The sequence below is a fragment of the Sturnus vulgaris genome, chromosome 3, assembly GCF_052056855.1.
Source record: "Sturnus vulgaris isolate bStuVul1 chromosome 3, bStuVul1.hap1, whole genome shotgun sequence".
NCBI lineage: Eukaryota > Metazoa > Chordata > Aves > Passeriformes > Sturnidae > Sturnus > Sturnus vulgaris.
Genome location: NC_142245.1, coordinates 52,397,065 through 52,464,434, shown reverse-complemented (window position 1 = coordinate 52,464,434; position 67,370 = coordinate 52,397,065). Strand labels below are relative to the sequence as shown.

Below are 67,370 nucleotides of genomic sequence, written 5' to 3'. Positions count from 1 at the left end.
TTCAGGATTTGGCTTCACTTATTTACAAGAGATGAGAATGGTAGGGGAAATTCTGGCTGAACCCAGGCTGCATAGAGGATTTAGATTCAAGCTATGCAGATGGTTTGTGTGTAATCTCATGGCCTGTAGAGCCGTGGAAAGTTGGAGTACCCTCAGTAGAAGTGGAAAATGTGCAAAATTTAACCAAGAAGTTCATCATCCACAGCATCAGACTGGAAGATTAAATCATCATCACCATCACAGATTTCTGTGAGCTAACCTACATTCTCTCATTCTTCTTCAACATTAATTCCTGGCCTCTCTTGCTTTTTTCTTCCATTGGTACCCAATATAAAACTGACTATGCATAGTGTCCTTGTGAAAGGCCTTTGGGATGGCAGTCTGCACAACAGCTCAGGTGCCTCTGCACTCAAGGCACAGAAACTCATATTTCTGTGGGTTTCAACACTCATTTGGAGGCAATAAGTGGCAGTGAGACCTGCCTCCCCAATGCTCATTATTCTACTAATCTGGCAGTCTCATCAGTCCTGGTGTGTTCTGTGGTTGTTTCCTTTAGTCTTGCTTTTATTTCACACAGTTATTCCCTTACCATCAGGCACAGGTTTGGGGGTGAGGAGAGGTGGTGATAGTACCTATTTCTTCCTTACTAAGAAGAAATATCTTTTCAAAATCATCATCTGCTGAGATTCGTTTGGTTTCTGGAATTTTTGTTTTCTCAGTTTAGGTGGTCCAGACGCCCTATAGCTGAGACCAGAAAGCTTCAGCCTGCACACTGCCAGCTAATTCAGGTTCTGAAAAACAAAGTTGAAAGCTGAACACGCCTCTAGTGTCACTGCCAATCCTGCACAGAAAAGAACCTTAAGTCCCAAGGGTCGAGTGCTGCTAGTCATCATGCTATCTCTTCCCATGTGTTTCCCACCAGTTTCCAAAGAAATTAAAATAAAATGCCATCTCTGGCAGAAACACGAGTTACAGCTTGTCCCCCTGTGCCCCCATTCAAGGCATCACTCCCACTCAGATGCTGCACCCACTGCCTTCACCAGTGTGCTGCTGCATGGCTGCATTTGAATTGGGTCACTCAACCAATTCAGGTTAAAAATACACTACCACAATCACCACGAAGAGCTAATTTTAACTCAGATCATTGCAGCGATCCCGTTGGGTTTTTGTTCTGACTGTATCTAGGGAAACATGACCTCAATTCTGGTCACCATAAATGCTAATTGAACTCCACCCATCCTTTGCTCATAAAGGAATCCACATATTTGGATGTTAACTCTGGAGTACAATGCTGTTCTCAAGAGTTAATGGTAGCCTTTCCATTGACTATTTTAACTGACATGTCCTGGACTGAACACAGAATTTGGAATATTCCATTTTAAATCTCAGTCTGACCCCCAACACAAAAGACAGGGAAGACACAATATCCAATACACATCAGTAATGACCAGCTGCAGCCTTTGGAACTGTGTGTTTCATCTTCTGCACACTAGGAAAGCTCTCACACTTCCATACAGACACCCTGGGATGTCATACAGGAGAACAGGTCAAGTGTCAGCAGCAGGGCAACCACTCAAAATTCAAGGATCACCTCTCTGGTCCCAGTCACTGTGGTAGAGGCTAATTGGCAAAATTACTCAGTAATATGCATGTACAATGTTTTCTTTTCTTTTATCTTTTTCTTTTCTTTTCTTTTCTTTTCTTTTCTTTTCTTTTCTTTTCTTTTCTTTTCTTTTCTTTTCTTTTCTTTTCTTTTCTTTTCTTTTTTCTTTTCTTTTCATTTCTTTTTTCTTTTCTTTTCTTATTAAAAGATGTTATTAAATCAATGTTTATAGACCACAGTATCCCAGAACACAAGACTGTGCTTCTGTTACACTGGAGACTGAATGTAATGTCAAAAAAATGAGGCATTTTTTTAACAGAAGGAAGAAAACCAGTGAAGTCCGTGTCATTTTTACTAGAAGCAGCCTCTCTTTGTGGGTTGGTAATGCAGTGTTAACTCCTGAAATCCAGGGTCCCATTTGAACTACATCAACTGGAAACTGGCTTCTAGACCATTGCTAGACTGGCAGACCATTGCACGAACCCACACCTTTAGCTGGTGCTATTCTGCACAGCTAGAGAGTCTGTTCAGAAAAGTCTTGGTGACAGAAATAGAGGCTTGACACAGGGTGGGAAAGAGATGGACCTGTCACCATGAGAGATGGCTTAGCAGCAGATCTCTGCACCTGCCTTGGTCAATCCATTTATCTCACCTGCCATTTTCTGCATCATTAAATGCACCCATAACACTTTAGATGAAAATACCTGCAGTTTACAAGCATGGTTCACAACAGCTTGGTATGTTCAGCTGTCTCCTCAGAAAGGTGTCATGGTTCAGCCCCAGCTGGCAATTAAATACCACGTAACCACCCCTTCATTACCCTCATCCCCACTGTAGGATGGAGAGGAAAATTAAAAGGTAGAACAGTTTAACAACTGAAATATATTAAAATACCATAATAACAACAACAACAATAATAGTAATAATAGTAGTAGTAGTAGTGAAGAAACAGGAGATAACAAAGGGCGAGAGAGGAATAAAACTGAAGAAAGATGAGTGATGCACAATTCAGTTGCTCACCATCTACTGACTGATGCCCAACCTGTCCCTGAGCAGCAATCAGCAGCTTCTGGCCAACTCCCCACAGTTCATGTATTGCACATTTCACTCTGTGGTGTGAACTAACCCTTGGGACAGTTTGTGTCAGCCATCCTGGCTATGTTCCCTCCAGGCTTCTTGTGCACCTGCTCGCTGACAGAGCATGGAAAACTGAGAATTCCTTGACTTAGAACAAGAGATACAGAGCAAAAACTAAAGCATCAATGTATTATCAACATTATTTTCATACTGAATCCAAAACACAGCACTTTACCAGCTACTAGGAAGAAAATTAACCCTATTCCAGACAAAGCTAGGACAAAAGTAGATTGAACTTCTCCTTCTGTTAAAGATTACAGTGACCTTGTGCATGCAGAACTGCAGCTGACAACCCACCCAGGACTTCCACATCTTTAGTTCATGATGTTTGCTGTTATCCATTTCTATGTCTCTGTTATACACATAACAATAAAGATTCTGAATGAAACACAGCTTAGGCCATAGTTACTGGTGAATTGACATATACCATCCTAATCATGTATTAATGTGACAGATTGAATGATGCAGGTGTTTTGTTACAGATATGCAGAGCTGTAGTAAGACATTTTAGTAGTGTAAACTTTGCAACACCACAGCTGGAGGGACACTGCTGCTCTGCTTCATGCCCTTCTACTCCAGAGAGGACCTGAGTTTTTTGCTGCACCCTGGAGAATCCCACAAGTACCAGCGGATAGCAGGGGGAGACAAAGAATGCAGATACCAGGTGGTGGTGCACCTGGAACTCCTGGAAATCTTGCATTATGGTCTCTGCTGTTGGGACCCTGTGTCGCACACAAATGAATTATCTTTGTGCTTCATACTGCTGCTTGTAAAATGTAGGTAGTGAATGTGTTTGTGTATTATTTTGAGTGCAAGTAACATTTATTGCTCAGTAAGACTAATTGCTTTCATCTAATTTAAGAAGCCATTAAAAATTATAATCACATAATATCTTTTATTGGAAGGGAACTTCAGAGATCACCTCCCTCTCCTAAGGGAAGCAGGACTGATTTCGAAGCTACATCAGGTTGCTCAAGTCCTGCCAGTTTTGAGTATTTCCAAGGACAGAGACTGCAGGTCTCTGGATACTTGTTCCCATATTTGATATTTCTTCACAGTGAATTTCTTTCCTTCTATCTAATCACCCTTGGTGCAGCCCATGTCCTTGGCCTCTCTCCTTGGCATTATGCATCACTGTCTTCTCTATAGCCTCCCATCATTAGTTTAAGGCTCCCTCCGAGCCTTTTCCAGGCTGGAAAAAAACAGCCCTTGAGATGACATGGGACATTCTCATTTTATAACAAGAGAATCTACGTACATGTTTAACTGCAGCAGTGCATTCCCTAACTGTTCACAATGCTGCTCTCCTAGCAAAGCAGCCACCACTCCCCATTCATCCACCAGTCCTTCCAGTACCTCACCATTAACTCCATCACACTGGAAACCCTCACCTATTTTTCCAGCACAGCAGCTCACGTGATCATTTTCTAACCCTACCTGGTGAAAATGCCTCAGGCAGCTTTAGATTGTAATGAAAATTCTCAAGCAAACCAAATAATTTTGAATTGGCTTTGCTCAGGGCATGACTTTGTAGGCAGCTGTGCCAGATGAGAAGATAAAAAACTGTTGGCCAACAGGTGGGTTCATCCAGGTCCAATGGGAATGAAAAATCCTCATCCCTCTGCTGCTGCAGCTCCCAAAGGATGTGTGGCACAGCAACAGCTACTTGAGCACTAACTCCCATAGGCTCAGGTTCCTGTGCTTGATAGCGTTTTTCTCCTGAGGTTTTGCCAAACTTTCTGAGTCCTCAGCAGAGCAGTAATTATTAACAATAACATTTACACAGGTGTATGAACTTTCCACACGTACTGTTCCTGCTTGCCAAACAAAATGTTACAAGGATTAAGAAGAAAAATGCAGCAGCACAAGAACTTGGTTAAAGCACACCCATGCATGCTATGTTCAAACAGAGAAAGCAAAACAAGCAAAAGTCTTTTCTAATCCTTAAAGGTTAAGAAGCTTAAGTCAGTCTTGTAAAGACATTTTGTCTTGTTGTACCAGCCTGTTACTGGGAAGCCAGACTAGAGTAGACTAGCATAGAACAGAACTGTTCAGTTGGAAGGGACCTACAATAACCATCTAGTCTGTTTGACTGCCTCAGGGATGACCAAAAATTGAAACTTTGTTAATGGCACTCTCCAAATGCCTCTTAGACACTGACAGTCTTGTGCCATCAAGCACCCCTCTAGGAAGCCTGTTCCAGTGTTTGACCACCCTCTTGCTAAAAAACAAAGCTTTCTAATGTTCAGCCTGAACCTCCTCTGTTGCATCTTTGAACCATTCTCATGCATCCTATCACTGGATTCCAGTGAGATCAGCACCTCCCTCTCTATGTCTCCTCCTCAGGCAGCTACAGAGAGCAACAAAGTGAAAATTCAGCCTCTTTTTCTCCAAACTAGACAAGCCCAAAGCCCTCAGGCTCTCCTCACAAGACATACCTTCCAGCTCTTCCACCAGCTTTGTTGCCCTCTTCTGGATGCACTCAAGGACCTTCACATCCTCCTTAAACTGTGGGCCCCAGAACTGCTCACAGTGCTCAAGATGAGGCTGGTGCTGCCGTGTCTGATGCACCCCAGGATACAGTTTTCCCTCCTGGCTGTCTGGGCACACACTGCTGACCCACACTGAGCTGCTGCCCACCAACAGCCCCAGGTCCCTCTCGGCACAGCTGTTCTGCAGACTCTCCTCTCCCAGTTCATACTTGTACCTGATGTTACTCTGTCCCAGGTGCAGAATCTGGCATTTGGACTTGTTGAATTTCATCTTATGAATCATTGCTCAGTACTCCAATCTATCTAGATCCCTCTGCAAGGCCTCTCCTCCCTCCAGAGTCATCAGCACCTACCAGTTGAGTACTTTCAGCAAACCTGCCAATGGGGCATTCAACTTCTGCATGCAGATAATTTTAGGCACATTAAACAGAAACACACTCTACAGAGCATCTCCCAGAGGTTCTCCAACCACTGAAGTCTGAACAATATATGCGTGATAACCCTTTTCAAGTCTGTTGGATGTGTATTTTTATTTTGAAAACTGCTGAAACAACCTAGCTAACAGTCATGGCTGATGAACTACATAACTGCGAGGACTTGTGAGACATCAGCTTGCTCCCAAAAGACAGGGGCAAGGTTAAGTCAGTATGATGAAGCTCTCAGATGGTCTGGGCCCTAGCACTGCTGACTCCAGGACTCAAAAAAGCCTGTCTGAAATATCTTCCCCTGTGCCACTGCAGTGTGCATCTGCAGCAGTCAGAGGGAGCAACAGTACTGCAGAGGAAAGTCAGACTTATTTTGGGGTGGTCACTGCCACACGATAGGTTTCCAAAAGTGCAATACTGACATTTCTGAGTCCTGTACATTTTCAAATTGACAGGGTCAAACCAGTGTAAGTTCCCACATGCACGTTTACCGTGTCTTGGCATCCATCAAAATAATCAGAAGAAAATGAGAGTTAACAGTTACACAGTACTTTTTCTGAAGATTATACACACCTAGTTTAAAACTTGGCTTACTCTCTCTGGCTTACGTCACAAAACTACATTTCCACGACTCAGCAGCTGAGCACAGAGGGAAGAGAGGACTCAGCAGCAATCTGAACTGGAAAGTCCAGCTGCTTTTATGTGTAGGTGTGTTTGTGCAGAGGTGGCATTTGAGTGGTCATGGTACAACAGGGCAGCCTTGCTCTCAACCCAGGAGCAGAGCAGGGCTGGGCCCTCCAGCACTCCTCTCCTGCCAGCACATTTTCATCAGAGGCCAGACATGAAGCACATCAAAATCTACACAAATAGCAGAACTCCAGTAAGGCCACTACAACACTGCAGAGGAGAATGCCAGCGTGCAGACACCATCCTCAGCAAAACCTGACTGCAACTCACAAACTCAGCAACCACGGTGCCCTTGCACTGGGCTATGACCAATGGGTGGTAACTCCCACCAGCTCTAGTGACCTTAATAACAAGACAGAGACCAGAGGAAGCCCTTTGTATTTGACAATGGTTTCTGACCAGCTAAATTTCATATTGCAAATAAAAGAAATGAGTCATCAAACAGCTTGAGTGAAGCTCTCTTAGACTTCACCAAAGTGGTAATTCCCCCTCTCCCCCAGTGTGTTGAGTCAGAACCGTTTCTCCCTCCAGCCCTGCTCTGCTGTACACAATCCAGAGAGGAACTGCAGTGTTAATTCTCCCATACCCTCTTTCATGCCTTCGGCCAAATGTCCTCACCTTGCCGTTTGAGTCGGATTTTTGATTCTTTCCTTCCTGTGAAAGGGATTTAGAGGATAAACCCTCATTAATATTATAATTCTTATTAAGAATTCCTTGCTAATGAGAGATCTGCCAAACACATGACTAGACTAATTTGTACAGAGCTTGTTCTCAGCAATACCTGTACTCTGAAGTTCTGATGTCCATCAATTATTCAAAGCACTAGTACAAATCTTCTGGCATAAACAGGCACAACCTCATTTCCAGACTTCAGGAGATAGAGGACAACTACACTGCCAAAATCCTATCTTGGCTTCCTAGATCTGCTGCAAACTCCTAATTTCTCACTTTTTCCAGCCACAAACAGGCAGCTGCTTAAACCTACTTCTATTAGGATCTTCCCACAGAGCAGAAGGATGGGTGGGCAATCCAGCTCCACCTGCTGCAGAGCTGGGCTGCTCCCTCTCCATGAGCACTAAGCAATCACACACACCATGGCAGTGACAGTGTTCTCCCACCAATGTTCTAGTGCATGACTAACAAAGCAAGGACCCTCTCCAGATGTCCCTGCATGGTGCAGGGAACTTGAGCAGGCTCACAATACTTTACGTGAAAGGTCTCACATCATTGACACACAGCAACAGGGGCAGCTAAGTGCTGCTGGTTTTTGCCTTGCTTTTCCATGACAGCCTTTTGATAAATAGTTCTCAGAAGAAGGTCACAAGCATCAGAGATGATGGAGGCAGGATGCAGAAGCAAAACAATTGAGCTCAGTCATATCCATGCTGGCCCTCTACAAGACTTCCAACCCTCCACACTGCATCTTGTACCTGCAAGCACTAAGGTGCACAGAGCCACCAGGTCAGTGGGTCTGCAAGGAGCCAGGTCCATGATCCCCCCCAGCTGTGAGCATCCCTTCAACTCCAGCAGGGGTGGGACAGCAGACGTAAAAAGTGGAACGGGGACTCTTTCAGCCAGAGGCAGAGGAAGTTAAATTCGAGAAGGCACAAAGCATTGCCAATTTTTAAGTGAAGAACTGCTTACAAAATCAACAGGAAGAATTGCTGTAAAACTTCTGACTGGAAATGGCCCTTACTCTGCACTTTTGACTCTAACCAACCTGGCTGCTGCACTGCCTGAAGCAGTGGATTACCCTTTGTGTGTTATTGTGCTCCCAACCAGTCGGTTTCCATGCTCCACCTGGCTGTATGCTGAGGTCTGCAGCCTGATCCCCTTTTGCCATCAACCTGGCAGCCCATCTAGCCATGACTGCACCAAATGGAGAGGCTGTTCAACAGCAAGGAAAGATTTCCACATAGTTCAATATATTCTTTGGCAGAAAACAGATTTAAAAGCAGGCTAAATTCAATTATTTGTATAACTGGAATATCCTTGTTACAGGACTTGTAACCATAGCAAACACTTAAACAAAGCTTTGAAGAAAATATTCCCTTGTTATTAAAATATTGATTCTAGATTCTGATTCAGTTTCTCAATCTTCCTCATTTCTGATCTCAAGAGGTGCTGTCTGCCTCCAGGTCTTATAAAATACATGGAAAAGGAAGAGCTCAGCTCACTAACAACAAGTGTCCTCTGCTAGTACTTGTGTCTTTTGCCAATAGAATGTTGCTTTTGTTGCATACAAAAGGATCAGGTTGTCATGTGGGAATTGGGAGGTTTGCAAACATTATACAAGTAATCAGCTAACAGGGATGTTCCTCAGAACAAGTCCCAGGCAATTAAACTGAGCCTACATTAATCACATTGCAAACACAAAGCATTACTTCAGTTGGAGCCAGACTCATTTAAAAGCTCAGGCATTGAAAAAAAAAAAAAAAGAAAATCAGGGGAAAAAGGCTGAAGTATTTGGCAATTGGCAAATATATATTAAGTTCCCTTGATATTATGGCTGGATTATCTTCTATCTCTACAGACTCCATTCCACAGTTATGACTCTTTTATTAGTAAGAGTCATGCAGGCATCACACAAAGGCAGCGTTGATTTGTTATTCTGTAGCTCTATCTGGATAACCAAAGAGAATTTATTTTAAAAAGATTCAGCTGGAGCCTTTTACTTTTTTCAGCTGCCTATTAAATGAGTATGTAGCCAGGAAAATGGGACACAGAAACCATAAGATGGATGTGATCTGCACACATGTTTTTCTCACAAGAAAACTAGTACAGTGCATGTTTTACAAAAGGGAGTAGCTTCAGGGTCACATTATATAATGAAGATGAATGCAAACTCTTGAATATAGAGCACCTCAGGGAGGTACATTAGGAAAGGTACAAAAAGGAAAGTATTTTCTTCATGCGAGGAAGGAGGAAATTTCTTCTTGAAGCATGGCTTGAGAGTCCCTCCTGGATGCCACTACAGTTGCTTTGGCTCTGCAAACTAGCCCATGTGAGTTTCGGATCAGATGGTTTGTGGATTAAGAAGCTACACCAGCTGCTTTAACTGCTCTCCACATCTCATTGATGTTGGTTGGACATGACTGAATAAAAATCAAACGTGCAGGAGGCTCAGTGACTAACAGACATATTTAGGGCCAAAAAATATTCATGTACCAAGTCAATGACAAAATACTGCAGCGGCAGCTGTTTTGGAAAGCAGGTTTTGTTTTATATGGTCAGGTTCAGAATAAACAGAAATTGTTTCACAGAATACTGTCAGAATAGAAATCAAATACAAATGTATCCGTGTGAAACCTGGGCATGTATTTTTAGGTGCACACACCCACACACATATGCAGCCTGAATAGTTCATTCCCCTCCTCTGACACAATCAGGGATGCCTTCAAGAAGAAAATAAGCCCAGGCATGCCCCTAACCCAATGTGGCTGTACCACCCCTATTTTAACTACATACTGTATCATGTAATAGCTTGAAAAGCTTTTTATTTCTGTGACTTTTTCCTTCCTTCACATTCTCACAATGCTCCTCAGCTTCTTTTAGCAACACAGTAACACAGCAGATCAAACCTGAAATTCTGCAGTTTAGTGCTCAGAACCCAAGACTGCAGTAATTATGCTAGGGGAACAGTCTCTCCAAAATATTAGTTCTCATTTAGTTTTCTCACATTGGCTTTAGGCTTAAACCATGACCTAAGCTCCTTTCAGCAAAATATCAATATGGAATCACTGCAGTCACTTGCACTTAGCTGATGGCAGCTTATTTACATTCCCATCCCATGAGCAGATACTCATATTTTAAGCAGCAGTTATCCAGAAGGCTTTTCACAATTAACATATAGGTTGTCAGTTTCAAGGTTATTCAAACCAGCCGTAGTATCTGCTTCCAAAATTAAACCTGCACAGCTACACTGGGCTCTTCAGAGTGTTTCCAAATCTCCAAATCCCACCCACACCTCCTGAACTGTGGCACTCCTTCCCTCCCAGCTGTACTGGCTTTACCTTTTGTATGTCCAGATGGCCTTGATCACTTGCATCCTTCCTGAACTTCTCTGTGGTAATAGATCAAGGCTGAAAAATCATGCTATAAGCATATGGAGCAAGGTTTGCTAAAATGGATGATTTCACGATTAGTTAGACTGCTGAAAAACCTTAGACAGGAAGCAAAGATTTGCAGCTGGGTTTCAGAGATGAAGTGTTCTGTCATAATGTGGGAAACCCTTTTGCCTTAGGTGCTACCCTGTTGTGTTCTCCCCTCTACAAGCTCTTCTGATATTTCTGGTATCTTTGATATTTCACAGGCACCAGAGGGTACATTTCCATTAGCAGACTCCACCAGAAGTGAAGGATTCAGCACTCTGTCCTCCATTCAGCCCCAGAGGCAGCAGCTGGCACAGCAGACCAGCATTCCTGAAACTGCTCCTGCAGGACTCACTGCACTACCAAAGGAGCATTTCTGACATCAACAAAGTGAGCAGAACTTCAGTTTGGCAAGGTGACACATCACACACCCCCCACCATTACCCCGTAGCACAACAGTCTTCAAAATGACAATAACAAAGCTTCATTTTAACTGACACCACAAACCTGGCTCTACTGTGCCCTTTAAATTTAAGGCAACTGGAGTAATTCTACGAAGAGCGAGTGTAAGAAACTACTCCAGAGAACAGGGAAAGAAGAACCCACGCCATTAGAGGTCTGGTATTTATTACTTTTTAATACAGAGAACTCACAACAAAATATTCTCTAACAACACACATAAATGATATCATAACCAATTATTTTAATTTCATCAACATTCATTTGCTATGTACATATTCTTCCATCTGCAAAAGTGCAATCCAAGAATGTCTCAACAAGAAACTTTTATGGACAAGAATATTTTTGAGGGGTTTTCTCACCAGTGGCCTTACAACATGTTTGTCCTTGGTTACTTGGTACAGTGAAATGAGGAATATATGGGAGGGGGGAAAAAAGAAAGGAAGAAAGAAAAATATTGGGCTAGATGCCTCCCTTGTAGGAATATTCCTTATTTTTCCAATTAAACTCATTATGAATACACTGCTCATTACTGGAGATGCTAATGAAAGTAGACTATAGGATAGTCTATGGTATGGCTATAAAACACTGTAGTTTAATGACTCTGCAGCATTAGACAGAACAACAGTTTCAGGCTGTTCACGTTGGTAGATGTCAAATTACACATCAGCATGTAAAAGATGTCCATTTTATTAGTTACGGTTATCAAAATTTATTTGTAGACATCTTACTGATAGATGAAATCAGTTTTACACATCCAAAATATGAAGTCTACCTAAATGCAAGCCTCTCCTATGGAAAGGACAGTTAATTACTGGAAAGAAAAGCATTTGCACATGCAACTCCTATTGCTATCACAAGGAGTACCGTGCACTTAAGAAGAGCAGAATGAACCTCTAAATCCAGAGGACTGCATTCTCATTTACAAAACGTATTTCAGGCAAACTTAATCTGACCATGGGCCAGCTTAAAAAGAACACACAGCATCAGAAAAACTGAAAGGTAATGAAGAATAAACTAGCCAAATAAGCAAAGCAAGCAGCTCCCTAGCTAGGGAGGTAATTTCCCTTATGATGCATTTGTACGCTCATGACCACTTCCAGTGCTTGTTAAGACAGAAAGCAGAGCAACTGTGGTGTATTTTAACCTCTGAAGTAGCCATTAGGTCCCAAAGAATTTGCATTTTCACTTCTACTTCTGCAAAGCCCAGGAACCTCTCATGGCCAAAGGTGAGGGCTGACTGCTTGACTAGAATCTGCATGTTACAGAAAATCAAGCATTTTGCAGTAAACCAAGAGCAGCTTTCATTACCAACAAGAAGCAGTGAAAGCCTCTACAAATTAGGGATAATTTACTTTGGAGTGAAAGTTCAGAAGACTCTCTCTGTAGCTCAGCTGGTTTTGATTAAGGATTATTTTTACAGTGCTATGCGTGCTGCTAGCCTCCAGATCAGAGAGATGTATTTTACAAGAAAATAGGTATTTCCTCAAGCAGTAGATAAGACTCAACAGCAGAATTAAAAGGAAAAGCTGGCAAAGAACTAAACTGTTTTCTTAGATAGATTTGTATGTAATTCCTTGTCAGTGTCAAGACTTTAAATGTGCTTTTCCTTTCCCATTTTCTCAGTCTGCTCCACTCCTGGTTTTGACTTGGATGTATCATATAATCTCTCATACACTTATTTTTAAAGCTGACCATATTTCTTTTATTCCATGTCTAATAATTTTTGATTGTCACACATACAGGTGTAGAGAGGCATCCAGGAATTTAAAGGGCAGAATTATAAATTAAGCTACTCCAACGGAAGCAAGTGAACAAGTATCTAGGACAACTCCAGATCCCACTTCTCCCCTACCATGTGCATTGTACAGTGACACCTCCTCTCACCACTGCACAAAAAAGTGGGCACAAAGTGCCATGTATCCTATGTGTATTGACACCCTAGACTCATGACGTGTGACTGGCACTCAAGACTGAAGCTACAGTAAGAGATGTATGCTTTAATTGTTTAATTACAGGAGCTTTGTCTTTGCTGTGTGATTTCAGGCCACTGTGACAGCCGCTGTTTTCTGTCTGGTCTGGTTCTCGCGGTACTGCCAGGCAACACAACTCCAACCTTGTCAGCCACCCTAACTCCAGCAGGTTGCTCAACACACCATCAAACCTGAAGGGCTCATCCTTCTGGAGGAGCTAATCCAAACTATAATTTGATTGTTGTTCACAAAGGAAGTCTACGCTGCACAGCTAATTAGGCTTTATCTGCAGAAGAAACCTTGTTCCTGCCCAGCTATGCCCAGGCCAGGTCCTGCTCCTATGGACACTGGGTGCAGTGCTGGTCCCACGGCAGCGGGGCTTGGTGTGGCAGGCATGACAGGACGGTGTTAGAAGCCTCTCAAAGTCCTTCCTGTAATTCTCCCAGAAGAAACAGGTTTTCCCAAAACTGTTGCGAACAGGACAACTGCACAAAACCTCAAGAACGTGCTCCAGACCCAAAACCAAGCCCAGGAACTCACACAGGAGAGGAGCACCAGTGAAGGTGACCACAGCCTGCCAACACGGCTGTTGAGACCAGCAGAGCCCCACATGAGCTGGGTGGCACCCAAGGACATTGCCACTCAAACTGTGCCAGCATAAGCGCTCTCTGCAGCTTGGGCATTTCTTGGAGGGTAGCTAATGCTAAAAGGAGCTAATTCTGCAGTGAAGGCAGCCAGAAAATAAAACTCTGAACTCAAGAATTTTTACACAAAGAAACATGGATATTCACCTTGAGTTTGATGTGCACGATAATTTCTTAATTCAGCAGAAAGAGTAATTCTCAGTCCAACACAGGAAAGAACACTATTTTGGCTTCTGACTTTTTTGTTTTCTTTCCCAGGGTGGCAGACTATCAGGGCCATTTACAAGAGTGTGATTTCAACAGATACATTCTAAAAAGACTCTAATTTGGAAAAACAAAATACTTCAGAAGAAACAAAAAATAATTCCACCATGTAAACAGAAACAAAACCCACACTGCTCCAGTGGACAAATACTTCATAAATACACTATCGAGAAAAGCAAAAAAACCAAACGTCCCTTAAATCTCAACGGATTTGAGAAACCAAGCAAAAGATTAATGGCCTATTTTTAAAAAAATTTATTTAAGGAAGGGAGAAATGGGAGTCAAGAAACAACAACTGCAGAGTCTACAGGGCCAAGCTCTCTGATACAAATTCACTGCCTAATGCAGTCTATTATGTACAGCACAGAGGCATGTAGAAAGTAAATACGCTAAGTTTGCTTTCTTAAAACATCTCCTTGTTTTTAGATCCTAGGCTGAACACAATTTTGAAAGACGAAGGTGCAGCAATTAATATTTCTAAAAAGTGATGACATGTTTTGTACTCAGTAGCTCTCAGCTCAGACAGCTCTGAGGGCCCAGATCCCACTTCACGGCTCTCCTTCCACACCAGCCACACAAGCCTGCAGCAGGCAGCCTCAGTCCCAGCAGGCACATACAATCACATCCCTGTTCAGCTCATCCATGTTCCTTCCCTAAAATGTCTGTGAAGAAACACCTTTAAAAAAAGCATTTTAAGATCTCCGGCTTGTTTTGGTATGAGCAGATGACCCAGCTGGGCCCATGACAGCCCTGTTGGAAGCAGCACTACTGCCTGCACTGTAACTCAGTGAGGGCAATGCACATCAAACACACATGGCAGGAAGACGTGATGCCAAAAGAATTCATTCAAGATTGCATTTTCTGGCACACATTTACATTCACTTGTCATGATACCTTAGTTTGCCCCGGTCGTGGGAAATCTGAAAGAAAGCCTGCTGAGGGGACTGGCAACACAAGGCCAGCTCCTGCACCCCTGGGAACCAATAAAAAGGCTGAAGGAATTCAACAGTATCAGAATCATTTCCTTCCAAGGATTTCCCATTTCCACCAAGCTGGAGGAACAACCCTATGCAATTAACCATTTACCAACTGGACATATTTCTCTGTCCTTTATGTCTCCCCACACCCTTCCTATAAACTGTATTACAACTATACAAAAAATAAACCCAAATCATTTTAGCTGAACTTTACCCCATACATGGGATATATTGAAAGGCCATTAAATTGGCTTGCCTCCAACCTTCACAGAGATCTTGTCAGGAGGATTCTGGTTTTAATAACATGTATATATACATATTAATATGTACACTGACAAAGAAGCTGCTCTTTCAGTTAGAAAAGAAATTAGATTTCATCACAGAATGAATCCTATAAAAAGATATGTAATAAAGTTGAAATACCCATAAAATAGCTATTACTAAAGCAAAGCTTTCGTCAATAAGCCTCCAAAACTTTAAATGAAGAAAATGGCTTCACAAAGTGGTAGTCTAGATTTCCACAGTGAGGACACTGCTGGACGTTGCTGTATTCAGAGAAATACTGCATGCCAATCCGCACATCTATTACTGGCTTCCCACAGTGCTTACAGTTCAGTCGAGCCTGTAAAAAACAAACAAAAACACTTTTTTGAAATAATCACACTCTCCTCAGCTTCTCATCTCTGGAAAAGAAGGCCAGAAGAGGCAGTCCCCTGTCCTCCCCAGCAGGAGAAGGGGTCAGTCAGGAAACTGGCAGTGATGGGATGTGCTGATAAGGACATTCCTCACCTGGACTGGGAACTCGCAGGCACACACCATGCCTTCCAGATTTAAGACCACCACCAAATTCTAGGGAGTGAGTCACCTCCCACTCTGACTGATAGAAGATAGAGAATATCAAGGTTTATTTTGTGCTGCTTAGTCTCTGAATCAATTCCTTATTTCCCAGCACAAGAAGTGGTGTCTCAGTGAATCATTTCTGAAGCATCGAAGTAAAGAGAAAATTTTCATATTTGTGCCATGCAATTCAACCGTTTAGGTTTACGTTTGAACATCAACTGTCTATGAAATATATCAGGATTTTAATCTTTTGGCTTAAATGTATAACTTGATCTACTTTATCAGCACAACATGGTATTGTGTCAGTTTAAGTGCCTACTTAAACATTTATAGTACATATCAGGTTATAGAAACTAAACATCACTTCAACACAAACTATTCTACAAAATCCAACTGAGAAAGAAGCAACATTAACTGAGTGGATATGAGAAATAATTCAAGGTCATAGGTGAGGACGGACAGAGCTATTAATATTCAGCTGTTACAAAAAAGTGAGACTTCAGAAGAAATCTAGCTGAGAAACACAGCCCATCTGATAAAAAGAAAGCAACAGGCAGCACGAAAGCTCAGCAAGCCCTTTGGAATACTCAAGAGAAGCAGAAAGGTTTTGAGATTGTAAAGAAGTTAAAGAGTAAAGGTGGAAAATGAGCAGCAAGGGCCTAAGCTGCACCGTAGTTTAACCTCACAGCCCAGTACACTAATGAAAGCTTCAGCTCTCCACTGAAAAGAACAAAAAGTATTGTCTAGGTCATCTTGATTTAAGGGATTTTACTGGATGAGGAGAGGAGGAAATTATTCAAGTACTATCCCTGTTGAGACTGGGCTCAAAAAGAAACAAATCAACATTTTCACTGCTACCTGCTCTGCTTGAAAAGCAGAAATTTTAATACAATCTACTAGGTTATGAATTTTTATGGAACTCTGAGCCAAAGTGTTTTCTCCTTTACTACTGTCCAGCACATCAGCTAAGAGTTAGCAATCTGACAATGGTTGCAGTTCGCTATTCAACATGCAAATTTGAGACGCAGAGTTAAATATTTTGAAGTAAGGCATGAAATTATTCAAAATAAATCCAGAAAGGCAATTTGGAATTATATTATATACCATATTTAAATGTCATTCTTCTGTATGCACAGAATCATCTGTAACAATCATGGTGAAACAATAATGCTTATTATCTAGCAATCACAGTCACTGCAGCTAATGCTTTTACAGACAGTTCTTATACCATGTACTGTCACACTGTCCATTAATCATGTAATTAAGGCTGTTGTCTAATGTGTTCTTAAATCTTTTCTTGTACATTCAACAGAAGCAATTCAGATTTAAAGCTGATGACTTTTACAAAGGTAGTAAGTCAGTATCAGTGCTTTCTTTATCTTTAAAAGTTCCTATTTTAAAAGAAAGTTACAGCCTCAAGAGACACTAAATTTGGAGGTAATATATCAGTCTGTAGTTACAATTGCTACCAACGTCACCTTAACCAGCAGCAGCAATACCACTTGTCTTTTGAGCAACACATTTTGGTAAACACGTTAAATTTAAAATAAACTCTCATTTTGCATATTGACAAAATGGGATTTCAGATGGCTTTAAAGTATGCACATTACCACGGAGTGATTCCAGTTTGAGATCTCTGCCTCTCTGCAAGGCTCCTGTCCTGACCTACTACCACCACCTGTGTGTCTAAGCATCTGGAGCAGAGCACTGAGTCATTTCCAGACAGATGGTTTTTTCACAGCTGTCTACCCCTACCTGCACAGCAGAAGTGCTCTGCCCCTCACATGGACAATTAATTCTCTGGAATGCAAACAATCCTGCTGTCTCAGGCACGAGTCTATTCTGGAGTAGCCCCAGGCCTTGGATCTTCCTCTCCTAGGTGTTTAATGAACATGAAGTTGCTTCAGGCTGTGGTGGGTGGTGGTACCATCAGGTACCAGGTGTGGTGGGGCTGTGGTACCATCACCAGGGTCAGCCACAACAAAGATTAAGGAGAGCTGAGTCATCTCCAAGCACAAAGACACTTTGGACCTTTCTGTTCCCTTGGTGCCCTTTTGCTACAATTATGATAGAACGCAATTTATGAACAAAACCCTGGAAACGTGAAATATCTGCTCAAAATGTGGAACTACACCTGACACTAGTGATGCTAGTGATGAAGCATCAGATTTAATTACCAATGCATTTAAAGAGGGCTTTATTTAAAAACATAAGTGTATTAACCACTGACCCTTGCAATGACTTTAGCCTAGCTAAAGTCCTCTTAAGGATTGTACCTCTTAAGACAAAGGGACAGAGACCCGTCAGCCCTCCTGTATTGCACTCATAGGTACAGGCAGGAAAAGAAAGATGGAAGGAGGAAAGGGAAAAGAGATACACAGCCTTGACTTTATCTAATCAGTTGGAATTTCACCTTATGTGGAGTCTTACTTATGTTTGGTACTAACCTGACAACAGGGAGATGCTGCCAGAATATCATAGGTATACATAGTTCCCAGCTGATGCCAGCTTCCATCCCATCGGGACTTGCACTTAATACAGATAATTTTGTGAACCCCTTCTAAGCAGTCTACACAAACAGCATAGAGGTGCATAAGCCTTCCTGTGGACAGAAAAGACACATCTTAAGGAGACGAAAAGAGAAGATTAAAACAGACATTTCTGCAATGGTGTATCTGACCTTTAGTGATACAAATCGCATCTTTTTCTTTTTTTTCTTTATAAAGAGTGAATGACAAAGTAAAAAGTACTTCTCTATAGGAAATACACAAGGCTTGACTGAAGCTATGCAGAACTCAGGAATTAGTCACCACCCTGCCCACTCTCCCTTACATCATTTGCTGGTAGATCTTAGCAAAATATTTTACAAAAGGAGTTGCTAAATCTCCAAGAAGACATGCCAGGTTAAGCTGTAAGATCAGCTGCTGTGTTTCCAAAATCAGACTATTGCCCTAGCATCATCCCCACCTGACATAAGAAGTGGAGAAGTGCTGAAGCTTATTTAACAAACTTGGTACAGATTTATTTAACAACTCGCTGGCATCTTCCAGCAAAGAGGGAACCAACAACCTAATAGCCCCCATAGAAAAAAAGCAACAGTCAGAAGAGCAAATTTTTTTCATGTACTTTCTTCTGACTGCTCATTAAAAACACGTGTATTTACATTATATATTGCACATACAAAGACTTTAACATGCCATTCAGAACTATGAATATATTGAACTCTATCATGACCTTAGGCTCTGTACGCACAATGACTTTGCAAACCTGAGTTACACTTATTTCCATAAAAAACAAGTGGTTCAGATTTGGAAATCAAATATTTTCACTACATACATGTGATTAAACTAACCAATACAAAATGAGACCGACTTTCACAAAAAGACAAAATTCCTACATAAATTATAAAGATCTGGCACCTAGATTATGCCTGACTTGTAGTGACTAAACTGATTTGCAATTTAATAGTTGGCTATTAGAGGTGGCCTGACACCGAGTAGTAATCCTGTAACATACCCCATTTTGCACTGCTATGCAAGACAGAGCTAAGCAGTAGTGAAGTTACAGACCAGCAACAAAACAAGACCGTGTTTAACATGTGTTCACCTTGGATTGCAATTTGTGCTCTTTAGCATCAAAGCACTGAACATGTTACAAATTATAATCCAACAGACACACATCTTGTAACTCTTCTACAAAAATGGGAACAAAATATTAATAATTTATGATTAGTCTATATCAGACATTTCTGAAATTAACAGTCTATGTTTTTACTTGTTTTGGTTTTTAAGCCAACTATTTCAGAAAACCAATAAAAATAGACTCTTCTTAAAATATACATACAAAACACATTTACTAGTGTGAGCTGGCAAAAACTGAGTTATTCTACACTTGCATATTCAGCTCTAGAAAACATGATGGAATGAAGCTAAAGTGTATATAATATACATATAATATATACAATTAGCTCTGCTACTTATAATATAAGAAACTCTGTTCCTAAAGTGAACACTTGAGATTGGTGATGTTCAAACAACTCCACGCATAGCAGTTGTGTTGAGAAGGAAGATTAATAACGTTTCCTATCTGAAGTTCTGCACTGTTTCTGCACGTTAAAATACTATGTTCCCCCACCACTTAATTTTCAGGATACTTTTTGTATAGGAAATTAGGCACCTAGTACCTTAAACATGCCTCAAGTAAAGAAAGCGATTTTCTGTACTGAAAAGAAAATAACAGCCTGGAATAGCACCTTACAGCTTATTTCATTTCAAAGAGTACTTCTGGCAATAAACCATTTTACCCAGGACAAGTAAGCAAAAATTTTAATAATTAATTATTCACAGCAACTTGTCTGAACAAGTTTTTCAGATATATCATCCAACAGTTAAGAAATAATTAAGGCAAAAAAACCTAACTTCATAGTTTCATTCTTAGGGGCAAATGTTAAACTATGAGTTTCACTATTACTAAACCAGCTTTTTGTACTGATAAAATCACAAGCACATTGTGTAACTCCCCACCAAAGCAAATAAGCAGAGTTATCTCACATATGTATGTATATTCTGTTTATCCTGGTACTTTTCTGGCTTGTACATTTGCCTATTGCTTTTTCTCCTTAAAATACATTAGGCAAGACAGAACAATAATGTTAGCATGAATACAGTTTAGTGACTTAGTGCATAGTGATTTAAGGAAAGAAAAAAAATAAAACTCGAAGTTTACTGAGCAAAGGTATGTTATATAACACATTATGACCATGCATGGAATACAATGTATTTTATTGAAAGGTGAGAAACGTTAATGTTAAAATATCTCTGATTAATACCCTACCAACACGCTTTTTCAAGATGCGATTCTATGCTTCTGACCAGCAGACTAGGAATACTTTTCTCTGACTTATTTCAGCCATGCTGGCTGCCAGCAGGCTGCAGGACAGGCACATCTAGCCATGCACCACTGTAATCACTTAAGTTTGGGCCACAGCTTTAAGGAAGAGCTAAAGCTCATGCTGACCCACATTCATTTTTTTCTCTAAGAGTTAAAAAGAACCACGTGCTGTGGTCTCAACTCATCTGAGAGCTAGGACATAAGACATAGCTCAAGCACATGCGTGTTTGGAAATAAGTCCAACTCCTCACTACTACACTGCTGCTTTAACACACCATATTAAAAGCTTACTCTTAGCAGATCCAATCTCTCCAGGCCTATGTTAACACAGACCAGACTACAGCCTTTTCCATGTTTAAGAAATAATACTTCACTATAAAACAAAACTGATAGTCTCTAGTCTGAAAGCAGATGAGGAGTACCTCACCCTCATCAGTGGTACAAACACAACTTTCACCCAGACTGCAGAACAGCATACTTAAATTGAAAAGGTTGTTTAAAAGGTTGATGTGCATCTTGGAGTAAAGTTCCTAAGAGATAAACAAGCATACGTATGCTCCAGAACAGATTGGCTGGAAAACCTGTCCATAGTCTACCTAGAAACCAGATCAGAACTTGTTTAGTTGTAAGCCCAAACACAAGGCATGGATCTTTCTAAACGGCATCTTTTTGTAATTCCTTCTAAGTGTTTCAATCACTTGAGTATTTTGGACATTACTTCAAGATTTACAGAGCTGCTTAAAAATGCAGAATCAGGATGAAAAACTCTAATGGCAGGGACAGGGCACAGAAGGCAGTTCCATCGTTTAATGAAACCTAGCATGACTGACAGACAACCTGTACCTTGAAGGTGACAGGGAACATCGTATTCAATCTCATCATGTCTTGATGGGCTAAGGAACAGGGTCCCGTCCACCAGCGGAAACTGTTCAAACACTGGCAGTGCCCTGTGGCACAGAGCACAGTTTACAACGTTCCTGTGGCTGGCACTGAGAGCAGCAAGGATGAACTTCCGAAGGTCCTCCCCTTGGCCCACCTGGGCATCATCTTCCATCCGCACATGGAAAGTATTCAATTTATGCCTGGGGATGTGAGTGAGCAGCTCCGATAGATCGAGCCTTCTCAGGAACTGCACAGGGCTATCGAAGTGTCCTGATCTATGTGCCTGCAAACCAGCCGCCCCGTAATCAAAATGTGCATTCCTGAACATGCCCCCACCGGCCATGTTCTTCTTATGGGGCTCCAGGTGAATGGCATTCTTCAAAAACTCTCCCAAGTATCGCGAGGAACGAGGGCCACTGAAATGTGTGGGGGCGAGGATGGAGTAGCCAGTGGGCGGGGACTGGCCAGGAGAGACACAAGGTGAGCGAACAGCGTAGCTGCCACCCATGACACCCTTCTCCTGGGAGTTCTGCCTGTCCATGGAGTGCCTTCGCTGGAGGTCATTACTCAAGCCTTTCTGCGGCTTGTTGGCCGGCCTGCCTTTTTTGGCCTCCTCTGCTGACTCTGTCATGGACCTTCCTGTACTCTTCTCCAACACTGATTTCTTCTTCTTGTCATCCTGCATTCGCTTCACCTGGTACCAGTCCGTGTCCTTCTTTAAATGACCCTGCCCACACCGACAGGAGCAAAACCGAAAAGCCAGGTCGTACCCCTTCTTAGTCCACATGTTTTGGCGACACTGCTTTTCGTTCCAACTCCTGGCTCTGCCAATGCAATTGAACTGGACGAGGATGCTGCTTTCCCACTCGTAGAAGCACTGAAGGTGCATCCAAGTGCTGTAGGGACAATGCTCGTTGTTGCATATAACCTTCTGGTAGTCATCCTTCTCCAGGTCCACCGGCCTTCCAAAGCTACAGATCAGTGGAGTAGCACAAGGGGCTTCTGTGAAAGGTAAAACAGATACATTAATAACTTAATGGCCCATTTATTGCACTACTTTCTTTAAACACTGTGACAAATACACGAAAGCTCTTACTAACAACCTGCATTACTGAAGGGCCACAAGCACTAGCCCTGGGTCAGTACAAAAAGCAGTATTTGCCAAAAGAGATAAGCATATGAAAGGAGGTACGGAAATACACGAATAAAGAAACAAAGTGACATCACAGTCTATTTAATATTCAAAATCAAAGCATCTCAGAAGCATTAGCTCTCCTCAAGCATTTGTGGATACCATTGCAAAGCTTCAAGAAGCAAGGAGAAAGCATTGTGAATGTTTCTGGAGGGCTGCTTTGAAGCCTGAGAGGCAACATGGGGAGAACACACAGAGATGTCTGTTTGAGAAACAAGCAAGCAACGCAAGTAAGTAAGTAAGTAAGCCCAGCTTCACAAGCATGGGGAGAGTCAGGAATAGATCTTTTCTTTAGGAGTGAGCAAGGGACAACTGCTAGGGAGAGAAGGAGGAAGTAGAGAACTTTGAAAAGCAAGACAAAGAGCTTACATTCTCAGTACAGAAAGGAGAGCCTTCAGTATATTGCCTAGGCAAATACAGACTGTATCACCACCACTGAGCTTCGGGATAGCTAAATTTTACAAACCAAACAGTTCTGCAGCAAAGACAGGTGAAAAAATCCAAATGCAACACAGTATTTTATCAGCAAAGTAGCACCTTTGCTATATCCTTGAGCAAAAAACAGTTTACTTCAATTATCTCACAGCATCGATATCAGCTTCTACACAAAAAAATGCTCTACAATAGAATGTTCTGCATTTATGAACCAATGACATTTTCCAGCTCCTCACCAAAGTACCACAGACTACATATGACTCCTATTGCTGGCTGCTCTGTTGCAGCTGGGAGGCTCCTAAGGGGTTGGAAATTTTCTACTGGAGTTCTTAGAAAAAAATTTTAGATGCTGTAGCAGGTTCATCCCACCACAGATGCTTACTCAAGTATTACAAATATTACTTCTCTGTACTTCTGTCTTCCTAATTCTTCCACTTCATCAGAAAGTACTGCTCCAACAGGGCTGTCAGGCTGTCTTTGAACCTCTGTATGGGCTGCTTTCAAATATTAGCAAGCTTATGCAGGGTCCTCCATTGTCAAGTCCTGCCTCATCCTATCTAAACCACAGTAATTAGCTTCCTGAAGTCTCAGCCAGAGCCCCAGGACTTATGGCAGAGGTGCATAGAGCCTTGAGGAGAAAGACTGCTATGACTGCCTTTTTTCCCTTAGGACTTTAAATTTCTATCTGAGGAACACCACTCTGTTGCATTGTTTTTAATCCCATTCTTATCACTGCTGGCACAAATAACACAACAAAACATGCAGTAGAATGAGAGGTTTTGTGCTGCTAGATGTACTTTGATTCTGACTCTCAGTGAGAGACACACTATCCCTCATCACCTGTCCTACAGCAGTAATACACAAATCAGACGCTCTACAACAACAGATCTTTGCTGTGTTAGTGGTCCCTTTCCCAGCAAGTTTTTGGAAAAGGCTATAAACAACCAAAATGTTCAAGGCTACCTTCAGTAAATTCAAGATTACTGTAGTTCTTAAAACTTACACCGAAGAAAGAGACACAAATAGCACAGAAAAACTTTCCTGAGCCATTTCCTGGAAGATGCCACATCCTTCACTTAATTTCTGTCTCTATTTCGAATGCCAGAAGTGGCACACTTGCAAGAAGAGTTCTTCTGCAATACCCTTCCTTCAGGGAGCAGCCTATAAATTGCAAGCAAAAGACATTCCCAAAAGAATTTTCTTCCTTCAAAGAAGAAAAAGCCTATTTCATTTCAGAATATGGAATTTTCAGTCATTAAAAACAAATTACCAAATTGGAGAGAACAGAGACAAGAGGCTTTCCCTAGAGACTCTTTAGAACTTCCTTCTATACATGTGACAAATATTTTGTTATTGCTTGTCTCGCATCTCTGAAAAGCCCACTCTTATTTTTCCACTCTTTTACTGTGCGTTATTAAGTACAATGTTGCTATTATTTACTATAATGTTGCTGGTCAAGAGCAGGAGTGATAACTTACATGCACTGAAACAAAAATCAGTCAGTTTAGCAGTTCAGAGAGTTTTCCCACCCATTCTCCCAGACTTCGATTCAAGTCACACTACCACAGCAAGCATCTCTGCAAAGCTATTCTTCGTGGTCAGTCTTTTTTTCATCATATTTAAGGTGTCAAAGTATAGTTCACAATTACAGCATCCTTACACAATTGACCTCAGAGAAGCCAGTTAAACTGAAGCCACGAAAGGCAAATTGTCAGAAGTCATATGTGAGGCAAGGTACCAGAGACACCAGTATGAACAATTCTCAGTTATGCATTTCCTTTATTCATCTCTTTTGGTACATATTCCGTTCCACCATTGCAAGAAGGCAGCAAAAAAAAAAAAAAGAACACGCCAAAAATCCACTTATGTTCTCACTGCGTTTCAGAGAGTAAATGTTCTAACAGTTGCAGGTGTAATTATAGCTGACAGCTGAGAAAGTACTACACAGACAAGTCTAGAATTTAATATAGACACCATACTTGTTCACCCATAGTTAACTGACTAAAAAAGGAAAGTGTTTCCTTGATTAGCCTTTGAACACATTTTTGAGTTTGTACGCAAAAACATATGATCTCTAGCCCCCTGAGAAGTTTAGAGACTCCTCATTATGTGGACAAAAAAATGAATTAATAAAATAAGTGACTGAAATACAAAAACCATTACCACAGCCCATGTATTCCACAGAATATGTCTGCAATTACTTAATTATGATCATGTACTGGGTGTCTGGATGCCAGAACAAAGGCAATTTTCAACAGACTTTTTTTCCCCTTTTCCTAGTCAGTCAGTGGAAGTACTTTGGAATGAGATCTTCTTCAGTTTCTCCTTAAGAACTTACAGATGCTAGATTACCTGAGGAACTTCCCACACAGTCTAACTATGGGCAAGAAAAGGCAAAGGTGCTAGTCCTGGACATCGATATGTCTTCTTCAACATTTAAGTTAATTAGATGATTACAAAGTTTTCACACATTCCCTCATCTGATCTGCTATCTACACAGTGTGAATTGGCTGGTCACATAATCACTACAGCAAAAGCTGGTCTAGATCAGCTGGAAGACAGCAAGGGAATTAATAAAAGCCTTCCATCATGCAAAACCAATGAACTGTTAAATGGTGGCACTGAGATTGCTCTGGAAAACACCATTGCTAAGAGGAGAAGCTGGTCTCTACTCACCTCTTGTGAGGACTCATCTGACATTTCACTACTGTCACTGTAGCTGCACATGAAATACTCTAGAAAACTAATGGGCCTCTCTGCCTGTCTCTCCACAGCACAGGTTATGCCATGCTAGTCAAAGCACCTGCTTTCACTAACAGAGATTTGCTTTTATCAAGTCTGCTGGTTTGGAGAAGGCCTTGATTAAAATGCTGCAGTATTTGCACAAGAGAAACTGGGAAGCCCAGCATGGGTAATTTAAGTTGTCTCAGCAGAAAGTTCTACTGCTTTCTGTAGTTTTCCTGTATTTAAGAAAGCAGAAAATTCCACTACCTGAAAAGCATACAAAAACCTCAAGCCAACATTTGGTTTTGCCACACATTTCAAATTATCTGTATAAAACAAACTGTGCAGGACCGAGCATCCCTTGCAGACTTCTCCATACCCCTGTCTCTTGCCAAACATAACCATGCCACATGTTCCTGCATAAAGAATATATGAGAAACAGAAAACAGCTAACTTTGTGCAATTTTCCCAGTTCACGCCAACAGATATGCCTTAGAAGGGAAAAAGGGTATTCAGATCAGTATGGGAGCCACATTTTAGGTAACGTGAAGAGCTCTTCCAATCAATTCACACCCTTGAAAGTCGTCTGGGTTATTTCATCACCATTTTATAAATGAGATAGAGCACTTTTTTCAGTATTAGAAAACTTTAAAATATCTTGTTATCAAGCCCTTGTACTTCTCATAATTAGAAATAAATTTTTAGATAGTCTTCAAAAAGAGCTAGAATCATTGTCCTAATGTTTTATGACGACAGTGTTAACGATTACTGTCAAGCGAGATTATGATGAGAAGTAAATAGAAATTACATGGCCAAACTGCATATCCGTACCTACAGTCACAAGCTGGTTTGTCACCCAAATATAATTTGCTTCCAAGTAGCTAACAGCTCAACAAGTTTCTGGTTTCCAAAGCTGTGAAACTGAACTTCAGGGAAAATGAAAGATTACACGGTATCAGAGCAAGATCTATTCTCCCAGCAGCCCCTTTCAAAAGAATGCCAAAATAATGATAAAAGAATTTCTATTTAACTCTCAGTTTCAAGATGGGTTTCACAGCCTAAGAGAACAAAACAAGACAGCATGCAGTTTTGTGTAGCAGAACAGCTTCAACGTAGGCTGTCAAGTTGCAACTACAAGCGCGTGCTGCTTCTTTCAAGATGTTATGTTTCCACATAGAAAAATAAATATTTTCTCATATTCCTCTGTAGTGATTTGGAACAGTGATTTTGAAAATAGTTGGAAAGAGCAGTACATAAACGTCTTCTAAAACAGAAATAACATACAATATTCCAAACACACACACATTTGTGCAAAGATAGCTCACTGTTTAAACAAGGTTGTGTTTTATGTTTGACACAGCCACCAAAAAATTAACTTTTCTTTCAAAAATGAGAATATGACAGAAGACTGCAAGGAAGCTGGATTGGTTTGTTTGGCTTTTTCTCATTTTTTCTGTTCAGGTTTATAAACATCCATAAAAGCCAGGAATAGGAATAGAAACAGAACATCTGAAAAATACCTCTTCCAACAAAGAAAATCCTCCCACATGAACTGGTTCTACCTTTTAATGAAAAAGAAAGGCAGTATATGAAGACCATCCTTCCCATCTTATGACCCATATGAAAGCAGCAGAACAACAGCTGCCGAGGAACTTCCCTCTGGTGAAGTATCTATTAAGGAGAACGTTATTTACTTCTGTTTACACACCCTTCATAAAACCAAAGATGAACCCAGCAAGCCAAATGCAATGATTCCATGGCTTCAGTTTTGTGACTGCTCCCATTTGTTCCAAGTCCTCAATGTCGATGCCTAAAGCAAAATTCGCTCTTCCCCTGCTACGCTCCCACATTATCCATTGTGTTAAGCACCAGAGTTTTTCAGTCAGTGGACAGAAACAGCTAATTATTTCCCTTACTCGTCGGCATGCATGGGTTTCAGCTCACTGCACAGATTTGCCATCTCTGGTAAAATGCAAGGGAGGTGTTAAACATGTGAGGCTGGGGGCAGGGGGAGAGGGAAGCGCGGTGGCGGCTGGACCAGACGGCCCTGCTGTCATCTTAAAACAACTGCCAGGCAACTGTAGGTTGTTGTCTATCTGGAAAAAGAAATTATCCCCCCAAAAAGGGAAAGGTCTTGGCACCAGATCGTTTGCAAGACACTTGCTATGGCTTGCTCTTGTCTACTGTTACTCTAGCATCTCTTCATCCATGCCAAGGACACGCTAGTTGCCAGCACATTACCTAGGCCAGAAGGGTTCCTGTGGGACACGTACCTTGCAAGCCAAGCACTTTAACCTCTACCCTGCTTTCCTGTGAACACTGCTCTCTTCACAACCTTACACAGCTAGGAATTGTTCACTGTGCCAGCCTGAACCAGAGCTGAGTCATTCCTAGGGAAGGCCACTCCCTACCAACCATCTGCATGAATCTTCTGAATTTCCTCTGCCATCAGCATAGCTTTATTTTAATTGAAGTCATAGAATATTACTGCACTAATACCGTAATGCAGCTGCAGAAAATAAGCCACCACCACCACAACAAAACAGACAGAAAGAGAAAATTTGAATTGTCTGATGTATTTGCTTTGTTGAACCTTCTAATACAATCTAATATTCCAAAGATTACCAAGATGTGACCAAATGGTATTGTCACTCACAACTGGTTAAATAGTACAAATAACGTGGCAATACAGAAATGATTGGCCACTTTCCTAAGAGGCTAAGTGCAGCAGAAGAATGCATTGAGAAAAGACGTTTCACAAGTTGATCCAAAAGGCAGGCTTGCATCTTCAGTGCATCAACAAGAACAAATAACAGCTGACAAACAATCTTTCAAAACAGCTCAGCTCGGGGCTTACACTGGTAACACTCACTGATGATGACTGATACTTCCTCAAAACTTCGGAGGCAATCTTTGCCAAATGATCAGGACAAAAGCTTCCAGGCGGATTCTCCATGAGGGAAGGGAAAAAAACAAGACAGCAGTACCTGCTAAGCCACTCTTGACACAGGCTTTCTTCTGTGCCCTAAGACTCCCTCACGCTCTTGGAAAGTGAAGCCAAGACAAGCAGTCCGTTCTCAGTAAGCAACAGAGAGCCACTGCAATGAGGAGGTGTCTGGAGTCAGTCTGGCTGATAGCTTTACATCTATTAGGCACCTACATATTGACATTGTCAATAGGTGCTGATCCAGAGCTCAATCCCGCCCCCAAGGACCACACACCTGGAAGCAACACCTATTCTTAGAAGGGATTTAAGGGGAACAAAGCCATAAGCAGCCCAGTTCCCTCATGTTTTACCTCACGTGCAAGATGTCACTAATTCAATTAGGTGAGTAGTAACATGAAGTGACCCCCTAGAAAAGATTCCAGGTACTTTGGAGCTGCTAAACCCTGGTTCAGATGAGAATTTAGGTGATGGGACTCCCAGAGGGCTCAGTAGCTGCTAGAAGCATATCCATGCACTGCACTTATGTTAACTTCATGACCTCCAAGGCAATTTCTTAACAATAAAAAAAAAATTAAAAAAAACCCAGCACCTAGCAACTTCACAGGAGCAGGAAAACACCACGGAAATCATGAAAGCTTAACTCATACCTGCCACATTAACATCTTCTAACTAACAGCACAGTCTGAGCTAATGCCTGTTTATGAAATCAGCAACTAGCATGTGATACAGTTATCTGCAGTTCTCATTCAACCACCCACTCCCAGCTCAACCATCACCTCACCAAAGTAAGGCAGAAAATCAAGATTGAAACTGTACAAACTAAGGAAGATAGGCACTTACATGTGCACAATAATTTTGCAGCTTGTTTACACAGCCATCTGTGCTCCAAGCTGAACCTACTGCCTACACTGCTGAAACCCAACATAAGAATTCATACGGTCTTGAAGAAATGACCGTGATCTGTACATTTATCATCTAGCCAACTTATCCAGTTTCTTTCCACTTAATATGTGTTGTCGTGTTGTCCAAATACAGAAAACAATCACAAACAAAAGCTTTGACCCTCTCTGTATAGGAAAAATCTTGCCCCAGCTTGTACTGTAACACCTGAATCCAACTCGAAATATGCACAGAGACCTAAGCCTCTACCTCTATCAGTACCAAGACAACTATGCATCCCCAATACTCCCAAGTGAACTCTGAATTGGTTTAACCAGGTCAGAAGATAATTGGTTCTCTGTGCCATGAGCAATCACACCTTAGCTAGGAAGACTCCTCAGCATCATGTGGATTTTTCTGATGACTGCTATCATGGTGAATGCAGACATTAATGACTATCTTAAGACTGGTGTGCCTTTATGTGTTTTGAATATTGGCTGTTGCTTAGTCTGCACATGAATTGACCCCACAGAAAAGCACCTGCACCATTAAATCCTCTCACTTTAGCCTTCCAAGACCTTTTAAAAACTCCAACTGCTACAGAGAACTAACACTGGTGCTTCAAGAAACAGTCATTCTAATAATAACTAAAGCAGACTCTACTGCACCTGTCCTAGCAAGTTTTCAGTGGCAAACTCCAACTCACACTGGAAATAGAGATAACTGTGGCATGCAGTAGATGCCCTAATGCCAAGCACAGATGTAAACACTGCAGGCTGGACTCACACAGACTTACAGCCAGCTAGCCACTAAACCCAATCCAAAAGTACAAGAAGGCAAGAGAGAAAAGAAAACAGGTTGAACCAAGTGGTACCAGCAACTTTCATGTTTTCAAATCTAGGGATATTTGTGTCATTGGTCTATCTTTCCCAAGTTTCAGTATGACAGACTGTATTCTATTTTCTGTGCTAAAGGCTAAAGAAGGTGGTAGAAACTGAGTGGGAAACAGGAGATGCAGTACTCAGCATCCCTTCAAGACAGCAGCTCCTGATGTAGAGCTGTTGGTTCCCACAGACATCTCCCTCGTGATGCCATGCTGGCACCCAGCCCTGTCATGGACCATCTCTGGCATCTGTGTGGCACAGAGACCTCAGCTGTACACTGCTCCTGTAGTGGTATCAGCAGCACACAACTGGAGATGGGGAGTGCCAGCACACTCAACAGCCAGGCTCCAACAGAAGCTGCCTCCTCTCCCAGCAGGCATCTCAGACAGGAACAACAGCAATATCCCTCCCAAGCCCAGGAAGGAGGACTGATGGACTGCAAGAGACAGACAGAAAGATATAAAGGTTGAAGTGAATGCTCTCAAGATAAATATCACTGAAGTCTACCAGGAAATGCCAGTACTCCACTTGAAATCCCACAAGCTTTCAAAATGGAATTAGCCACTCCAGTGACTAGATTACTGCTTCAAGAGGCCTCTTTGAAATTATTTGAATTTCTATCAAAACAGTTTAAAGAAAACCCGTGCCCTACTAAGCCTGTTACAATTTAGACACCTTGAAGATTAGCTGTACTACTTTACTCTGAGCTGAATGCAAAGTTTTCCCGGTTTTTTTTCCCCTCACACATGCTACAGGAAGAAGAGAAGAGAAGGATGGATGCCTGCCAGCCATGACAGTACTTTAATATCAAAGGATGTCTCAATATGCGAGGCTGCAAGCAAGGCTGAAGAAAACTTACAAACGTCTCCAAGGGCTAGAAATCATTTTGTCACTACTTGTTAGATCACCGGGAGTAAGATATGCAATGAGTACAGACAAAGCAAAGCAATCAGTTCAAAAACTGTATTTCCTTGTATGAAACATAACAAACATCACACCTAAGCCTTACTCATGAAAGCACAACACTTGAGCAATAACTAATCACATGAACACAGAATGCTGTCAGGGCACTGATAGTCATTTTGACAGCAAATAACTTTAAAAACCCAAACTTAAATGGGTGTGGGCTCGCTTGCATGAAAGGACAAATTTTTTTTTACTCAGTAACACCATGAATATGATTCCATTTGCAAAGATTTGCAGAACACAAACTGCATTTGCCACCAAAGTATGTAATTGCATAGTTTTAAAAATTCTAAAACTAACATAAAAGTCCTCTCAAACCTGATTTGCATTGACAGAGACAGCGAAATTTGCATTCAATTGATTTCTGCAGTTAGAAGAACACACTGGTATTATGAGGCAAAATTATTTCCCCTCACTAAATTACTAGGTATTAAATTTTGTAGTCACTGCAACAGAACAGAAACTTAATTTTCCAGGTGGTCTCACTGATACCAATGGGACTCCCTCAGGCTAAATAATCAGAAGGTGCCAATACTGAACATCACTAGAGTGCCAAACTGGAACTGGATGTTATATGCAGCAGGGAAAATCTGACAGAAAATATTAATCCAAGCTTAAATACTACAACAATTCATTCTCTGAAAGTACATTTTTAAATTAAACATTACATTGACGAATTTTCTGTCCCTATTTAACTATCCTACATCCAGGATATAATTACATTTTTTGGTAAATCTTAATTGTTGGCCAGTCACAGCGTTCAACACATTAGTCACTGTTGTGCTAACTGACTTCTCTCTCCATACACTTTTCCTACATTAGCATTTTTATTTGAAAGTAGATCACTCTTACAAATTTGTGAAACCCAAGTGAAGTGTTCAAAAGCACACAAATCTGTCAGCAGCTCCACCTGCCAACCCATCAACTCACCAGCTCTGCCACTTGTGCAGTTTAAGGGCTCACCTACGGCAGGGGGAATCTTAAAACAAGTGGCCAGTACACTGTAGGACAGTGATTTAGAGACAGTTATGCTGTGGGGTTTCTTTCAGTTTAATTTGGTTGGATTTAATGAATTCCATGTTAAAGTGAAAAGGCACAGCTAAGGACACACAGCTTTTTCTTTTCTCTAGTCTTCTCAGAGTGCTATAGAGAACATAGTGATAACAACAAGGGCATGAAGCAGCAAGATGTTAATATAGGAAGGACCAAGCCAAAGAAGAGGACTTGGCTCTACTGGACAATGAGATGAAGAATGGAAGAAAGGCAAAGAAAATGGATAGAATAAGGAATATTAAGGTCAGAAACAACTGTATGTCAAGACTAGAGCAAGACATTTAGACGATAAAGGGATAAAACAGCTGAAGCAGGGCATCTGAAAGTGTCCAGCCTCAGCAAGGCAGAGACAGAATAGGAATTTCTTCCTCAGAACCTCAGATCTAAAAGTAAACCCCATGGACTCTCCTCTTCTGATGATCGGGGTAAAGTATCCACAAAATGTTAAAGTCATTTATGTCTGCAGATAGGCTACTGCCATCAGTGGGGTAAGTGCAAAATCCTATGCAGTTACTGGTATAATTTTACATGTTAACAGCTCATATTTCTAGCTAGAAAATTAGAAAACTAAAATTTTTTTAGAAACATCATTCAATCACTCTGAAGACAGGTAATCTAAGAAATGAGGCTTTCTGTGACATCACATCTCCATTTCCCTGTGCACTGTGACATTGTTAAACTAGTCCACCTACATCCCATAACCCCCTCTCTCTATGATCTGTACATCACTTATGCAGAAAATGGATGCACTTTGGTCAAGAAAGATTAATCTACCGTACAGTCTGATGGAAGAGACAGGAATGGAGGACATAGCTAGGGAATGTGAGTCCCCCTTGCAGGCATCATCCCGATACCTGCTGAGAAACAAGAGTGCAAAGTGAGAAAAGCCATCACGCCTGGTCAGTGGTTATGCTCTCTGCCTTCCCGGCTCCCCAGTGGGAGTGTAGAACCCTTCAAGCACAATTTGAGTTCTGAATACACAAAAATTGAAACACCACCAAAAAAACATAAACAAATGCCCTCTTGGGGCAGGAGAAGAGTCTGCTGACATTTCTCAGTCATCATGCCAAAAACTCACCGATTGTTTAAAGGGAAAATTATGCAGGGATTGAGACAAAATTTATCAAAATGTAAAAGTGAACAAGAACTTTCTACGGTAAAGGGATGCTGTAATGGCAGCTCCCAATCACACGGCACAGCTAGTCAGGGCTGCACAGAGAAGCCCAGAGGAAATTAAAAATTCTATTTCATTATGCCACATGGAAAAGGGGCAGAAACAATATATGGACTACATAACCAACTGTCAAGACTTAAAAAAAAACCATATCTGAATCACTATTTCTTCATGAGCAAAGCAGGGTCCCGATATGACTGCATAATTGGACCACCACACTGACATCACGATGCAAAGCCAAGGTCTGCACAGACATTTGCAACTGTTAAATCTGCTGCCTTCATCTCTGCATACTTCTGTCTTGTGACATTAATGAAAGAAAGCAGGTTATGGCATTATGATCATCCGCTGCTTTTCCAGGATAGGAGAGCAGTGGTACCAGACACACACAAATTACACTAGAGCAATTGGTGGTGACATGCAGAAATACTACGGTGACAATGCAGAAGAGAAGAGCAAGCCCAGAGTCTCACAGGACCACTGAGCCTGGGCAGCACGAGTCACAGCATGCAGCTGCACGGTCCAAAAGCAGCACAGCTAGGAGCCTCCCTGCAACCCAGCAGACTTAATCCAAAACCCAGATAGTCTTCCACTAACAGTCAAGACTTGACTGTGCACAGCAGAACTCTATTAACCCCACCACTCACCTCAGCAGGCCACATCCTCCATAAACTGCTTAGTGATCAAGCAACCCTCAAGTGCACAGCTTCTTACAAATGTCTGGAGTCTAGTAATGGGCTAGCTGCCTCCAGGGCTGTGGCTACACTACAGAGCTTCATTTCAGATTCATTGGCTCTGAAGACTTGAGGGAATCAGTTATCATTGTCTAATCTTTTCCCTGCACATGAGCCAGATTCTCAATTCTGCAGCACAACCTGACCCAGCACTTACCAGTGAGAATACAATTTACGAAACTTGCAGCTCAGGATTATCTGATAGGCAGTAGTCAGCGTAAAATTAAGCCAGCAACCACATCTACCCTTCCAGCCTTTATGATTATCTGAAAAGAAAAGTATAACGAGGTGCAATGATCCTGTCAAGGCAAAGATCAAGTGTGCTGACCAGGCACTCTACACCAAATGTGGAAGCCAAGGTTGTAGCTCTGAGGTGAGGGAGTAAGAAAAGGGGAAGCGAAGGATTTGGTAAAAGAGTCAAGAGATGTTTCTGACCACTGAAGTCATATGGAAGCAGGGAGAGAGAGAATAAAGGAGCACCTCAGGTTAGACATCAGAAAGGCAGCCTCAGCTTCTGAGGAAGCTGGGCAGCACAAAGGAAGGATATGTCAAGCATGTGGGGGACACAGCCTTACAGCTGAAGAAGACTGATAACCTGCCCATCTAGTGAGCAGTACCACTATCAGTGCTCACTGGCATCACCTCCTGCAGCATCGGCAGATGGAACACCACCTCAGCATCCACAGGCAACACAACCACGCCAGAAACACACCACTGCTGTCACTTGTGCTTAAGCAAAACAAAACTTCCAAACATTGCTTCTCCCCATCTAAAGAAAAGCCAATGTATAAGACACCACCTGAAATGTGGAAGCTGGACACATTACATTACCATACCGAAGTCATGATAAAAATACTCTAGCAATATTCGATAGCCTGTTAATCTCTTTATTCCCCCTTGTTCACGCATTTAAAGCAAATAGGGGGAAAAAAAAAACAACCGAAGAAAACCCAAAAAGGAAATTCTAATCATTCTCTACGATTCTCTGGAGTAATACTCTTACAAAAGCAGTCTGGCAAAGACCTTGTGAGCTAAAGTGATTCGTAATTAATTGATAATATTTCCAAGGAAAAGTTTCCATTAAATAATACACGGGAATCAGACATCTTGGAAACCAAACTAACAAACTTGGAACTGCCTTTCTAACAACAGTAGGCAAAAATACCGCCACGAAGCCTAATAGCAGTTGTAGCCACCCTCCCACTTTTTGAAAAGCATGGAGAGTAAAAAGCTGAAATCCAACTTGGGACAGGAAAAAAGTGAAGAGTAGGGACTCTGCACCGCAGTTTGCAAACCTAGCAGCGGACCTAAGAGGTGGCGTTATTTGGCTTAACAAAACTGTAATAAAATCTTTGCCTGCCTTTAGTTTTAGCCTGACACATCCTTCTGCAGCAAAACAAACGCGAATAGCAATGCAAGTTTCTGCAAGACACCACCTTACCAAAACCGCTCCTAACCAAAATCCAACCCACCGACCAAAGACAGCATAAAATGGTTGATGCGAAGTGAACACGTTAACCTGACAAACCCAACTGCTGTACAACGGCAAACAAAACTGACCGAAAAGCAGGACTCCATTTTTGATCGTGATGGAATAAAGTGGGGATTTTTCAACGGAGCTCCGAATCAGCCGCCGCCGGCGAGCGCTGCGTTTCCCGCCCGCCGGGGATGCGCTCTGCCCCCGGACCGCGCTCCCGGGCCGCCCGCAGCCACGGCACCCAGGCGCCGCGGGCCCCCGCCGCTCTCAGCATCGCCGCCGGGCGGCCCCCGCCCTCCGGCGGACCACCGGGCAGGACACCCCGGTTCGCAGCCCCCGCCCCGCCGGGCGTCTCGGGGAGACCCGCCGGCGGCAGCCGCGCACGGCCCAGGCGACAACTCCCCGCCGCTCCGGGCCCCCGCCCGCGGACCTCCTCTCTCCGGGCGCGCCCCCGCCCCGCGGGTCCCCCCGCGCCGCCCCTCCAGTCTCCGCCACCGCCTGCGCCACCGCGGGAGGCCGCGGGGCCCGGCCCGCCGCTCACCGCTCTTAACGTCTCCGGGCGCCGAGCCGCCCGCGGCCGCCGCGCCGCCCGCTCCGCCGCCCGCTCCACCGCCGCCGCCCGCGGCCGCCGCTCCGGCTCCGCCGCCACCCGCGGCACCACCACCCGCCGCCGCCGCGGCTCCGCCGCCCGCCGCCGCCCCGTTCTCCTGCTCGTCGCCGCTACTGTTGGCGCGCTTGTTCTTCTTGCCCTTGCCGCCCTTCTGGTTCGGCATCGCGGGCCCGGCCGCCGCCGCGGCGGGGCAGGCGGGCGGCGGCGGCTGCGGAAGGCGCCGCCGCCGCTACCTCCGGCTCATGGCGGGGCGGCGGCGGCCGCGCTGCGCTGCGCCGCGCCCGCGGTGGGCGGCGGGGCCCGGGGGGCCGGGCCGGGGAGGGTGAAAGGCGTGTCCCCCTCGGCCGCCCGCTACCGCCGCCCCTCTTCCTCCCGGAGCAGGCGCGGGCGGCAGCGGGAGGCGGCGTGCGCGAAGAAGGGGGGCTGGGGCCGAGGCCGAGCCAGGCGCGGGTGGCGGGCGGGGCTTATCGGGAGAGGGAAAGCCCCGCTCCCTCCCGCCGGCACGGCACGGCACGGCACGGCACGGCACGGGTGGGGGCGGTCGCGGTCGCGGTCGCGTCTCCCGAGCGGGGTGGGTTGCGCTCTGCCGCCGGGAGCCGGAGCAGGAATCGGAGCTGTAGCTGGTGACCCGGGGTGCAGCCGGGGCGGGGTGACGGGCCAGAGGGGACAGGGCTCTCTGTGCGCCCAGGGCCGCGCTCCCGCCGCCACCTCCTGGGCGCTGTGAATGTCCAAACAACGGGGAACACTTGGAAAATGTCACCTGAACGTGCAGGGATAAAAAGGGGATGGAAGGAAACCAAAACAATGAAGTCTCATGGGGGAGGCGGGGGCGGGTTAGGGAGCACAAAGCCTTACAGCAGCACAGCCCTGACTTTGGATTTCGTGTGGTTCCTGATGGGTTGAAGGACAGCGGGGGCGAGCCTTCAGGATAGGAATTATTGGAAGACTCGAACTGCTGCGCCCCTCTGGAGCAGAGCTGGAAGCAGAGGCGTTGTCGAGGGGCAGCAGCCTCATCTTCTCCAGGAGTGGGAAGGCACTGCAGGAAATTGGTAACTAAAACAGCGGGATTCGTGCACCCAAGGACGCGAGATGCTGCCCGTCAGCTGCAAAGCAGCAGCACTCGTGGCATGCCTTGTCCTGGCTGACGAGCAGCAGCTCACTGCTCATAGGTGTCACCTGCCCGTCTGCTCACATTGTACCTACCAGCTTATCCAACTTGGGAATAAAAAACCGCAGCCTATCATAAGAACATTACACCAGCTCCCAGGATGAGCCGTTATTCTGAGCTTGGCAAGCTATTCCTTGCGCATAAATTAACGTTTTTTTCCTTCTCATCCAGATCCTGGAGATTAGGTTTCCATGACTTCCTTATGGAGGAAGTACACACGCATGGAAGAAATTGAGCAGTTATGTGACTGGTCTGTGTCTGGGAGGACAAGACCATGCCTGAGCTGTTTGGGCTCTAAGAGATCAAGTCAAAGTGGATGGGTCAAAGTAAGTGAGATCTCTCTGACAGGAATGTGCCACATTTTCTAAGTCACAATTTTGTGTGAAGTAACTGGGCAAACTGTTTGACTGGAACAGTTCCCAAATCTTTTTCTTTTAAAAATGACATACATTCTGGATCATCTGTAGCCAGGGCCTTATTTTCCCAAGAAAATTAGCTACTATATTTTCAAATACTCCTGAAGCAGCTATCACAACAAGTTTCGAGTCAAATAGCCCAGTTTCTTTGCCTGCAGACAGCAGCATTTCAGAGTTATTTTTTTAAAGTTCCTTGTGTTGGTGGGAATGTTCTGAAATTATGTGATTTTTCAGTGTCTTGCATTCCCATAGCTAGATGTTCTGCCTTAGTTCACAGTTTTGAAGCTTCTAAATTGCATTTCTATATAGAAACCAGAGGAATGGAGAAATTGTGGCCAGTTTCTGAGGCCACAAGTCTGGGCAAATCCTGATTTCAGCCACCTCAGTTGCAGACTTCAATCTCTTTTGACAAGAGCAAATTTTACCCCTAGTCCTGTAGGTTTACAAAGGAAAAAAAATAGAAGGATCCTTTCCGCTATTTCACAGGCATATGAAGGTGTTTGCTTGCTGTAACATGGGGTCAAACCTCCAGGAAAAACTTTTCAAGTTTTCACATTCCTATAAAATGGTGAACACTCCATGGATGTGAAATAGGGGCCTGATTCACATGTCCAAAGTAGGTGTGGAGTGTCAGACTAAATGGTTCAGTTTGAGCCAAGACAGCAGCTCCTTACTGTGAATCAGAAGAGCTGGGTACACGAGTGTAATATCTCAAGCATCACTTTTACAAAATTTAAGCTTCCTAGTTTGGAAGGTCAAATCTGGGTGCTGTCCAGTCAGACTTCACGCCCTTGCAAGGGTCATGCCTTGTATAGGGAAGACCTCAAAGTGAGATCACAGACATCAAGTGCAGAGATCAAGTAATTCATGGCAGTTTTAGTAGTCACAGAGACCTGCACACCACCACAGTAATGTTCTGGGGCTGAAAAAATACTTCCACAAGTTAGCAAATACTGTTGCAACCATGTGTGCTGCCTGATCTCCCTCGCCTGGTCCAGCAGGGGAATGAGATTGGCACGGTCCCCCTGGAACATGTCCTGCTTAGACCCATGGTTGGTTGTGGGGTAATGAAGATCCCTACACATAAGTGGTCTCCACCTGCCTTTCCACAGAGGCCCTCCCTTTCTCTGTCTCATGGAAGTGAGGTGGCTTTGCTTGGGTCTGCAAGTCGTTACTGCACATCATCAGCCAGGACTTGTCCTGGAGATGCATCTTTCTGACAAGTGCAGCAAATCTACATCAACCTGTGCTGCAAATTTTATCTCCACAATCCAATCCTTTGTAGAAGCCTTGTTTTTCATAACTCAAAAATAAGTATCTCTTTTTCATTCTGTGTATAATACACAGAGTAATTCTGACCAGTTTACTCAGAAATGAGTTATTTTAAAAATTAGGTCATTTGTTACATCATTCACACAAATTTTGGAAAAGTTAACCAGATTTTTGTACACACTTAGATCTTTTCCATATACCCTACTTCCTCAGAAGTTATTTTATTGAAACAGATATTAACTCCTTTAGTAAGTAAACAAGGAAGATATTAGCAAAATATGCCACCTTTCACTGCATTTTATTCTTGTTTGTAATTTTTTGTATTTTATTTCTTTCTCTGTACAAAGACCTAGAAAGCGGACCTTAGCATACTTGATTTGCAGCCATTCACAAATTCTTGAGTCTCACCAAATTTTGGTTTAGAACATAAAAGATACCTTAAGACACGGCTGCAATAGTGTAAACAGCATCACATTTGTATACTTCAAAAGAGCTGCACATAGAAAGACTCAAGAGGCTGAGAAAATGTATGAAGTCTGTTTTCTACGGAGAAGAAAACTTCCCCGAAGCAATATATTTTAGGTTTACAGGTATTGGCCATTATTTCATTCTTGGTGTAATCTCCTTTGAGGTTAAAAATGAGCTTGAAAACATCAATAATAAAAATAAATTACTGCACCTAATCAGAATGATGGTATAGGAACAAACAAGACTTTTTCAAGAGATACAGACTAGACACTTGTAATCAGGGTCAATCGACAAGAAATGGGAGAAGATAAAATAGTGCCATTCTACTTAAATTGCTGGCAGAGAGAGAGATATTCCACTCCATGGCTGTCAAAAAGTGTGAGAAAGAGCTAATGGCAAGATTCGTTTGTTTGTGAATCATTCTGGAATCTTCCTCTCAGAAATATTTAATACAAAAAAACCTGTATTCTAAACTTTTTATGTAGGTGTATTTATGTAAGAATAAATTTAAAAAGAAATAATTAGATTAAAATAGTGAAAACTCAGACCTCTGCAGTTCTGCAAACAATGAATGAAATAACGAATGTTCATTCATGTCCAGGCTCTAGCTGATCAAATAGAACTACCCATAATGAAGAAATAAAAGTAAAACATCCCTTGTGGGAGATAAAATGGAGTACTTTGGTTGATTTATTGCTAGCTATTACTGCCACCTCTCCAGATAAGAGATTACTCCTCACCCAGCTGCTTAAGATGACAAAAACTCACATCTGTGCTCCAGTTAGTTGCCATTCACAAATACCCACTCTGAAGGGAAATGAGTCCCTCATCCTCTCCCTCTGTCACCCCCATCTGTAATTTCCACTTGTGCCACTTTCACCTCCCATGCCCTGTTAGTAAAGCCCCTCACTGAGTGCCTAGACATATCTGTGCTGCAGCTCCCCTCTCCTCAATGGCTTTGGCCCAAACTCCAAAAGCAAGAGATGAAGTGACTTTGATTCTTCAACTCAGTCTCTGTAAGTAGTTTTGGTCCTAGAAGTCACTTACCATTTTTCCTAAGTAGTGTTTTTGAAGCCTTCCAACTTTCAAGATAATAAAAGCTGGGTTTCCTGAAGCATCTTTCTCTGTCCCTAGTCTGGAATGGTGGCAGGCAGGCTCGTTGCAGTTGGCCAGTGAAGTTTGTCAGGGAAAATGTGAGCTTCTCAGCTCAGAAGTAATTTGTGACAACTTGCCAAATGCAGACTTTTGTGAAGCCCCAAGTATTTTTCAAGTCTTGGGTGCTTTGCTTCCGGAGCAGCACATTCATAGATTTTGCAATTACTGAGGGAAAATTGGTGGAATTTCTCACCTTCACTGCTGTCGTTCAGAAGTTGGTAGGTGATGAAGCTGAAGAAAAATGTATCCATTTCACATAGTTATTGCTGAGATTACAGGCAGGGTACAGATTTTCCATGGGAATATCATGTGTCTGTGAAAAACAGCTGATTTTTGGGAGCCTGCAAAACACAAAATTATCCGTAACCTGGAAATTTTCCATTCCTCCATGAGTGTTTACTACAAAGCATTTGTTAGTTAGCATTTCTTCCTGCCATTTCTTAAAGAAAATAAAAAAGGAAAAACAGCATATAATATGTCAGCTGTTACTCATTCTTTGAATAATGGATGCTATTTTCTGCAAAAGCTCCAAGCCACACATGGGCAAGTTTTCTCTGCAACTGTAGGAAGGTGATATAGCAACAGTTGTTGAAGGAGAAGGGATGAGAAAGTCTTTATTTCAATTTTGTGGTGTTTACTTTTGAAAAACTCAATTGAGTTTCCAAAAATCCGGTGAGGAAACGTTTGCCATCCCTGGGATGAGCAACAGGCAGGGGATTAGTCTCTCCTGCTATCACTAATTATGTGTAAACGCATGGGTTTGGGGATTTATAATGAGATCTCAGGAGATGAGTTCTGCTATTACTAATTGCTACTACTCAATTGACTGGGAAGATTGGTTTAGATATCTGTGATAGGGATGCTGCCAAGCACTGCAGTGCTGTACAAGAAATTAGAGAAAGTGGTACTGTATGTAGTCTCTTGAACTCAAGGGAGTTTGAGAACTTGTGATCAAAGGTGAAGGTCCTAAGTCCAAACCAAAGCATGAGCATGATAATCTCCTTGTGCTGAAACTCAGTCCCACTGACCTAGACCTTATTGCCTGGTGATGGGATCAGGGCAGCAGCAGCACAGGAACAAGGTTTCTTTCTCCAGCCTCCTAAGCACAGCCAGTACAGCAAGCTTACCTGTCCCTTCCCAGTCACCAGGCAAAGCCCTTTGCAGTATAAGAGTCAGCTATTCCACATTCCATGTCTGAAAACGTCACTGAGGTTTGTAGCAGTTGTGTATGCCTGCCACTGCAAGCAGCGGGGCAGGCTGAGCTCAGTGCTTACCGTTCTCCCACCATCCTCCACCATTCTTATAAACAGATGGGCCTCCTGTACAAGTCGTGTCTCAATTGCATTTAGCTAACAAAAGCAACAATCGAAATCGCCACTGCACTCGCAAAGAATAATGAGGATTAGAGTCTCGTCCAGTGTGCCGGGAGGCTCATTTGCATTCCTGGTCTGGCGATTCCCTTCTTTTCCATTTTGTGAAAAGACCCTCTCCCCAAGGTCTTTCTGTTCCTAAGGCAAGAGAACTAAAAATCTTCCATTGATGTGGAGAAGTGGACCATCTTGTTCATCACATCTCATTTATACCTAATTCCTACACATCATACACTTCTGCCACAATTATCATTTAATTCATTTCTCTCCAGAAAAATACATCAATCGTCTCTGTGTCTGCCCTGTTTATCGTCTCCGGCTGTGGGAGCTGGTACCGGCCAGGTGCAGGGACAATGGCTGGCTATTCATTTCTCTGCACCAGCTGTTACCCTCAGCATGCACCCAGTCTGGGTCCTGCTGGTAACAACCCTGTTATGACTGCTGCTGCAACTTTAATTTTATTTCAAGCGCTAATCCTGAATGATTGTTCTGAGAACATGCCTAAGTATAGTGAGAGGTAAGTATATTTTATGGAAAGACATGTTCCAGGCTTTAAATCTGTCACAGAATAGCTAATTGGTCTGTGTGAACTTTTAGGGTTTTTTCCCTTTTTTTCCCCTCCAGACTCGTGGGAGATGCTCACTGGTACAGTCAGATAACGCCTGGTAGTGAATCATTCCCCTGCTATCGGCATCCACCAAAATCTGTGCTCCAGCATATAGGTCAAACTGTGACTGAAGGCACCAGCAATAGCCAGTGCCCAATAAAAAATGTGTGGATGTCAAAGAGGAGCTCACAGTATATTTCAGCCCTACAAAGATCCTGGGGACAGCGGGGAAGCCCATTCCATTGGGTCTTCTTGTGACCACAGGAATTGGTCTGCACCAGACACCTTAGAGGTTGTCTGAGGGCAATGCTGATTCTGGGTTTTTACTACATGGATGAGGAGAGAGAGGAGAGGAGAGGAGAGGAGAGGAGAGGAGAGGAGAGGAGAGGAGAGGAGAGGAGAGGAGAGGAGAGGAGAGGAGAGGAGAGGAGAGGAGAGGAGAGGAGAGGAGAGGAGAGGAGAGGAGAGGAGAGGAGAGGAGAGGAGAGGAGAGGAGAGGAGAGGAGAGGAGAGGAGAGGAGAGGAGAGGAGAGGAGAGGAGAGGAGAGGAGAGGAGAGGAGAGGAGAGGAGAGGAGAGGAGAGGTTCATAATGAACTGATGGCATAGGAAAGAAGAGAAAATTTGCAAACTAAATGTCATACCTCTGAAGCCTGGGCTGAGGATCTAGGTCCCAGTCATGTGCTTTCAGAAGCCATTTCCCATTTAAAAAGCAAACAAGAACATCTGGGTTTTCAGGGAAATTCTAATTCTGGTTTCAAGTCCTACTGTTCATCAAAACATTAACTGTGAAGTTTTTTTAAATGGCTTTGAACAAGATGTGTTGTAGCAAAAGAAGAGATATAATTTGCAACTGTATGAAAACAATGTAGAAAAAAGAGAATTTAAACTCAAAATATTTTCTTAACCTTGATGATGTCATTCACAGATCTCTTCCAACTAATTGTCTCTAAATTAATAATTTTCAACTAATTGCTATACCTTCAAACCTTTTTCATTATTATTAAATAGAGACAAAACCTACTCATAGCTACGTCTGCTACATTTTCCTTAAATTGATTGGATTTTCCTCCTCCACACTCTCAGCTCAGTCTGTTATATTATTAGTCAAAATTCCACACTGAAGAATGTACTTTCCGCCTCTGAGATTTCTGCTCACTTCCTTCCAGATGAGAGAAGGAATTTGCCGGTACTTTGACCTTTTACTTTCTACTAATCCAACTTGAATTGGTAGATGCCAAAGGCAGCTTAGTTTTTTTATATTTTTCCAGTTTTATATGCCAATAGGGCATCATTTTTTGTACAGACTCAGGTCTGAAGTAGTACATTTTGTTCTTTTACCCGCCAACAGAACAAGACAAATGAGATGCTGTAAACACAGAACTAAAATTCCTGAATAAATGAAAGTGTAAGCTTTGAGAGAGGTCATTCAGAAATAGCTTCAATTCCAATAGGCTCTATTAGTGACTCAAAATTATGTACATAGCCATTACAATTAAACCATCAGTTCATGCTGAGATCCAGGGAGACTGCTGGATATGTTTTGTGAATTATTGACTTTTCTTACAGGAGATCTGCCTTCTCTTCCCAGCAAATCCACACATTTATGGTATGATGTTGAACAACTCATCCTCTCTAGTTTAAAATCTCACATTCCTTAGAATAAGGGCCATAATATGGATGTTCATGGTAAAGTTCCTTGAAATCCATGGCTAAAATCAAGCACTTACACTGAAAAATCAATGGCATTACGCATTTACAGAGGAACTACTTAGAATGCTATCCTGAAATTATACAAAATGTATACAGTAATTCAGGAGTGTTCTAGTTAGATGAAGATGTCTGAAAAGGTCCTATTCCCAGTTCAAAGAAAATTTGATTTTTTTCTTTTTCATTTTCAGCTTCAGCCCAAATTATATCAAACTCAGAAATCATTAGTATTTCCCACAAATGGCAAGTTTCAGGGGAAAAAATAATCAGAAATAACAAGGAAGGATGGCTTCCAAGAGAAATTACATTCCCAAGTGAATCCTGAATTATAGACAATGGGTGCCTCAGGCAGGGGGTAAGGAGGAAAAGAAAATTAGTTTTGCAGGATGCCTGAAGAGACCCAAGCAAACCTTGTGTATTTAAATTAGTACTTCTTTTTGTGTTTTAACCTCAGTGCCTAGCCAAAATTCAAGGTTCTATAGTAATTTTCTGGTAAGAAGAGTAATGATAAGAGAAGCGGGTGTTTTTGACACAGCTCCATTTGTTTACAAACAATGTACAAAACTTTACTTCCTTGAACAAGGCAAAACCAGCAAGCTGGAGACAGCTTCTCAGGAGGGGGTCTGCCATGGCCACCCGCCAGCACTTGGAACAGCGAGATCCCAGGAGATTTTCCCAGCACCATCTTCCCTGTCCTTTCCATACCGTAACTTATTCTTAGCTTGACCTCCTTCCTCTTTGGTCCCCCTGTGCTGCTTGCATGGAGATACAATCCAGGCAGTGGGTGTTGCAAACTGAGGTCTCTCTCAAAGACCCTGCTGCTGGGCACAGCTTTAAAATAAAAGAGGCCACTGCAGGTAATTTCGGTGAAAAGTTGAACAAAACTTGCATGGCAACCTGAAAAACTCCAAAAGGAGAAGATAAGAGAACGCCCACTGTACTTGCTTTGCCACAGAAAAATACCCTTAATATGAGGATATTCATTACTTTGGGCCTGGTTGCTGCTTTGAACATCTGAAGTTTTTGATTTTCAGGAGCAGACTCCATTAGGAAACAATTCAGTACCTTTCTGCCACAAGAAATATTTGGGACGGCTTGGGCAGGAAGAGGATGGGTAAAAGTCATGTATAACACAAAGGTGGTACACAAATGCCTTCAGCATCCCCACTTGGCACAGCCATCGCTGCTCTGTCACAGGCTGAAAGGTCTCTCTTTCTGTAAGAAGTCTTTTTCAACTTCCAAAAGAAAAGTGTGTTGGATATCACAGAGTTTCACGCCAGGGAACATGCATGAACTCACTGTAAATTATAATAATGAAATTGTAGAATAAATGTAATTTCCAGCAGAAAAAATCTCCTACCAACCAGAAAGGAGAAACTCTAAAACAAATGGAGATGTCTTTTTCATTCTCTAATTTACCATCATTCCTTGATACCTAAGTAAGACTGGGGGCTCTGGAGCAGATAAATCATTTAGGCTCCTTCAGGCTCCTTCTCTCTTTTCTGTAATATAGGCCTCTGCATTACAGAAAGGAAAAGCTGGTATTGGAAGCACAGTCTCTAGCAACTCTAGTGAATCCATATGAAATTTCTGGAGTTTAGCTCCAAGCACATGATGAAAAGGGTGGAAAGTGTGAAGGTGATATTTAGTCTTTGGAAACACTGAGAAGAGATGAGGAGTCTTGGAAGAGCTGAGCATTTTTTCCCCTAAATTCCATTATCTCTAATCAGAGAGAGTAGGTCTCTCAGGTATTGAGTTTAAATTTAGATTGCAGTGTTATGGAAGTCAGACAGATTTAATGTCCAGACCTGTAAATCCTTTGCAGTGAAGCAGGGAAAAATAATGAAGTCACAAAACGAACAGCAGTTAATGGAAGTGTATGGATGAATGGCTTGTGGGGTGTTCCCATTGACTGCTGTGCTGATTTATATTGCTGTCATCACAAACTTCTTGTATCATTTCTCATTGTACCCAAAGAATACTGTTACAATTAGAGTGAAATTTGTCTTAATGGGCAGTATTGCTCTGGCAGAAGGATGAGGATGACATTCCTGGGCAATCTGTAGTACAATTGGCCCCTTAAGACTGCCAGCTGACATCCACTGGGTCCTCATCACCATGTATAGGGCCAGCCCAGAAGTTGGGGAATGGTTAACCACGGGATTTCAAAACACCCATACCTGCACTAAGCCTTCAGATAAAAGACAAACAACCACCTTCGTGTGGAACCAAGGAAGGGAAAGTCCAGGCACCTCCCTCCATGGTTGAGGAGGAGTTGAAAGCAGCTCCTCTTGCTAAGGGCCACGCTCATGCTGCTGGGGGTGATGTGTGCACACATTGCAACTAATCACACTCTGTACATCAGACTGCAAAAACCAAGACAATTTAATCATCATTTCACCTTGCCAAGTAAGTAAATACTAAAACATTCATCTTGCATACAGGAAAAATGAGTCATCAAGCCATCACAGAAGGAGCTGGGGACAGTGCCAGGACCAGGAAACAGCTATCCAAGCTCTCCAGTGCACTAGCTTTCATCCTTCTCCCCTCAGGCAAAACAACTGATCTCCATCAGAGTTAAAATCAAGCTAGCTCCTCTGAACAGGGGAAGGTGGCAGCCCACCTGTCATGGTATCCTTTGGACCCTCTCTGTGAGGAGCACATCACACTTCCTAACTTTTGGACACTTGTAACTTGTTCTTTGATGAGATGAAATGAGGAGGCCTATGAAGTGTTCTAGGGGGTTCTGATTGCATCTGTAGTGGCGAAAAAGCAACCACAAAGAATAACAGTGACAAGCTTTGAAGACCAGCTAATGTTTCATTTCCATTTAATCTTCAAAATTTCCTATGTGTGCATCCAAAACACAGAAGATTAAAATCTTCCCATTAAAAAATAAAATCAACAACCTGGACTTTCCTTCATCTCAGATCACGGTGAGATCTTCACAGATCCCATAGCTGACTATTTTTTTCAAAGGCAGGGCAACAGAGACTTCTTGCTCCTGTTTTTATAGCTCAGTTCATCCTACAGACTCTCAGCTTGTAGGACCATAAGATTGCCTGTCTTGATATACTCATGCAGGTATGGTTCAGTTTGCACGCTTTTCCTCTCCCTACAGGACAAAGAAAGACTATATCATAAATAAAAAAATAATTTTTAAAACCTCCAAACTTAGCAGAGAAAATAAGATGCTTGGACAAACCTAGTGCTCTGGGGGAGTTGACATTTGATTTTCCCCACTAACACATCAGTAATTCTCTGTGCTACAAAAAAAACGATGTGGTTCAGCTTGTTTACTCTCAGGGTTGTTGCTGAAATCCCCTTGCCACATACTCAGGAAGGAATCCTTTTATCAAGAATCTTTGCACTTTGCACTACAGGTATTGCATGTGGCTGATACTGCCCTTCATTATAGCCTTGAGTGGGACTGACTGTAGTGATGTGGGAGTGATGTGCTGACAACTGAATTTAGCTCCAGTCTGATGGGATAAGGCAAATAGACAGATTTTGGCACTTCCATTCAGGAGGGCTAATAGCAAGAGCTAACACAAAAAAAGTATGGTAAAGCAAAAGGAATATAAGGAAGAGCAAATAATTTGAACCGACTGGAAGAGTCAATTTCCAAGACAGAACCAGCATGAGTGAAGGCTATATTTATGTGCATAAGGATAGAGGGGACAGATTTTGTGTGTGCTCAAAGCTAGTTAGGGAAGGCAATAAGCTCTGCCCTTTCCTTTCCAGAAAGTGAAAGGATAACTTGTTCTGCATGAAAAAAAACCCCAAAACCCCCAAAAACAAAAAATAAAAAAACCCAAAGCAAAACAAACAAAAAAAACCCCAAAAAAACTCAGAAAAAAACCCCAAAAAACACCGGGAGAATTGCCACAGTAGACTGTTCTTACTCCACCTGTGCAAATACTTTTGTATCCACTGGAAACAAATCTGGAAGGTCCATGTACTTCTAGCATACATGTCAACACCCACTGATCGCACCTCATATGCACTTATTCTGTGTCCCCTCATTTTACCTGATCATTGAAAGGGAGGAGGAGGGAGAAATCCAGTGGATTTACTCTAATCCTTGAATGCAGCTTTGGATCTGCTTTGTATTGCCTCAGAGCCATCCCCTTGCCTATATAAACAATACCCTATGCTGAACAGGAGATTCTCTATAGCCCATGAAGAAGAAAAAGGAGAGAAGAAAAAGTAGTGAGAAACAGTATTTAGCTTAGGGAAATATAATGTAATAGTGGCAGAGTTTGCATTTTATGCCAAAAGAAATCCCACCAGTTTTCTCGGCTTTTTTAATGAGAACTTGCTGAAGTTGAGAGGCGGAGTGTAGTTTTACAGACTCTGACACATTTAGCTGACTAGCAGAGCAAAAAAGCTTAGGAAATACCTTTCACGTTCAGAGGTACAAAACAATTCCTCTTTTGGTTAGGTATCAACCTGGTTTTCTCCATGCCTAGGATTTAAATGTAAATCTCTGCCAAGCATAAGGAGTTTTTAAGAGTGTTAATCACCTAACCCTTTTTATAGTGTGTGAAGTGATTTGAAATCATTGGGGAACATTAATGCTTTGTGGAGAGAGTTCCAGGATAGAAGACTGCAGTTTGCAGCACTGCTAAGACATATAAATCACTTCAGCTGCGGTGAAATGTGATGATTTGAAGCCACTGGGTTTGGAAATGGAAAAAAGACATGATCTTGAAAGATTCAAACCGCTTTGAATATACTGAGCCCAGTCTTACAGCTCTGATTGAGACATTTTCAATAAACATCAAAGTACAAGCTGCAAAATCAAATACTTTCTTCTGGAAAACTTCCAATAAAACTTACCCTTTCTAGCTCAGCATATGTTTAGAAATACTGGGTGTAATCATACAGCAGTTTGTACTTGATGTAATCACCTGCTGTTGTGCAAACTGAGCTCAAACACCTTTTCTGATCTAGTAATATTGTACATCATTTTGCCATCTGTGTGAAATGCAAAGCCACAGTGGAGGAATGCTTTGTTCTGCAAGGGGAAAGAAGCTGGAGAGACAACATTCTTGCTTCCACAAGACTGCCCTGCCATAATAAGCAGAAAAAAAAAAAGATGGAAAGATGAAGGACACTTACAAAATTGTGTAACTTACATAAAATGGAAGTGGAAAAAAAGTGGGAGCACAGCACAGCATTCCTATAAGCAACATCAGCCAGAGTGTAGCAAAACTATCATCTTCACCATCTCGTCCTCTAACCTTGCTCATAGGCAGTCTTGAGGACTGGAAGGAAAACACATTTTGCATCGAGTTTATGTATTATTTATGCAAGTCTTGCACTGTCTGAGATCTTGTACTGTGCTAATAGGAAATGCTAAGAAAGGAAATCTCTAAAAAAGGATTTAGGACAAACAGCTGTCAACTGGGGATGGTCAGTAAGATGTTATTAATGACACGAAAACAGACTGTGTGTGTTTAAAGATTACACTTGCTTCTAAAAGCCATTGTGTATCCGCAGAAATAAAGGAATAAAACACATTTCTAAGTTTACCAAATATTAAGCACACCAAAATCATTCTTCTGAAGAAGTTTCCCTGCTGTTTGCCATGACTTATTTTAACAGAAAGAATGACATGAGAGAGCAAACTGAACTTGTATATGCTGGTTGTGAAGAGTTACATATTTAGCTTGATTAGCTTTTATTGTTGCAAAAGATATCTGACCTTTTCTGGAGGAGCTCTGTTGCTACCTCTGCCTCGTAGCAGGCCTTTGCAAGTCTGGAGCTGGGAGTGATGACTTGGGTGCTGCCTGGCCTCTCATGGAGCTCCAGTCAAGCTTGGATGAGAAGCATTTTTCAGGTTGCCACAGTCCTTTGGCCATCTGCATTTGCCCCATCAATACCCTGCCAAAATAATGGAGCACAAGCCTTTGTGAAGGGTTGGGACAGAGTGTGCTACCAACAACTCATACACAGATCCAAAGTGAGACCCTGCTTTCCATCTTCCTCATGAAGGATTTGTATGTAGAAATGCTTATCAATATGGACATAATGCGTATCAATGAGTATATAAGTTCATCATACAGCAGTTAGATGTTATGCTTTAGAATGAGGTTAAACCCTCTAGAGTTATAAAAGGCATCTTCCACAGAGTCTTAATTTGGATCCTAGTGTATGTGCAACAGAAGATAACCTGTAAATAAATGTTTGTTTGGTTGGTTGGGTTTTTGTTTGTTTTTTTCTACAGGGATCTTGTCATATAGGGAGAACAGTGATAAGAAAAAGAAGCAAGATTGGGAATTAATGAGGCTCCATGCTTCACTTGTTCCACCATGTAGGAAATGAAATTTCTGCAAAAAATAAAGGCAGGAAACTAAAGGAGAGAGCATGTCTTTTGGAATAAAGCAAGTGAATATTACAAAAGGAAGCCCTGCCACTACTGTACACTTCCTCACTGACTGTAACCACAGCTCCCTTAGTCTGGTCCAGGGGTGGTGAATTGACTGCTTAGACACAACAGGGTGGAGGAGAAGTGTCTGGGTTGGTATAAAATGGCCAACATTAGAGTACCTGACAGCTCTGGAAATCAGAAAAGACCAAATTTTTTCAAGAAGAAGGTCCAGAAAGAGCACATGACACCAAGTAAGATTAGGTACATTTTAATGTCCTAAATCTATGTGATACAATGTAGTTTTTACATTATAGAATATGTGTATTTGGCAAAATTCTCATTGGGACAATTTTTAAAGTCCATTCCAACACATGAAACACTCAAGTTCTCACGAAAACCAGTTACTCTACTTGAAAACAACATTAGAATGTACTTCCCCAGTTTCTCTTCCCATTTCTCTGGTGCATTAAATGACTTCATTTCAGAAGTGAGACAAGGAGGAGTGTTAGAAGTAATCAACTAAAATTCATCTGTGTAATGATCCAGACCAGGAAGCTGCTGTTCACCAAGGAATCAATCACCCTCCACAGTGAACCTGAGCAGTCCCAGGCCTGTGCTGTGCCACCATGCACATCCAGCATGGCCTTCTGCCATGTCAGCAAAGCTGACTTTGCTGCACAGATTGACCCCTCCACAATGGGACAAACTCGGCCACCTCATTATTCAGAGAGGAGCCTGCAGGCAGCTTGCCCTTGGTACCAGCAATTAAACCATCCCATTTGGCCTTGGCCTCATCTGAAAATGCTGTGAGAAGCTCACGTGAAAACATCCTTCAGGAAAAGAGTTGGGTTTTTAATAAGAAAATTATTCACTAGCTCAAAGGACCATTAAGGAAGACCTTTCCTTGGAAGGTTCTGCCCTGAGAAAATACATATGGGGCCTGTCTGATGCTGTGGGGACGTAAGAATTACTTACTATGTATCTCTCCTAAAATGGCTATTTTATTAGTCTACTTGTTGTCAGCCATTCTTTCTGAAATCCAGGAAGAGCCCTGCACTGTATTTCTCTCCATCTCTCTCTCTCTTACCTTACCACCAACTCAGTACAAAACAATGTCTTACATGGATTTTTAAAAAGCTTTTTGCTGTTATAGTGGAAAAAGAGTCTGACAAGAAAAATATTTGGAAAGCAACTAAATGAAAGTCTAGATGATACTGTCATTTGCACCATTACATCAGTAAAACAGATGTTCCAGTCAGGACTAGCTCTGTGGTGTGTAATTGGGCAAATTGAAAGGAACAATACTTACTTGAGATTTTCCACCAAAAAGCCCTGGTGCTACCAGAAAGCCATAGAGATAGGATGTGTGATCAGATGCCTTAATGAAAACATCTTCTGGGATTTCTGGGCTAGGAATTCAGAAGGTTGTTTTGTCTACCATTAGGCAAAGATGGAGATATTTTGCAGTATAACAGGTACGGTTATGTTGCTTGGTCATACCCTTCAGATACAAACTAAAACAAAAGAGAGTAGATACCTGTAAAATGAACTGCTGGTGTTGTAGAGGCACAAACTCACACTTTACCTTCTCCAAAAAAGGGCAGAGATAGTCACCCAATTGGATAATCACCCAAAAGGCACATCTCAGGGGTGGGCAGTGGAGGTGTCATGCCCACCTCTCAGACTATGGACCTCCAGGTGAGGAGGAGCTACATGGCTGTATCCATAATAAAGACAACAGTGTCTCTGGAGTAGACCCTCCTCTCATAGCCATGGGCAGAGCACCCAGTGGAACCTCAGGTTTTCTCAGAAGTTTCATCCTGGGTTTCTCCCCCAGGCTTGCTGCCTTCCAGCAGCCAGGTGACCAGATCACCCAGCAACCTTCGCAGTTGTACCACCCCAGTGAACCTCTAAACTTGAAACACATCTCATGCCAGGTATAATTTTTTAAAAAGCAATGGTAATGAGCTAAGCTGGTAATATAAACCATTCTCATGAGACAGATGTGCCTAGAGTATGATTTTATGTCCAAGCTGTGGCCTTGGTACCATCTGGTTTAATGGTATGGTAGTCCCAAGTACTGTGGTTGTGAAGCCACAGGATTATGTTGTAACTCATGAGTGTCTCACATGCTACCTGTGCTGAGGATGGGAACGTGCATAGATAGTGAGTGCACTAATGAAACTCCTGATTTTCACACTGATTGCTTCTTTGCTTCTATAACCACAACCTAATACATGGCTTGATCTCATGTGATCTGCCCCACTGACTTCTAGATGTTTGCAAAAATAAAGATGCTATAAAACACAGAAGCATTCTTAAAAATTTGATGCAAAAAATGTATATTTTGTGGCCTCAGCCATACAATATCCTCAAGATTTTAAATTTAATGAAAACATTACTCTTGTACTGCAAACAGTAGCTTGGAAATATGACCAGAAAAGTAAAGAAGGCAAAGAAGAAGCACCTCAAGCATTCTTTAAAAAAGGACTTTGCAAAATCTAATTTTTGCATCAGCCTTTTGATATTCTTACAGCCTGACTCATAAAATGCTGAGTGTGTGTGGGAGAGGCAGAGAAGGAGAGAAGGGATGGCGCTGCCATTTAAAAAATTATTGTAAATTGATAAAATGCCAGCTGTCTGCATTTTACCCTCAAGACATCATTAACTGGCCAATATTATTGCCATCATCTGTAACTAACAATGCAAAGATGATTAGTTTTGTTTCTTAAATTGAAAGGGGACTGTCATGAGACTTGACAGCAACACATTCTACTTGCAAGGAGCAGCTCAAGTCAAGAGTTTTCTAGACAGTTTTAGTGATGCTTCTTTTTTTGTTCAAAACATAGCGATTTAAAATGTGCTTGCGTGATCACGAGTAGCCTGGATTGCCATAAAGCAAAAATTTGCAGTATCATTTAGTTTGCTGTGTTTATACCGTTTACTCCCTCTTGCTTCTGCTGACACGAACTGGTTTTGTTTTCTTTTCTGCAGAAGGGTTTCACCCCTGGCTGTCACCCACCACAACATCCTGCTGGTGCGCGGGCTGCAGACCGCAGAGAGGAAGGTTTGACTTTTACATCCAAATGCAAACCCTGCTGTCTTTGGCAGCTTTCAAAATGTAGGGGAAGCACGTTGTGTACAGGCCTAAACTTAGCAAAGGCAGTGGGACTGTGGTATGGCCGTGTTTTAACCCTTCATCCTCTGGGCCACATATTGTTATATTTTTAAGACAAGATGTGTTCAGTAATGTCAGCAAAGCTGTCGAGACCTGTACTAGGGTGCACATCTATGAATGCGGTCCCAAGCATGACTGGGAGCTCTTTTTCTCACTATGCAAGGTGTCTGAGAGGGATCCAAGCCATGTGTGCTACAAGTTTATGAGTGCCTTCCAACTTGAAATATTCTATGACTTTATAAACTGCCAAAAGTGTTCATAGAGAAGAAAATAATTCTGAGAAGTCCCACTACATCAGTTCCCTGCTATCAGGCCAGCTGGCTGGACATGCTTGAGTGGAACACCATGCAAATATAAGCACACAGAGAGACCTTGTTTTCCGGACACAAAGACGCAGGTTAGTGAATCTCACTTGGCTCTGAGCAAACCGTTCAACCTCAGTGTTGCTTGACACAGAAGTACAGACCACTTCCCAAGGAACCTGAGGCACAGCTTTTCACACAGCAATTTCTCTTCGCCTGCTGACCTTTTTTGGCACACCAGGTGCCATGCAGGGGCCTGGCAGCAACCTGCACCCACCCACTGCTGATGCTCCCACTCCCTTCAGGCCAGAACCAATTCATCAGTATAATGAAAGGTATCTGAGTGGGTGCTTAAGGAGAAAATTACAGATATTTTTGTACAAAGCTAAGGACTACTCAGTGTCCCTGCTTCCCAGCACACATCCTTGGTTCACTTTAGGCATATATGTCTTGATTCCCTGTGGTCATCATTCTGAGACAGGCACTTTGTGTTGCAGGTAACTTCAGTGGCACTGGAACATTTAAATTCAAGTACGTGACATCTGCAAGGTACTCTGGTAGCTCCAAGTCCACAGACACCCAAGGTTTCACTGAAAACTTTGTTGGGAAGCTAAAATCATGCAAACCTTCCTCTAACTAGAGGCATTGCCACCTTCTCTCCACTGAACACCAGTTATTTCCATGTTTGTATCTTGAATTCTGTGTGAACTACTTCATGGTGCTGACGTCCTGAGGAATGGTGGTGAGTGTCTTCAGCTGATGTTGACTTCCTTTTTTTTCCCCCTAAGAAAATTGAAACCAGATTTCCAAGATGATCAATCATACGGTGCCCCAAAATAGAATTTCATAAAGGAAGCTTTTTAGAACATCAGCTGTAGAGATGGACCAAGGCCTCTTGACTAAGAAAGACCTGGCAGTAATATGTCTTCTATTACCAAAACTTTGCAAAAGACCTAATTCTGGAAGATACAGACTATCATTTTTGCTAACATGATCTCCTGTGGCATTCAGCAGACTTAGCAAAGACCAGGAAATGCAGATCATTATATTCCCGTTCAAACATAATTATCATTTTACTGCATGTTTAAAAAAAATCAGGTTTTGAGTACTTGTTGTATCAATAAGTATGCATAGTATGCATATAGAATTACATGGTACATACCATTGTCCTCTCTGAAGAAGAGCTTTAAGTGTGGCAAGGCAGCAGCAAAACCTTTAGTGTCATTCAGCTTTCAGTGGTTGTGCAGGAAGAAGCTCCAAAAAGGAACATAATGATGTTATATTTGTTAAAATGCTGTACTGGAAAATGCTCAGGTCTGACTCTAAGCATTTGTCTGAAAGGAGTTTTGATCTGGCTCTGATCTGACAAGAACTCAGGAGAGCATTTGTAGGTCGAATGACTCCCTCTCTAGGTTACCAGGCTGATATTTGAGTCACTCAGGTGCTCTGGCAGAGATAAGCATAATCTGCAATGACATCTAGGCTACACCAGAAGACAATGCTGCTCTGGTGTATTATTCAAATATGTGCCAGCAGACTGGCTTCCACTGCTTAAATACACACTGCAGTGCATTTGTGGTTAAAGCTGCACTCAGAATGGCAGAACTAAACTGAACTGCCACCCTCAGGAAAACTTTATTAGAATAATTTCACATTAGGCAGTTTATGTAACTAGATGTTAAAAACACTGCTTTCTAGAAACACTGTCAAGCACTTACTCTCGAATAACCCATTCAACTTATTATTTATCCAGAGGTACCTGGAAATGCCGACCATACAGATTCCTGGAAATCGTTGCACTGGAACAACTCTTCAACTTACTCTTGACTTACTTTGGGAATGCCATTTCAGATCAAAATGATGAGGATATCTGGCATTGAAAATCAAATAGTTAGGAGATCTAAACTGGTATGGGTTTTGATGCACAGAGAAAAGGCAGATCACATGAACTTTGCAAAATTACTGACTTTGCCAGTTTCCAAAAGAAATATATTGTGCTTTTTTCTCTAAGTCCTTGAAAGCATGGTTCCCATCATATAGTTATCAGACAGAGGATTTTCATTAATGCTGAACATAACTTATGCTGCAGACTGTGGAACAAACTTCTAGGACTGTTTTTTATACTAGGTGGAGATGATACAAAGATATCATTAAGGGTTAGTGTTTTGGTATGGAGCCATAAGGTCAGTCCTGTTACAATCATGTGGTGTCACTTCAGCAAAGGCTCTGAAATTGTTTAAATATACTTAATATTTTGTGCTGCCAGAGTAGAGGAGAATCTCAGCCTATTTCTAAAACATCCAACTAATTTAAAATAAAACCACTAAGTATCAGTAGCAATATAATAAGTTTTCAGTATGTAAGAACTTCTTGCTTCTCTTCCTCTTGTTCTTTCCTTCAAGGTTTTTTTTTTGTGGCAAAGCTTTATGCAGGAATGAATGGCAAAAGTGACATTGCTGTCATCAAGAGAAATCCCTTGGAGCAGAAAGAATACCTCCAGCATAGCTTTGGAGGGAACATGAGGAATGAGAAAAACAACATGCATTTTCAAAATTCTTTCCAACATGAGAGGCACATAAAATATAGCATGCATATATTTCAATCGTTGCTTTGCTTATGCTCCCAGAATAAAAACAAAACAAAACTAACAACTAAAAAAACTATGCTCACAAGAGAAATAGCTGCAAAGTTTAAGATGTCTCCATCCCTCACAAGAGGTTATGCAGACTTGCACCTCAGCACCTTCACAGCTTAGTTAAAACTCCTTTGAAAAGTACATTTACCTCCAGTCACTGGATTTTGTACGGAAATAGCTGAGATGAGTGAATGCAAGTGCACACACTCCACTGCATCAGCTACTCTAACAGTCCCAGCTGAAGACATGCACTGGTGAGATCTTAAATTATATCAGTTAGATCTGCCTAGAGCTCATCCAACCTCTCTTCAAGTTTCCACCATGTTCTTAGATCTTATGGAGACTGAATTAGCCAAGCTACACTTTCGCTAATTTCCCAGCATTCTTGCAGACAGGTAACAGCTACCGACAGCTCTTATGCTGTTGTCAAAAATCTCTGATTCTTCCTGCTTCCCCACAGTCAGAATTATTTTCTGTTTGAATGACTGGTGCTCCTGGCTGACCTGCAAACTTTCTTCAGATCAATAGCCGGCAAGATCACGAACCCATCGCAGAGGAGTGCTGATTGTGCTACTGTTTATAGAAATAGGTAATTCCTCCCCCCAGCTTTCTATTATTGTGTCAAGTGCTCCAGGAACTACATCTCATGTCCAGACCATTTGCTGTGGGAATTATTTCCCCAACAGAAATGCGTCCCATGCATGGGAATAAATGTTAGTATTTTATTTTCTCTGGGGAAACAAAATAGATTAGAAAATCAACAGTGTTTGTATATATCTTGAAGTGAAAATCCTACACAATTCTGAGGTCAGAATATACTGGATTAAACTTTGCACTGGAGGCAAATTCTTGGATATACATCCTTGTTCCTGTTCCTCTCCTGCTTTCAGAAGCAGAGAGAAAATGAAACTCAACTGCCTCAGGCAGTACACAAGTCACATTCTTCTCTGATTGTTACAGATTTATTTTAATTCCAAGTTTCTCTGCCTCTTTCTACATGGTGTTCCCAGGAGCCCTGAGCACTTTTATTAGTATTGTTAAGATAAATCTAAAATAAGAGAGACATAAAGGTCTCTTCATAGTCCTGTCTCAGCTCCAACTCAGCACTGAGCCTTACATTTACTGGTTTGGTTTTTACTTAATTTTCAAGGCTGAGCCCTTCAGTGCTTAAACAGCTGTCACGAGCTTGAACAGAGAACTACTTCCTGGCTGGGAGAGGTTGGTACTCTCTGTACCAAAACTGGCATCTCAGAGAATCACAAAGCACTTGGTATCTGTCAGCACACTCAGCCTATTCTGTGAATCCAGACAATCCAGACTCAGACTTGCAGCAAAATAGAAGCAGAAGAAAAACCAGCTGTAGTTATCTGGCAACACACAGCTGTCTGGTCTCACCCCTCTGGCAGATGGCCTGGGTCTCTGTCCCCCTTCTTTCTGCCTAGGGAGCACAGGGGTGCTGGCACTTGGCAGCTCAGGTCTGGAAGCAGAAAAGCTGCACCAGAGTGACAGAGCCCTGGAGCCAGTAAGCTGTGCTGAGCTCCTGCTCTGCTCCTCCACTCCAGCTGGCTTGGACCCACACAGCTCAAGTTTCTCTGCCTATCACTTCCCTGCTCTCCAGATTCTGGGGCCAGCACAAGCAGAGGCAGCCCAGATCTGTTTGCACACAGGATCTAAGTTGTTTTCCTGTTGCACAAAGCAGAGCAAAACAAGATGAAAGGAGTAGCAGCTGGAACTACAAAGCTTTGTAGAGATTCTGTAACGATGCACATATTTGCTGGATCTGTAAATGAGGAGACGCTTTTCAAACATTTTGCACTTGTAAAAGGCTGCTAAGGGAAATTCACCCATCCTGCAACTTTAAGAGCTGCAGCTGTGGAGTGTAAGCACAGAGCAGTAAGCAGTTTGCTTGCCCACGGCTGCTTTCCTCATGCAGCATCTCTTTCTCCCTATTGGAGGGTGCACTTCTGATAAAAAGAATTGGCAGTAAGCTAGAAAACAATCAAAACGTTTTTTTTTTCTTCCCCTCCCGTGCCACCTTCTGCCTGGGGAGATTTAGAGAAAGTAGGACTCTATGAGGAAAAGAATGACAGCCTGAAGCTGCTGTACTAACTTCCGGTTAACACTGCATGAAAGCATTCAGGGAGCTCCTCATCCACTTCCTCCTCAAGTCCAGAGGACAAGAAAACGAAAGCATATGACCCTGCCACAGATGAATGAGGCACCCTTTTGTCAATCCGAAGGGCAGTCATTCTTCTATTGAATCACACTGCAAAATTATTTCTATCTCACTGTCGTGCTTTCAAACAGTTGCCTAAACAGTTGCAGGAATTCAGTTTGCTTTCATTTCAGATTGCAAATAAAAACAGAAACCAAAGCAGTAAGAATAACACAAATGTAAGTATGTGCTTTTATTTTGTACTTTCATGGCACATTTTCATTTGTAAACATTAAATTACCAGTCCTCTTCTTCATATGTTGAAAATAACCACCAGACATTTGAGAGAATTACCTGAGATTTAAAAAAAAAAAAAAAAAGACAAAAAAAGAGAGAGGAAAAAGATCTGGCATCTTTTATATTACTCACATACAGTACCATTTTAGGAAGACTTACAAAAGGGAATGTTTTTCAAAATAGGACACTTTTCTTTTGACTATAAAGATATACAAAATACATCAAAATGCATTGGAATGATCAGCCTTATTAAGAGTATGTGGCAAATCAAACAATTGTTTGATTGATCCAATTGTTTCAAACAATTCCATTAATGCATAGCTGAAATACTGCATCAGTCCTGCAGCAGCATGATGTCCACATTGTCATGAACACCTTGTAAAAGCAGCTCTCCTTGGTAAGTGATGATCTTCCGTCGTTTTGCTGCCTTAAGCGTTCCCACCAGGGCTTCAAAGAGGTTGGCACACTTCTCATCAGCAAACAGCACACCAAATTTCACACTCACTTGTCCATCAGCATCTAAATCAAAGACATAATGTAGATTTCCTTCAAATTGGGAGATTACTGGGGAGATAAGGTGACACAAAGAACATTGAAAGTAAACCCCACTGTGTTTCCCAATTTATTTGGGATCATATTATAAATGCTGATGATAAACAGTAGGCATTAGTCCTGCCTAATTTAACTTTGCCATTGCTTCCAGAGGCTTACATCAAGGACCATATATCTGCTCTGTTTACTTTTATTGATGACTTTCTGAAACCTATGACAGGCACAGGCTATTGAACCTCTTCACTGTGTTTGGAGGAAATTCGTTTTAAATAACTAAAATCCTAGAATATCTCAAATTGAGGGAGACCCATAAGGATCAAGTCTAACACCCTGCTCCTCCAACCTAAATCTAAACCATACATTAAAATATTTTTTCACATTTTTTTCACTCATTAATATTTGAGGGTCACATTGAAAAGGCTTCAATGTGAATTTTCACACAAAGCAAAAACTTAAAAATATACATTAAAGTTATGTTATTCCTACAAAGCAGATGCAGTCATGCAAAATTCAAGATGTACATATGTGTTTAGGTTTTGAAAAAAGAAGTGGCCAGAACTGACATATAGGAGCAGGTAGCACATCCACACACTACATAAATATTTGTAAAGAAAGAGGAGTTTTAGCAATGAAAAACTATCTTAAGAGGAAATGGTACCTTCTAAGCAAGTTTAAGGAAGTTTGGAAGTACACATATAACTCCTGGATTAGTTTTAGGCATTTAGACCAATTTCTTCCAAATAATAATCCCATGAACAGAATTGAAATGCACGAATTCTGAAGTAAAAAGGTTACCAAGGAAGGAGCTGGAAGGAGAAGGTGCAACTATCTTCTGTGCTGACTGTAGCAAGTATTGAAAGCCTAAAGAAAAGGTGACTCTTGCAGCTGATTCAGAATTCAGGGAGCAGGATTTCAGGCCTACATCCTCTCTGCTGCAGAAGCTTAAATGTTCAACTTTATAACAGAACTGCTTTAAAAGGATGGAACACAGGCAGTACCGTAGAGCCCAGCATTAAGTGCATATGCAGGTTTTCACGTTACCTGCTTATTTGAATTTGCCAAGTTCTTAGTTTGATATAAGACAACTTCATCTGTGTGACATGCATGCATGGTGATATGTATGTACATACACGCATCTATAACATGATTACATCCATGCAGAGACACTACAATACTTACTTTTGGTTCCCAGCCGCCGAATCTCCTCAACTAGGAGGCTAATTTCATGTTCCACATTCATTGTGGTCTAAAAGGAAAAAAAAATTTACAAGTTATTAGGAATCCTGTAAATCCTTTACATCCTTCTGGTGTGTTCTCAGTTCTTTAGGAATGTCACAACACTTCATAAATCCTAGAAGCCTGGAGATGCATGAGTACAGGATAATCTAGGATTTTAGTTTTGAACAGATAAAGAGCCTCTGCACCTCCACATTTGCAGGGAAAGGAACAGAGGTTACAATCTTGTTACATTCTATTCACAAATATGAGGAGCCAATCACAAAATATGACAGATGTGGGAAGGTCAAGGAAGAGGAGGGTTGTTTGTTTTAAACAATGAGCTTAAGCTTCCACAGAATTAGAGGTCTTCAGGGGCTTTGCAACATTTTATCAATGGCCTCAATTAAAATGGAACGTCTGCCTTTAAATTTCTCTCTGGGATATGTGGTAGATTTGGTTTCTTAAACCACACCACAGCTTTCTACATATGCTGGGAAGATATTGCAGACACTTATTGCTGGTTACAGACACATATGGTGTCTGAAAGGACAGCAGTTCCTGCACACCTGCTACTGAGAGCAGAACTGATCCAAACTATGCAAGTGACTTAAGGCAGTCAACATTTTTGCCATTCAAAGTGATCCCCAGAATCTACTACACTGCCAAAGGTATCCTGGGCTCCTCTTGGTGAAAGGCAGCAATTTGCACCCATGTGTGCCGATGCCTTGCAACAGTTTAGCCATATGTGGCACAGCATATGGCAACACTACAGTCACACACAGCACTTCTGTCCACAGCACAAAGCGCCCAAGGTTAACAACTGCAGACCCCTGAACGCTGTTTTATGGCCTATACTGTGCAAAGCAGCTTCAACACAATGAAACCTTTAGATATTTAACTCCTTAAGCAAAAACCGGCACTGAGGCAAGCACAAGAAACTGGGCATCACAGACAAAGCAAAGCATCAAATGCAGCTTCCACGGATGCCAACAATGCAGCCTGGAACAAAAGCCACTGAGAGCTTCTGGAGCTGAGCATTAGATAAAAAGGGCTCAGTGAGCACTGAGACCCCTTCTTTTGTTCAAGAAACCGGGATTTCTGCACTAGTATGAAAGTGGAGTTTAAAAAAAAGACATCTGAATGCATCATAAACTCTTCCTAGGAGAAAAGCTTCCCCTCCTTTCTTTTTTTATTGAGTTAAAATAGGTAAGAGTGACATAGTTCCACTTCCTGACCCCTTATGACTTACCCAAGCAGCAAAAAAACCTTGCAGCAAAGTATGATTTTTAGATCCAAAATTCACATGCAAAAAAAAAAAAATGTTTCTTTTTAACATGCAAAACTGAGCAAGGTTAATTATCAGCATGGGTTTCAGGCAAAGCCCCAGCCAAAGCACAGGTTCATCCCCAGCGCACGGTAACAGCAGCACTGCAGCGGATATCAGCAGACAGACAGGTGACATTGAAACTGGATGTGCTGCCGTGGGACCAGCGCTGCAAAGGGCAGGGCAGCAAGGCTGCACAGCTGCAGCTACCTTAGTTTGAATTCCACAAACTTCCGGATTTTTTTTTGACTCGGCATTAAATGGATCAAGTCAGCAATGAAAATATGACCCATCTCTTAGAAAGCTTACACTCCCATTATTTTTCAGGCTGCCAGTTTTGATACTGGTCATCACAACGGCATAATCACCTCTTTAAAGATGTTCTTCTCACTTTAAAGGCTCTTTTTTACTTTCAACTCTTTAAATTCACGTTGATTTCTAATTATTTTCATACATGTACACCATTAATATAAACAGCAGTATTTAGAATTTTTAAAAGTTAATTCTACATTATTAGGCAAGGCTTTTGAGATCAGAGAAGTATGGCTGAGCAAGTAGTAGGGATGCTCGGTATTTCAAAACTTAAATATTTGCTTTATACTGTAGATGTTCAACACACCAACTATCAAAAGTGCACGCCAGCTACTAGACTCAATATTCCTGATCCCAATACACCGCTGCAAGGCGGTACGTGGTATGGAAATTTAACTTCTCCTTATTTGGCAGAAACGCGCCGAACGGCTGCGAGCGCGCACACACACACGCACATCTGTCACCCACCGCGCCCACCTGTCCCCCTGCGGGCACTGCTGGCCCCTCGGCAGGACCGCGCCGGGCGGCAGAGCGCGGTTCCCTTCCCACACGGCGGCGGGATCCCAGTCCCTCCGCCGCCTGCGCGGGGAGCACCGGGAAGCGGGGAGCACCGGGAAGCGGGGAGCACCGGGAAGCGGGGAGCACCGGGAAGCGGGCCCCGCCGGCCGAGCGGCAGCCGCTCCCTGCCCGGGCAGCGCCTCCGCCCCCGGCGCGGACCGAGGGAGGGAGGGAGGGAGGGAGGGAGGGAAGGAAGGGCTCCCCGGGTAGGACCGAGGGAATGAAGGAGGGCTCCCCGGGCCGGAGGGAGGGAAGGATAGACGCACGGCTGTCCCCGACCCACTCCCTCCCGCTCGCCACCACTCACCGCTGCTGGCGCCGCCGCTGTGGCCGCTCGGAGCCGGCGGAGCCGCGGGGCAGCGCCGGGCGGGGCCGGGGCCGGGGCGGGCGAGGGGCGGGCGGAGGCGGCTCTGCCCCGTCGGGGCGGGCGAGGGGCGGGCGGAGATGACTCTGCCCCTCCGGGGTCGCACCGCCTCCCTCGCTGAGCTCCCACCGCCCCGGGGCGGTGCTCCCGGATATCTTGGCTTGCTCTGGCCGTGGGGGATGATCTGGGAGCGGGCTGGTGCTGCCCGGCCTGATCCCTCTCCCATTGCTGTTCCAGGGTTACGTTGTGCCCGCGGCACGGCCCCCTAGTGAGTTTGTTAGGTAAAACGCCTTCCAAGGGCAGCCCTTCAGCAGCTCTCCCTCTTCCAGTGGGTCAGCTTTCTGTAATTCACCCTATTGCTTCGGTCACTCTCCGTCACCGTCCCGTGCCCCATAAGCCCCATCTCCGCTTCCCCGGGTGACATCATGTCACATTCCTTAGTAGCCCCCCCCCCCCCTTTATTTTCTCCTAGAAAACCAGTTCTCCTTCCAAAGAAAATAAACGAGCTATGTTAACACCATTTACCCTCGATAAAGTTGTGTTGCAGTGTGTCTGTGTTTCCATTCAGCACCCATATCCTCGCACCCTATGCTGCAGAAAGAATGCAGTGTAATTTTTTCTGTCTTGTGTCATGGTATTCACTGCTACTCTTGTTTCTCTTTCTTCCTCTTCACCTCACAGAAGCGTTTATGTCCTCTCTCAGTGACTCAGGGGTTTAAGCTGAGAGCTGCATTAACTCCTACAAACCAATGAAGCTGCCACCAAACCCCCTGTCAGAGTCAAGGCTCGCACCGAGACTGTCCCAAAAATTCTCACTCCCACAGCTGAAGGCATTGGCGTTCCCGGCTGTCTTTCCCACCTCCTCATCAGGCATGACTGCCCCTAAAGCAGAGTTGATAAAATAAACTATTTCCAGCCCTCGCTAATCACAGTTTTCATGCACTAGTATCTGAAGGTGAGGCTGAGATTCTTTCCCAGACTGTGAGCTGTGCTAGTTGGGGCTGGGCCCTTCCTACATTCTCCCATCCCGGGTTGAGGAGGAATAAATAGGTGATGGCACCTCAAACCACTGCAGCAAGCTCTGCTAGGGCTCAAATCTGCAGCTAGATAAATTGATTTGCACACTGGAAATGATACCAAGAAGATCAAGCCCACTGCTTTTCCAAGGGATTTTTTGGATGGTGTTTTCATTAAAAGATTAACTTTTCCTTTGAATAATCACTATTTATCAATCAGTTACAGAATCTTTTGTAGTTTATAAAAAACCAAAAACATACTGCTTTCTAGTATTGATATGCTATCAAAATATTTTCCAGAACAGATTAGATGTATTTTACATCAATAAGGGGTGCTCTTTGCAAAAAAAAAAACCTTGATAGTTCGGAACAAGATTAAAAGGGCTACATTCCTAAGATGCTAATGAAATAAATGAAATTTAAATCTCTCTGAATTGAATTAAAAGACAGTGAAAATTCCCAGGAGAATGTAGTATCTGAAGAGCACTGATGTTCTGTGCATACGATGTCATATGTGCGTACTGCTTTTCTAAGGTTTTTGTTATATTGGCTGACAAAATGCTAAATACTACAGTCAAAAAGGTAGTTTTTTAAGGTAGATCTGAGGTAAAGCTTTTTAAAATGAATCTGATTAGTATGTTAGCAAATACATCGAAGATTCCAGTTATTTAGCAGTACAGAATAAACGTACTTGTCTTCTGGTTTTATTGTTAACAACATGCTTTCAGTTGCATATAATCTAGATTTCCTAATCATCAGAAAACCTCATTACATTTGCACAAATAATGTAGGCCTTTTCATAATGTGATTGTTATTATGGATAATTTATGTTTGATCAAGTAATAGTTTGTGACTTTTCAGACTAAATGTATTATTATTACGTTGATGATGGAATCTATGTTAAAAATTCTTTCCAGTTTTGATTAAAAAAACCTAATTTATAAGAAGCATCAACTATATATCTGAGAAAGATGAACAGAGCTCTGTAATTCCCCATCTTATTTTCTTTTAACACATTTTTTTGAGTAAGCCTAATATAATTTTTTTATTATTCTGGCTTTTGAAAAGGAAGTGTTATACCCAAGTATTTGTCTCCAGGCATCAGATTATTGAAACACTTTTGTTACTATTTCTTTCATGGCCCTTCCTAGTCATGTAATATTAAAATAGGTTAATAAGAAATCAAAACCATCTGTTACCAGGACAATTAAGGTAACAGATACTGACAAAGTACAAAAATTAGCTGGGCAGCATCAGAACTGAATGACTGATTATGTCCTTACAGGGGCAGCATCAGTGAGCAGGAAACATGATAATTATGGAGATGATGATTTCCTATCATTCTGTTTCCACAAATTGATGCTGTTTTAACAATGAAGGAAGTGCAAAATTGTCCTTTACAAGCTCACAGGACAGACATGGAAATATTGTTCACACATATTTCATATAACTAGTGAAGGTCATCATCAGACTCATAATTCATTATGCAGTTTAGCTGCATAAGAGTGCTCCCTAAAACTCATGAGATTCTGCCTTAAAACAGACTATTCTGATTGACCTTCCTTGGCATCTCACTTTATTGTTGCTGTCCTCCCAGATGCCCATGAAGGCAGCCAAACAGAGGAATTATGTACAATGCAAAAACATTGCTTGAGAACAACACAGTAGACATATTGCATCTGATCAAACCATCAATTTAACTGGACATTTTGCCTCCAGCAGGGACCAAGAGCAGGCATTTGGAAAACAGTGCAATCAATGAAAACTATTGGTTTTCTCCTGGCTCCTGGCACTGGAGCAAGCAATTATTCTATCCTCTCCTTTCCCCATCACATTCCCTAATTTAATCTCATATAAGATGAATGTCTCTCCATGTTGCTGATCCTTCTTGTTTCTCATTATAATTTTTCAAACAATTTTGTGTTAGTTTCTGTGATTGAAGTAGCAGAACAGTCAGTATTACTCAGCATGTGGGTACAGTATATACAAAAGACATAAGGATGTTTTCTGTTTTGTTCTCACTCCCAGTAATAAAAATTCCAACATTTTACTTGACTTTTTGATAAGTTCTAAGTGCTATGCATAATGGTTTCAAAAACTATTTCCAAAGTTGTAGTAATTAGTTGTTCTGTTATAGATAATTAGGATCACTCTCCTCCCAGTACAATACTTTGCATTTCTCAGTAGCGTCAGGTATTATTCTGCATAATTTAAAATAGAATCACACAAACTTCATCACCTCTTCACCCATGTCTTCAATGACAATTGAATGCTTTGAACAGCACAGGAGGTCCAAACAGAAATGGTACTAAGAGCACATTAATAATCTCTCTCAGTCACGACTATCAGTTGACTACCAGCTTTACCTCTTTGCCTCCTCCTACCTTTCAGCTGTTCATTGATTCTGAATGAAATCTGAATATCTTCTCATCCCATGAGAAATTAGTTTTATAAAAGTACTTAATGTTTACAGTAAACAC

The 67,370-nt window shown here is 42.3% G+C and overlaps 2 protein-coding genes across 2 annotated transcripts; both read right to left on the bottom strand.

The window, feature by feature from the left end:
* Positions 1-11,045: 11,045 nt before the first annotated feature.
* Positions 11,046-36,630, bottom strand: HECA (HECA ribonucleoprotein granule regulator). Its single transcript, XM_014879079.2, has 4 exons — positions 36,371-36,630; positions 21,326-22,366; positions 18,040-18,194; positions 11,046-15,374 (listed from the first exon to the last, which is right to left on the bottom strand). The coding sequence occupies exons 1-4, from the start codon at positions 36,600-36,602 to the stop codon at positions 15,210-15,212; spliced, it is 1,593 nt and encodes a 530-aa protein (XP_014734565.1). The 5' UTR covers positions 36,603-36,630; the 3' UTR covers positions 11,046-15,209.
* Positions 36,631-59,487: 22,857 nt separating this feature from the next.
* ABRACL (ABRA C-terminal like) lies at positions 59,488-63,894 on the bottom strand. Its single transcript, XM_014879092.2, has 3 exons — positions 63,818-63,894; positions 61,278-61,344; positions 59,488-60,065 (listed from the first exon to the last, which is right to left on the bottom strand). The coding sequence occupies exons 2-3, from the start codon at positions 61,336-61,338 to the stop codon at positions 59,881-59,883; spliced, it is 246 nt and encodes an 81-aa protein (XP_014734578.1). The 5' UTR covers positions 61,339-61,344; positions 63,818-63,894; the 3' UTR covers positions 59,488-59,880.
* Positions 63,895-67,370: the final 3,476 nt, after the last annotated feature.

Coding starts and splice junctions, on each gene's coding strand:
- HECA (XM_014879079.2), bottom strand. CDS start 36,602: ATGCCGAACCAGAAGGGCGGCAAGGGCAAGAAGAACAAGCGCGCCAAC. Junction 18,195..21,325: donor TGTTCCCTGTCACCTTCAAG/GTACAGGTTGTC, acceptor TTCTGTCCACAG/GAAGGCTTATGCACCTCTAT. Junction 15,375..18,039: donor CAGCATCTCCCTGTTGTCAG/GTTAGTACCAAA, acceptor TGTTTTTTACAG/GCTCGACTGAACTGTAAGCA.
- ABRACL (XM_014879092.2), bottom strand. CDS start 61,338: ATGAATGTGGAACATGAAATTAGCCTCCTAGTTGAGGAGATTCGGCGG. Junction 60,066..61,277: donor TCGGCGGCTGGGAACCAAAA/GTAAGTATTGTA, acceptor TCTTTGATTTAG/ATGCTGATGGACAAGTGAGT.